At 33.4% G+C, this 72,089-nt stretch overlaps 3 protein-coding genes, 1 long non-coding RNA gene and 2 pseudogenes across 5 annotated transcripts in view; 1 reads left to right on the top strand and 5 right to left on the bottom strand.

Moving 5' to 3' along the window:
• The first annotated feature begins 20,812 nt into the window (after positions 1-20,812).
• Positions 20,813-26,472, top strand: LOC112940475 (uncharacterized). 2 transcript variants are annotated; one of them, XR_003244709.2, is made up of 3 exons: positions 20,857-21,459; positions 23,703-23,756; positions 23,844-26,472. It is a non-coding gene; the product is annotated as an uncharacterized lncRNA (long non-coding RNA). The 2 variants fall into 2 exon arrangements; XR_003244710.2 differs by lacking the exons at positions 23,703-23,756; positions 23,844-26,472 and adding an exon at positions 22,265-22,843 and having other exon boundaries at positions 20,813-21,459.
• A 6,574-nt stretch (positions 26,473-33,046) lies between these two features.
• Positions 33,047-36,251, bottom strand: LOC138340396 (delta(12)-fatty-acid desaturase FAD2-like; annotated as a pseudogene).
• Positions 36,252-49,799: 13,548 nt separating this feature from the next.
• Positions 49,800-50,537, bottom strand: LOC109119099 (uncharacterized). The gene is made up of 2 exons (XM_019211419.2): positions 50,077-50,537; positions 49,800-50,007 (listed from the first exon to the last, which is right to left on the bottom strand). The coding sequence occupies exons 1-2, from the start codon at positions 50,535-50,537 to the stop codon at positions 49,800-49,802; spliced, it is 669 nt and encodes a 222-aa protein (XP_019066964.2).
• Positions 50,538-56,589: 6,052 nt separating this feature from the next.
• LOC109119048 (uncharacterized) lies at positions 56,590-57,586 on the bottom strand (annotated as a pseudogene).
• A 2,540-nt stretch (positions 57,587-60,126) lies between these two features.
• Positions 60,127-60,453, bottom strand: LOC138340395 (secreted RxLR effector protein 161-like). Its single transcript, XM_069292119.1, has one exon. It carries the CDS (start codon positions 60,451-60,453, stop codon positions 60,127-60,129), a length of 327 nt encoding a protein of 108 aa, XP_069148220.1.
• A 10,362-nt stretch (positions 60,454-70,815) lies between these two features.
• Positions 70,816-72,089, bottom strand: part of LOC101258236 (uncharacterized) — a 4,171-nt gene continuing 2,897 nt past the window's right edge. The window contains exons 5-6 of the mRNA XM_004252188.5: positions 71,668-71,888; positions 70,816-71,176 (exon numbers count right to left, since the gene is read on the bottom strand). Of these exons, the coding sequence (XP_004252236.2) occupies positions 70,928-71,176; positions 71,668-71,888 (470 nt within the window). The 3' untranslated portion in view covers positions 70,816-70,927. The remainder of the gene's footprint in view (positions 71,177-71,667; positions 71,889-72,089) is intronic.

The following is a 72,089-nucleotide window of genomic DNA, read 5'->3' as shown; positions in this document are numbered from 1 at the left end:
GTTGCTAGCAACTGGGGCACTTACTCACAAAGTCTGCTATATCCCTCTTCATGTCATTCCACCAATAGACTTCCCGCAGATCGTGATACATCTTAGTGGCACCTGGATGAATAGAATACCTAGAGTTATGGACTTCTGCAAGAATATACTGCCTCAACTCGCCCACATCAGGAAAACACGATCTACCGTGGTAGTAAAGTACACCATCTCCCCCTTGGAAGATAACCTCCACTCTCTGATTATGGGCTGCACTCTTAAGTTCAAGCAAAATTGGATCACTGTCTTGCTTTTCCTTAACTTCCACTACCAAAGAAGACTCTGACCCATTCTGAACTGTTACACCATTGTCTAATATGTTCATAAGGCGAACTCCTAAGCGATCAAGCCTTTGAACATCCTTCACTAGCTCCTTCTTTTCTTCCTTAACATGTGCTACACTACCCATACATAATCTACTGAGGGCATCTGCTACTACATTCTCCTTACCGGAATGATAATGCACACTCATGTCATAATCCTTAAGGAATTCAAGTCATCTCCTTGGGCAAAGATTCAACTCTTTCTTGGTGAACACAAACTGAAGGCTCTTATGGTCAGTGAACACATCTACGTGAACACCATACAAGTAGTGTCTCCATATCTTGAGTGCAAACACCACTGCTACAAGCTCGAGGTCATGAGTTGGATAGTTCTTCTCATGCATCTTAAGTTGTCTAGAAGCATAAGCTATCACCTTACCTCGATGCATCAATACACAACCAAGGACAACTCTGGAAGCATCGCAATAGATCACCTAACCATTGAACCCTCTAATAGAGTCAAGAGAGGAGTTGTAGTCAATCTATTTATCAATTCTACAAAACTTTTCTCACAATCATCTGAGTATTGAAACTTGACCATCTTCTGAATCAACCTACTCAATGGTGAGGCTATGGATGAAAATCGTTCCACAAACCTTCTGTAATGACCTGCTAGACCTAAGAAACTTTTGATATCTGTAGCAGAAGAAGGTCTGGGCTACTGTTTCACTGCTTCTATTTTCTACGAATTCATTCGGATCCCCTCGCTAGATACAATATGACCAAGAAAAGCAACAGATTAAAACCAGAACTCACATTTACTAAACTTAGCAAATAACTGGTGATCATTGAGGGTCTGCAGAACAGATCTCAAATGACTTGCATGTTCTTCCTCACTCCTAGAGTAAATGAGGACATCATCAATAAAGACGATAACGAACAAGTCCAAGTACTGTTTGAAAACTTTGTTCACCAAATCCATGAAAGTTATAAGAGCATTAGTTAATCCAAACGACATAACTACAAATTCATAATGACCATACCGAGTTCTGAAGGCTGTTTTAGGATTGTCACTATCTCTAACTCTGAGCTGATGATAACTCGATCTGAGGTCTATCTTTGAGAAATGGCTAGCACCCTGAAGTTGGTCAAACAAGTCATCAATCTTGGGGATGGGATACTTATTCTTGATTGTGACCTTGTTCAACTGTCTATAGTAAATTAATATTCTGAGAGAACCATCTTTCTTCCATACAAATTACATTAGTGCACCCCATGATGAAAATACTAGGTCTGATGAAGCCCTTATTTAGAAGGTCTTTCAACTGCTCTTTCGATTCCTTAATCTCTGCTGGAGCCATTCTGTAAGGAGGAATAGAAATAGGCTGGGTATCTGGAAGGAGATCAATCCCAAAGTCGATTTTCCTTTCGGGGTGGACTCCGAGAAGATCTTTTGGAAATACTTCTGAAAAGTCATAGACTATTGGAACTGACTTAAGAGTTGGGTTTTCAAGGCTAGAATCCTTAACCCAAACTAGATGATAGAGATAACCCTTATATATTATCTTTCTGGCCTTAAGGTAAGAGATAAATTGACCTATGGGCGCTAAGCTACTACCCTTCCATTCTAAAATTGGTTCATCTGGAAATTGAAAAGAAACAATCCTATTTCTACAATCAACTAAGGCATAACATGAATGTAACCAATCCAAGCCTAGAATGGCATCAAAGTCTACCATTTATAACTCTACTAGATTTGCTGAGGTAACTTTCTGAGAGACTGTGACAGAACAATTTCTGTATACCCGTCTAGCTATAATTGGGTCACCAACTGGAGTAGAGACTGAGAAAGGTTCTGAGAGAGTTTCTGGACTGGCATTACATTGGACTGTTATGTAAGGAGTTACAAAAGAAAGAGTAGCCCTTGGATCTAACAATGCATAAACATCAAGGTCAAAGTCATGTAACGTACCAGTGACGACATTAGGAGAACCTTCCTAATCCTGGCAAGCCTGAAGAGCATACAACCTGTTCTGGCGCTGACCGCCGCCTATACCAAATCATTTACCCTACTGAGTCGGGCGACTTGCTGGTGCTGATGAAGTTGTAGACTGAGCTCTACCATTTCCACCTCCTTGACATCGTCTAAGAGGACAATCCCTTAACCTGTGACCAAACTGACCGCACCCAAAACATCCATATTTTCCTGCAAAACACTCGTCCGGATGGTTTTTACCACAGTTAGGGCAAATAGGGTAGGTCTTGGTGCATGAAACACTTCCCTGAGATTTAGAGCCTAGTGCTCTACCCTTCTGGTCATACCTGTTCTTGGAGTATGAAACACCGGATGATGAAAGGGGATGGAGCCAAAAACTTATGTTGACCCTGCGAGCGATTTCCACCACCTAATTTCTGCTGAGAATAGTCATAGTTCCCAGTCCTAGCCTTCTTATTTTCCTTAACATGTTCCCTAAGCTTATCACCCTCAACCTGCTGAGCATGAGTCATAAGTCTAGAGATGTTCATATCTACAAGTAACATCGCATTTCTACACTAAGTTTTCACCAAATCTGACACTATATACAAAAACTTATTCATCTGAGCCCTGGAGTCAGCAATTATGTGAGGAGCATACCTGGAGAGTTGGTTAAACTTGAGTTCATACTCTAGGACTGTCATGTTTCCCTGCCTTAAGTTCATGAATTCTTGGGCTTTTGCTTCTCTCAACTCTATTAGGAAAACCTGTCGAGAAAAGTCTAACTAAAGTAGTTCCAAGTCATAGGAGCCGCATTTACACCCCTATTCTCCTTCCATTGAGTGTAAAAGATATGAGAAACATCCTTCAACTGGTATGATTCTAACTCAATCCAATCATTCCTAATGACTTGCATTACCTCAAATATCTTCTTGATCTCATCCAAGAAATTATAAGGATCCTCATTAGTTTGTAATCCTAAGAACTCGGGTTGATTCATCCTAACAAAGTCAAGGACCTTTGTTGTTACTGATCCATTTGAATTCACATGAGCATGAACCCTATTTTTCTGGTTAGTCATACTCTGAGCCAACATCTGTATGACATTTCTGAATTCAGCATTTGAGACTTCTTGATCTGGGACTGGAGGAGTTGCATTTGCATTCCTGTCGTTCGCATTCCTAGTATTAGCTCTACGAGGAGGCATGATCTGAAACATAGAATGTCAAGTTAGAATGGAATAAGATTATACCTCCCGCACGATAAGAATACCAAGAAAGTGAAGTTTTTTTTCTAAAACACTTCATAGCCTCCCTCTCATTAGATATGGTGCACTTCACACCAACGAATAGGACTCTCCTTAGTGTCGCTTTTCATACATCCTAATATTAACTCAATACTAAGTTGAATCTAACTATGCCTGAAATAAGCCTCTAGAGTGGACTAGAAATACTGCGACAAGCCCCAGCTAAATCTAGCAAAAACTGAAACTAAATGACTAAAAGAAACTGAAATGAACTCATGACTATTGTCCTCAGAGAATGAGGACTCACCACTGAATCTGCTTAACTGGATATCGAAAAATTGATCTATGCGTGATTTGGATGCTGAGAACCTGAACCTACATCACGAGAAGATGTAGCGCATGTATGCATTAGTACTTGAAAGGTACTAATCATGTAGGATAGAGTAAAGATGAAATAAAAAATAACTGAAAAAGCATAAAAGCAAATGTAATAATCTGACATGATAAACTGAATTCTGAGCTAACTAATACAATGATCAATTTATAATATGCTAAAACTGAATACTGATAATATTGATATATGGTCAATGCAGAGAGTCTGACTGATCTGTGGGAGCTATTAATAACAGATAATAAAACCACATGAGCTAAATATGGAGTTCGATGTATACGCCCCATCGAGAGGACCCAATATACCCTGCCAAAGATATAAAGGCATGCTCGCGTGATCACTAAACTGATTGCCTACAAAAGGGACTTACAACCTACTTGGCTAGTAGTTCTGGACTATTGGGTACGCTAAACCCTAGTCCAACTCGGTATTATGCTTCTTCCATGAATTGATATAGTTAACTGATTATGTTTGAGTTTCTATAAATACTGGATAGCTCGAAACTAAACATGCAAACTGAGAATACAACAATTAATCTGGTAATTATGCATTTATAATTGAGGCTTATATATCTAAAGTATCTGAAATATCTGACCTAGCATGTGTAATTCAAGAACTAAAGAAATACAAAGCTAGGGTTCTGATATTCATGCGATAATCTGAGTAATAACATGATAATCTGATTTGGAACATATATTTAATAAATTCGTGAAGTTTTGTTAACGTTCTAGAAACCCTACGTCTAATTATGATATAGGAATCAAGAATCTGATTGAGAACTAGGGACCCAATGAGAAGGAATTCACTAGTAAAATCTCGCATACCTGATTATGAAATTCACAGAGAAATACTTAGATTTCAGAGCTGAAACTGCTGAAAACTTGCCTTGTTATTGAACTAGGATTTTTGAGCTTTTTCTCCTCTTTTGCTTCTAATTTTCTAAGTTTTGATTTAATGATTTGACTTAGATATGATTTTAATTATGTTTGTAGGCTTAAACTTACTAAAATCTCATTATTTAGGGTCAAAACGACGTAACTTAAGGTTTAAATGAATTAGGAAAATACCAAAAGACCCTTGAATAAGTTGCTGTCGAACCAAACGACGGTCAGGACTGACGGTCCGTCGTCTGACCGACGCCCCGTTGTTGGGTCCGTTGATTGGGTCTATTTGACAGGACTTTACTAAAATTGGCATAACTTTTTACTCGGAGGTTTGATTTTATCAAGGTCGGTGGCTATGGAAAGCTAATTTAATTATTTATCTGTGGATAGGTCATGGGACACCTAACTCATTTTATGCTAAGAGTTATGACCATTTGAAGTTGACCAAACTGCATTTCACCTATGGACCGTGATGGTCATCCGTAGCTCTTGTCATAGAGTGGATGAATGGGGGTCTCAATCAACGGTCACGGACTATGGACCTTCGTCTGACCTACGGACCATAAGTCCGTCCATCGTCCAAGACTTAACCAATTTTTCTAGGCTAAAATTTTTTAGAGTTTATGATCCTATCGACGGTGGTGCAGGATGGACCGTCATCTATCCTACAGACTGTCGATGCCACCGTTGGTTACACCTTCATATTTTTGAGAAAAACTAATTTTTGGTCTATTTTAACTATGGGGTATTACATTATATATATGTGATTTTCCTTTGGGAAAGGATATTCTAGCTACCATATACGAGAATAATATTGAAGGGTGGATGCAATCAAAGATTGGACAAAACATATTCCACCAAAAGTCTTTTTCACACATGATCTTCAACAAAATGGTTAAGTAGACGTTCAAAAGACTCGTTCAAGTGATAATCTTGTAAGCTTATTCACTGTGAATTGTCAACATCAATATTTAAGAAGTTGTGATATAAGATTGAAATATATCGTCTCTGAGATATCAAGAAAAGTTTTTATCAGGGGAAAAAAATATGCGTTATACTCTTTTCCTTAATCATGATTTTATCCCAATTGAGTTTTCCTTGTAAGGTTTTTAAAGAGGCAACATTCAAAACATATTAAAAGATTTATGTACTCCTTTTCCTTTAACTATGATTTTTTCCTAGAGGATTTTTTCCTAATAAGGTTTTAATGTGGCACATTATATATGGACATTCAAGTGGGGGTGTTATAAAAAATTATAGTATGGATGTTCACTACACCAAGAAGTAACACCCTTTATCTCCGTTACGTACTTCCATTATGAAGATAATCATAACCTCCAAGTTTATTTAATCATTATTCTCATAATTTTTCACTTTCGTAATTACCTCCTCCATAATATTCATGTTAATGCCATGTTTATGACTAACATTTTGTATGTCTATATGTTACACTATAAATAGATGCATAAGAGTTCAGTTTGTTCACACTAAAAAGATTTGGTGAATACTTTGAAGAGTAGGAATAATAAGAAAAGCTCTCATCTTTTGTCTCCTTATTTCTATTTTTTTTCATCTTTTATATCTCTTGTCTTATTTTGCTTTAGTTTTAAAACAGAGAATTATTATTTAAAAAACAATTAGAATAAAATACACTAATATAAATAACAAAAACACTCGATATAATAACAGTAAAAGTTGGTGAAAACCCTTTTTAAATTTTAAGAAAACTCATTTAAAACAACTTAAAAGTAATTGAATAGGACAAACATGACAAACAACAATGACTTAACTAAAACAAATAGGGAGCCAAAATCATTAATAATATGAAGAACCTAAATAACACTTATGTATGACCCAAACAACACTAATCTTAATAAAGGAGTGCATCACAAAATTATATTCACAGAACATCTAAATAAAGAAAAATCAATTTAAAAGAAAAAGTCACAAACAATAATAATATCATGACCAAAATAATAAAATAACAGTAACAGTAAACCACAATAACAATGAATAAATTCACCAAAGAAAAAAAAATCTAACTAAATTTACACTCAAATCAACTCATATTTTGAACAAGGAATAGAGTAACAAAATAAATAAATTAGGTGTTGTTTGGTTACTGGATAGAGTTATGGAGGTATTAGCTATGCAGGGCTTAGCTATGCAGGATTTAATTATGCATGGTTTAGTTATGCATGTATGCAGAGTTTAGCTATGCAGGGTTTAGTTATGTAAGTATTAGTTACGTAGGATATAGTTATGCAAGTTTAGTTATGTTGAGTTTAGTTATGCAGGTATTAGCTATGTAGATATTAGTTGTGTAGACATTATTTAGTTGCGTAGAAATTAAAATACATGAGTTATTAACTATCGAATACTAAACTTGTTGTAAATTATCAATATATAATAATAATGCATGCTAATAAAATGTGAAATATATTGCCTAATATATAATGCTAATATTTGATTATCATATGTACCGTCAAAAAATATACAATCAATTTCTAATATTAAAAAATATTTATATTTACATTAATTAATCAAAACGGTAAGTATAAAAGAAAATGAAAATAATATATATATATATATATGTATATATATATATATATACATATATATATATATATATATATATATATATAGTAAGTAAGAAATAAAAGCAACACATGTTGATAGAAAACAATATAGTTTTCAATTAAAAAATTAAATAAATTAAAAGAAATAAAAATGATCTAAATATTTTTTTTTTAAAAAAAACCTATACATAGAAAATCAATAAAATAAATTAACAACGTAAATATATATTTTATCACTTTAATACATGTATAACTAATACTCACATAACTTATTCTACCTTCTATTTTATACATATATTTTCTCATAAGTTATGTGATATTAATTATGTAAGATTACAAAATTGCAACTAAACATTGTACAAGTCATGTTGACTTTTCAACCTAATGAAACATTTTTGTTGAACATAGTAAAACTAATGTAATGTTTTATACATGAATAAAATGCCCTTTTATGTCTTAATCAAACCCCCCTTATATTAAGAGATTTAAGGTTACCGGAGTGATGGTTTTCTGGCCAAATCTTGTTGTAATTAGTAGTGACAATGAAACCAACGGGATGTAGTAGTTGTTTGTCGGCTTGAAAGGGGTTTTATTCGCTGGAGGAGATTCAAGCTCGTTGATTGCTTATTGTTTTGGGTCTATGCTTGACTCCAACGTTTGTGGTTGTTGGCGGCGTGGTCTCCTCGCTGGAGTTGTTGTTCGTTGTCCGAGCTGTTGATTTCAGGCAAGAAAATGGGTGATGAAATGAAGCTCCGAGCTCATTAGAATGACAACAAGTTACCTGCCAAATAAGAGAAAAACTCGTAAAGAGGAAATGGGATAGGGACTGATTCGCTTTTGGTTTGATGTTGCTATTTGTAGTTGTTGTTTCAGTGTCGTTTCCGATAGTCTTTTCACCGAAAAGGAAGAAAAACGAAGGGGTTTTTAGATTTCGTTCGCTGGTCCGCTGGAAAGAGAGAATTGTTGGGATTTTGGGTCAAATTTGTGGCGATTTGGTGATGGTTGTTGGCTGAATAGGGGGCTGGTTTAAGGTGGCGTTTAAGCTGAAAATGGTTGATGGAAAAGAAGATTTAATGGGCGATTTGGGGGTTGTTTGCTGATGTTTCAGCGGTGAATATCTTATGGTTTTGATGGAGGAAGATTGGAGAGGGTGGTTTGCTGGCCGAATTTCGCCGCTGGTCGAGATTTGGGTGGTTAGGAAAAAAAATGGATAAAGGTTGTTTTGAAGGACACGAGAGAACAATGAGGTTTTTGGGTGGTGGACTCCCGCATTCCGGCAGAAGCTTGTAGAAAAATTATGAACACTAAAAGAAATTTTTAAAGACTAAAAATTATGAAAATTATCCCCAAATTTTATCCGCTTCATCCTCTATTTTTTATCTAACAATTATTTAAATAAAGAATCGTTAAATAATTGGTTCAAATGTGGGCTTGCGATCATGGCCCAAAATTATCGGTTAATGTGTGTATGTAAATTTAATTTGTATTTAAATAAATTTGTAGATTGTGTAAAATATTAAAATAAATATTAATAAATGTAATGAATAAAAATGAATGCTAAAAAATTGTAATAAACTTAATTAATAACATGTAAAATGCATTTAACAAAACAATGATTTAATCAGAATGAATAAATATTCAACCGGTTGAGACAACAAATAATATAATTAAAATTAGCTGATAAAAAATCTTAAATTTTTACAAATAAGTATAGTTATCGATAAATTTATTTAAATTGTAAGAAATGTATTTTGAAATATTAAATAAATAAAATTTAAAGTTACGAATTTTGAAATTGTTAGCTTAATATTAGGTATCAACCGTTTCGGTGGATATGATTGATGAAAGAATCATAGACAATAAAAATATTGAGAAATTCAATTTTGACCGAACACATGATTCGTGTTACTACTCCAAGAACATAAGCAACTCAAATTAAACGATACTTTACAAATAAGGTAAGCAATAGCTGCAGCAATAGTACTTGGTATCATTGGCGTTTGAGGATTGGCAAAAGGCGGTCTGTTCCTGATTGAAGAGTCTTTTTTGCAATCTCATCTTCACTTTTCCGAATTACACTTTCTTTCACTCATTTTACTCTATGTGGTCGAAGTAGGCAACCGTGTCATGGTCTTCTTGTTATGATGCAAATGCACCATTGAAGTGCCTCTTGTATTTTTGGACTGGTTAACTTTGTCAATATTATATATAATATGTACTGCGCAGCAGGGACCCAACAAATATAGTTTTTTGGACTGGTTAACTTTGTCAATATTTTAAACTGGCATGCTAAACTAATCTAGTGTAATTAGAGGTGTTAATTGTTTGATGCAATTCATGTTATTTGTAAATTTAAATTATAATTTCAAGGCTTAATTTCAATAAATAGATGGTTATATCTAATTGATGTTGATTAGCTAATTACCAAACTTAATTTCATTGAGTCCACTGAAGCTTCATATTGATCAGTGCTTCTAGATTGTTATTTGACTCAAACTTGTTCACCATTTTAATATTTTTACCAGTTTAGTCTAATTAGATTTGATTAAATTTTATAGGTCTATTTATAAATTTCAAATATAATCTAAATACATAGGTGACTATATTAAATCAAAATTGACCAACAAATAAACTTTATTGAAGCTCATCTTGTTCAAGTGCTTCTAAAATTGTTATTTGACGTAAATTTGTTTCATTAGAATAATATCTTCATCGACATGGTATAATTGAATCTGTTAATTATCCGATCCAATTTTACAAATCTATTTGTAAAATTCAACTACGATTTCAATAAATAGGTGAGTGGAATTAAAACTTTTTCTTGATCAAGTGCTTTCAAAATTGTCATTTCACCCAAACATATATCATCATAATAACATGTTTATATATCTTTATATATATTTAATCTAAGTGGAGGTGTTAATCGTTCCAGATAGCTAGAAATTTCAATAAATTATACGAAAGAACCCTTTTTTTCGAATTCCTATGACCCAACCTTAGACACTCTAAGATCCTTTTTCAAACATGCTCCCATTCATGTTTCAAGCTAAATAATTTGGGATGAGACATAAGTACCTCCTAGATTATGATCAGAAGAAATCTCATAGACATGCCTTAACTAAATAAATGTCCTATTAGCCCCTGAGCTTATTTGTTTTTCTGTAATTTTGTACATCTTTTATCTTACGTGGCACACTCGTGACTCCATACAATTGAGGTGCGTGTGAGATATGTAAATGCACGTATAGACACATAATTTTTTATCGAATCTATAGTTTTAAACCATTTTTAGAGTTTAAATATTTTAAAAATATTTTAAATATTTTAACTTTTATCTTATTTTATTTTTAAAGATATCAAAACTACAAAAAATAATATTAGTAAATAATAGAATCACACTTTAAGGAATATTTTATTTTTAATTTACTCAAAATTTTAATAATAAATTGGTGATTTTAATTTTTACATTTTTTATCTGCCTATTTAATTTTTCTTAGTTGATATTATTATTATTATTATTGTTATTATTATTATTATAATATTTAACAATAAAAATTAAAAATAATAATAATAAAATAGCATTACCTACACTACTACCCCATCTCCCTCCCCATTTCCTAAAAAACATACTGCAACACCCCTACTTATATATACTACACGATGGATTTAGGAATTTAAGGTTGTTGGTGCTCTAAAGTGAAAATATAAAAAATATGTGTTAACCTGAGATTCGAACCTTGATACAACAACACTAAAAAAGTCTTAAGTATCCATTGAGGAGCCATTGGGCCAATTAAATCATTTATTCATTGGGTGATCTATGTTCATTTTATACAAATACCTCAATTTCTACACACAAACACACACGCACGCGCACACACACGCACGCACGCACGTGCGCGTGCGCACACACACATTATGTAACGAAGTTAATGGGTGCTCGAGCACCCGGCGGACACCATGTGGGTCCGCCTCCGATACTACAACCACACGGCAATAAAAAGAAAAGAAAAGAAAAAGAGAGGAAAAAACTATATTCCAAAACAATACACACGAAGACACTGCAGATGCGAAAAAGAAAAAAAAACATAAAATACGCACCGCTTGAGAAAAAAAGGGTGGAGTTTAGGGTTTATTTTCGCCCTTTTAAGTTTGTGGTTTTTAAATCTTTTCTTCTCGTGAAATAATTTTTACAAGAGGTAATTCTTATTTTTATTTTATTTTGTATTAGTTTATGTCTTGATTGTGAAAGAATTAATTCAATATAATAAAATTCTTCAGATTTCGGATGTGTTTACTTTGCTAATATTATTAATGTTGTGCCCTGAAATATATCCAAACATGCTACATAACATGTGAGTACTTCTTATATGCTTAAGAGTCCATTCTTCACTCTTTTTCCTTAACTAATTATTTAAACTTTTATATTCGTGTCTTACTAATTTGAATGAATTATTTGTTTGATTGTATTTAGAAAAATATTAAATCATATTTTATGCTATATTATGTGTGTTGTCTTGAATTTTTTTAGATGCTATTAAAAATAATAATAATAATAATAACAAACTTGTTAAAATAAGGAGAAAAAATAAATCAAAAAGAAGAAGATAAAAACAATAATAACAATCAAAATGGAATAAGAAAAAAAGGTAAAATATATGAATAACCGAAGAAGAAAAGAAACAATGGAGAAGGAACATTTGAATTAGAAAAAAAATAATAAAAAATATTAAAGAAAAATAAAAAGAATAGAAAAAATGTACAGTGAAAAAATAAAAAAGAAAGATAATAATAAAAGATTTAAAAAATGAAAAGAAACAAAAAGTACAATGTTAAAAAAATATAATGAAATATATTATTTTCTTTTTAAAAGAGAACAGGATTATTTTACGAGAAAGGTAAGAAAAAAAAGAAGAAGAAAAGAACTTAACGGTAAAAAATAAAATAAATAAAAGCAAGAAAAAAAAACAAAATATTGAAAGCATTAAAAAACAATAAACAGGTATGAAAAGCCATACACTAATAAAATTAAATAGTTTTAAATATAAATTAAATAAATCAAAGAACGCTTGTAAATAACATTTTTATTAAGCTAAATAATATAATATTAAAAAATTAATTTTAAGTCATATTTAGTCAATAAAGCGACAAAATTAGAATTACATGATTCGAGGGATGCCTAATATTTTCTCTTCGGTCAATAAAATTTCTTACCCGATCTCTATTTTCGTAGATCATACAACATAAAGAGTCAAATTTCCTTTTGTTAGGAATTTAATAAGGTGACTTGGAACATCAAATTCAATTCCAAGTGACAACTCTAAATAAAAGGTGCATAAAATTTTAAAAAGTGGGTTCAGGGGGTAATAGGACCTTAACTTTAGTTAAGTTGTTTCTGTGGGATATCGGTCATACTTTAGGAAGATACTTGTACATTTTTCCTTTAAGTTTTACATAAATACTCAACTTTCAAAATTATTATGTTACTCTCATGAGTGTTTTATTAATGTATTATGGAGTTCAAAATGAGCATTTTTTATCTTTTTTTTATGTGTAATTGAAAATTAATTAAAATACCACTTTCATCTTATATCCAATTATTTCGTGTACTAATTTACTTCCCCTATTCCATTTTGATCTATTGCATTAAATATTATCATGCTCTTTAAGAAATGTAGTTTAATAATCTATTACTATAACATAAAATTAGATTACTTGAATTATGATGTAAATTTTGTGCACACTTCATAATGAAAATAATTACAATCCAAATTACATATCTAAATGACAAAAATTAATTAAAAAGTTAAATTAGAAAAATTGTTAATTTGGGATGGAAGTAGTATACTTATCAATAACATGTGTTATGATGTTATATTACTTAAAAAATAATTACAAATATTAGAGACTTAATTAATAATCTTATATAATATAAATAATATAAAAATAAATTTAAATTACATATTTAAAGTGACCACTTCTTTTAAAAAATAAAATAAAAAAATTATTAATTTGGGCAGAAATAGTAACTTGTTGATAATATATTTTAAAAGTTATATTATATTAGAAAATAATTACAAATGGTAATAACTCAATTAGTAATATAATAGAAATAATATTATAATAATCAAAAAGTAAAAATCGAGAGGCTCTCTATGATTGAAGAATAAAGAGTGAAATAGAGGGTGTGTTTGGTATGAAGGAAAATGTTTTTCAAGAAAACAAGTAGATATTTGAATTATTTTCTCATGTTTGGTTGGTGAGTAGAAAATATTTTTCATTGGAAAAATATTTTAGTGTGTTGGTTTTTGAATGAAAAACATTTTTTGAGACATATCTTTTAGTTTTTACTAGAGTATGAAACAATTTTTGAAGTTGAATTTTTTTTCTCAAAACAAACTTACAAAAAATTTTATGGGGGGGAGGAGGGGGGATTGTGGCTAGGGGTGAAAAAATTAAAAATTTCTAGTTGATATTTAAAAAAAAAAAATCAATATTTCTTTTTTTTTTTTTTGGGGGGGGGGGGGCTGATAGGGGGCTAGAGGGGTGGGGGAGGGGTCGAGGGTAGGTGTCACACCCGAGCCTACACCTTGGACGTGGCCGGCACTCGGCGACCATTGCTGGCCTCGAGCGAACCCTTGAACTGACTTACTTAACTCAGCGGAAGACAACAATCACACTTATAAGGATAAAATAACTTAACTTAACTGATTAGTAATGCTATCTGAAATGTTTTAAAAGTTTAAACATTGAACTTGGCCAAAATGGCAACACAAGTCTTTAACATAAGAATGAAAATGTAAAGAATACTGAACAACTAACTGTCTACGAAGCCTCTAAACTGACTGAGATAAATGTTGATACAAACCCACAACATTCTATTGATCTTACTAGAAAGCAATAAAAGATGTCCTCCGGAATGCAGGAGGCTCACGAACTTACACTGGGATGCTCAACTAGATCAACGATGCTCTGGATATTGATCCTCGTTACCTGTGTTTGCATTAAGACTGGGCAACGGAACGGGACGTACCGGTACCGTTCCGGTTCGTTCCGGTTCGTCCCGTTTCGGTTGCCTACGGGACGGGCCGGGATATTCTAAACCGGTACACGGAACGGGACGGAACCGTAGTTTCGTACCGGTGTACCGGTACCGGTTCATCCCGGTTCATTCCGGTTCCGGGTCCGGTCCGTTCCGGTTCCGGTCCGGTTTATTTAATATATATTAATTTTTTTATATTTTATATTTTATATAATTTATATTTATATTTTTTATAAATTATATTTTAAAATTTAAATTTTTTTCAAAAATCCCGCCCCTGCCCGCCCCTGCAGACTGCAGTCTGCATAAAGCACTGCAGCTGCAGTGCAGCCCCCCCCCCCCCCGCCCCCTACCCTTTTCCAAACGGAAAAATTAAAACGGCTAGTTTTTTTGTTGTATAAATTAGAGTTGTGTGTAAAAAAATTTTATTTACAAGTTTACAACTTACAAATATAATCTGAGTATTTGACAGAATATATATTTCCAAATTACATTCATATTTATAAGTATAACTTATATCATTTGGTCATTTGGTGTATTTCGGAGGAGGAATCTTCTTCAAATTTCAAGTTTCGACATTAATATTTTAATTTTCATTATAATCGTTTGTTCTTATACAAACGTTTGGTAACTTCGTTCCACTCTCTAATCTTATATTTATTTTTTGTATTTATTATTTAACTTGTAAGTTGTTCTTGTTAAGTTTCGTATTTTAATTTATAATTTTATATCATGGAGTCTTCTAAAAAAAGTGGAAGTAAAAAAGGTCTAGTAGAATCAGTAAAAAAATTAGTTAAAAAAACTAACAAAGGTGCTAGTTCGTCTAAATCTAAAATTCCTCTTGTTAGAATAAATACAGATAAATTTACGCATGTGAATGAAACTAGTTTTTCCCGTCCCGGTCCTATAAATATTAATTCAGATAGTCCGACTCCCCATGAACTCTATGAAAGATATTATGGTATTAATCAAGAAAATGAAGAAGTGGAAACGGATGAACAATTAAATTTAGATGAAGAAGTAGATTTAGATGATACACCGACTAGCCCCGCCGCCGACCTCAATACAGTCAATAGTATAGGTATTGAAGCCTCCACCTCCGGTTGGAACTACTCGTCCCCTTATTATTCCAACTAGAGGTAAGACCAAGGTACAACGTTCTTTAAAATCACATGTGTGGAAATTTTGTTATTTGAATGAAGAAAAAACTTTTAGTATATGTAATCTTTGTAAACAACATTTTAAATATACATCTGGTGGGACGGGAGGTTCAACGGGGGGATTAAAAAAACATTTGATTAACAAGCATAGTAAAGAGTGGTTTGCATATATGTCTTCTCTTGAAGTTGGTGGAAATTGTAATGTTGAAGAATCGGTTAGAGGATCAAATATGGTTCAAAGTGAGTTAAATACTTCGAACCCAAGTGGTCCTCTTACACATCGAACCTATAACAAGGATCGTGATCGTGAAAACTTTGCTAAAATGGTTGTTGTTTGTGGTTTACCTTTTAGTTTTGGAGAACATCCGGGTTTTATTGCTTATATTCGTGAAACATATAATCCTAGTTTTCAAGGTTTATCAAGAAGCATGGTAAAAAGAGATATTTTCGAATTTCAAGAAAAACATTGTCAATATTTACGTGCCTATTTTGAACTAATGGATTGTAGAGTTGCTATTACTACTGATATGGGTCGTAGTCCTAATGGTTTTGATTATTTAACTGTTACTGCGCATTGGATCGATTATAATTGGAATTTACAAAAAAGAATTATTGGTTATAAAATTTGTCAAAAGAAAAAAACCGGAATTTATATTGCTACTACTGTGTTGGAAATTTTAGATTTTTTTGGTCTCTGTGATAAAGTCGTTAGTATTACTTTAGATAATGCCTCTGCTAATTTAAATGCTATTAATTTGCTAGAACCTAGACTTTGTCCTATTAGTAAATATGCTTTTCATGTTAGATGTGCCGCGCATATATTAAATTTGGTTGTTAGTGACGGTGTGAAATTATTTGAAAATAGTTGTGATAAAATTGATAATGCTTGTTTTTATATTTTTCATATGAATAGTAGTAGTAGAATTAATCAATTTAAAGAACTTTGTAATGCATTTAAACTTCCGTTTAGAAAAGTTCCGAAGCATGTAAAAACTAGATGGAATTCCTTTTATGATATGCTTGAAGTTGCTTATGCATATAGACAACCTATTACTACGCTATTTAATAATCATAATGCTTATCCTGAATTTAAAATTAATGATAGTGATTGGGATGAAGTAAATGAACTTAGAATATTTTTGAAATCATTTTATGATGCTACTAAAATTTTTTCTGGAATATATTATCCTACTATTTCTGAAATTTTAATACACATATGTGAGATTTCATCTATTTTTTCTGAATATAAAACAAATACTTTATTCACCTCTGCTATTGAAATTATGATTACAAAATTTAAAAAATATTTTTTTCCTATTCCTCAAATTTATTTAACTGCACTTCTTTTCAACCCCGAATATAAAGAATATGGTACAAAAGCTTTAGTTGAATGCATTTATCAGAATTTAGATATTCAACCTGAAGAAGAACCTGATTTGGTAATATGTCAAAATAGTATAAAATACTTTGCAAAAGAAATGTATGATAAATATTCATTCTTAGATAATGTTGAAAATCCGCAAACGTCTACAAATCAAGTAGGTGCTCATGGACGAGTGAAACATAAACTTGGTCTTGACTCTTCTAATAAATGTGAATTTGTTAAATATCTTGAACAGGGTACAGATGATATTACAAACGATAATGGTATACCGGAACTATTGAACTGGTGGAGAAATCGTGGAGCTCAATATCCAAAACTTAGTAGGATGGTGAAGGATGTGCTTGCAATTCAAGGATCATCAGTAGCTTCGGAGGCAGCTTTCAGCGCGGCAAGATTTCAAATTGGAGACCACAGATATTCGTTAGCAGAAGACAGCCTGGAGATATCAGTGTTATTTAGAGACTGGATAAATGCTGAGCGTAGAAATCAAGGACTTCCAAAGTTAGATAGTCAATTTGAACTTTTCATAGATTCAACTATTGGATGTGGTAGTGATGATGGCATCGAAATTCAAGATCGTCAACGAGCTTTACCAAGACCAGAAGTTGATCACAATCAATCCCTAGCTGAGTTAGAAAGAGGATTTACGGGACTATACAACTATTAGTATTACATTCGAGACATAGTTGAAACAGAACCCTTCCTAGAAGGTGGCTGCGTAAGCTATGTACTCTACTAATAGTTGTAAATTGAAATTGTAATTTGTTACAAATTTAAATAAATTAAATTGATATTTTTTAATTTTTGTAATTTAATTTACTTTTTTAAAATTACAAATTTTATTTATTTAATATTTACAAGATACAAGTTATAAATATAACTTATAAAATAAATATTAATAAATATAAGTAATAACTTATAAAGTATAAACTTCAAAAGATTTAAATTTTGAAAACTTTATTAGATTACTTGCAAACTTAACAATAATAAAAAAAAAAATAATAAAATATCTTTAAAATAAACTTAAGTTAAAAATTATAGTATAAATTTAAAAACTATTAATTTATACTTAAAAAATAAAAAAAAATTATATTTTCGTAATTTAAAAAATATCGTCCCGTTAATCCCGTCCCGTTCCATCCCGGTCCGTTCCGGTTCATTCCGGTCCGTCCCGGTATATAGTGGAACGGGACGGAACCGATGAACCATCCCGGTAATTCCGGTCCGGTTCATCCCGGTACCGGTCAAAATTCCGGTCAACGGATTCCGGTCCGGTCCGGTACCGGTTCATTCCGGTCCGGTGACCCGGTTCCGGTCCGTTGACCAGTCTTAGTTTGCATCATAATATAATGCAGGTCAACTGGCATCAGTACATTGATTTTACGAGTATGCAATTTGAAATACTAAGTGACACTTAAGCTTGAAAAGGAGTAATAAAAAAACACTTACCTTGTCTTTGTTCAACTCATGATTTACTAAATCTTGTTCAGTATAAACAGTTCAAAAGTAAATGCACTATAAAGAAAAAAACTGACTGAACATGTTGTAAACTCTGAATTATACAATTATACAAATAATATGTGATATGTATGTAAAAATACAAATAACTATTGTATATAAAATACAATTATTTTGTGGGTGCTTCTCTAACCGAAAACCATCACTTTAGAGCTATAGTGATGATACAACGTTACTTGGTCCACGCTGCCCGACCATCCTAATCTTGCCAAAGAATAGGACCTAAATTGCCCAATGGATCCACTAGTATACTATGAAATAGGTTCATCTAAAAAGTATGGCCCTCTTCTACCCATGATGACTACATGGTTTACATGGAGACTTGAGTAATATGAACTCGCATCCCCACATGGTGCTTAATACTACTCCAAAAAATATATACTAACTCTTATTCTTTTAAAACATACTGATTCTGTGGTTTGAGATTAAGCTTCAAACTTAGCTCTAATCGCTCTGTTGGAAATCATAGTTTCCCTGCTTGTTTTATTTCATAAAGCTATTACTTCTATTTGAAAACTAGTCTGAATGCTCTTTACTTGTTTAAATGTGAAAACATTTGTAATTCTTAGGAATTACTTAGTCTCCTTATAACTCTTGAGAATGAACACAACTTTTTACTCTTGCTTAACTTGTGACTTGATCTTAACTTTCTTTGAATTGAAGCATAGATTCAAGGATCATGATCTCATGTTTATGGATGATCTCACGATGTTTACATGTACTTTAGAGTGTTGGAATCAACCAAGAAATGCGGGTAAATCACTTAGAAACTAGTACGAAAAGATTGGTGAAAAATGGGAACTTCTGAGAGGAAGGGGTGCCAGATCCTAACACACATACATTGTCCTCAAGCGCTCTGGCTGGCGCGGCGCGCCAGAGCTTGACAAACAGAGTCTATCCTGATGGGCTCTGGTAGGTGTGGTGCCCAGGGCTTGTCAGATGGGTTTTTCGACTTTTCTTCTCCGATTTCACTTCTAAACCTCCCAAACTTCCATGGATCTCCCCCCAAACACTCAATATCACTAATATCCTCAATACCGAATAGTTTATATTTGTAAAACAACCCTGAAACACGAATTAAAACCACTAGGGATGCACCACAATTCTACGAACAAGATTTCAACAATTGTTCATAAAGAACTTCAAGATTCACCATTCAATCAATACAAAACTTGTTGAATTAAACATATTGGTGTGTGGGTGAATGGGCCCAACAAAGAATTATCTCACATTCCTCGATAGGGATCACCCCTGACGAATTCCACTAGCGAAACCTTAGCGTTCTTGAAGAATTCCTGATCTTCCTCTTCTCTTTTCTCTTCTCCCCAAGCCCTAAGCGTTCTTAACTTTTGAAAAACTGAATTGGGACTTGATTTTACCCCTAAGAAACCCTTAAAACGAATTAGGAAATATTAGGGTGAAAAGACAGCTTTACCCTTATAAAAATTCGGATTGAAATTTTCTCAGTCCAACAACCCAACTTTCAAAAGACATATTTCCGTCATTCGACATCAAAAATGACGAAAAACTCACTTTCACACATGGAAATTTTCTAGATTTTCTTATTTACTTCCAAAAATGATTATTCTTGCTTTTTTAGCTTATTCTTAGTTATTTCAAGTTACAAGATGTTACAGTTCCGTCATACGACATCAAAAATGACGGAAAACTCACTTTCACACTTTGGGAATTTTCTAGATTTTCTTATTTACTTCCAAAAATGATTATTCTTGCTTTTTTAGCTTATTCTTAGTTATTTCAAGTTACAAGATGTTACAGTAGGGGAGCATAAAATGAAATTTGATGTTTAAAGTATTTTTAAAAAACAAACTTAATTTTTTTTTGGGAGGGGGGGGGGGGGGCTGGTAAGGATGAAAACATAAATTTTTGAAGTTGAAAATATTTTTCAAAAAATAAACTTAATTTTTTTTAGGGTTAGGGGCTGGGTTAGGGGGTGGGTTGGGGGCTGGTAGAGTGGAGTGGGTATGGGGAGGTCGGAAGAGAGCTTTGGAAAATGTTTTCCTTAAATTTTGAAGGAAAGTCATTTTCCTTAAATTTGAGAGAATGAGCTGATTTGAAAAAAACATTTGACCCAATCAAATTTAAGAAAATTGAAAAACATTTTCTAAAAAATGTGTTTATTCATACCAAACACACCCAGAGAGTGGTTGGAGAATCTATTTTCTATTTTTACTCTCTAAATATATAGAATGAACAGTAAAAATAGTAAAAATAGAGATGAAATAGAGATGGTCTAAAAGAGGAAATTGATAAAATAAGAACTAATATTATTGTACAATCTTAAGAGGGCAAATTAGTACAGATATTATTTTTTTCATAGTAATAAAATTATCGAAGAATAAAATAGTTGTTACCAAAAATAAATAAATAAAAAATACATTAAATATCACGGTAGTCTAGACAAATAAAAATTTTAAATGCTTGGAAATGATTTCCCATCAAATTGAGTCACTTTTCCAATGTTCGAAAACTATCATTCATCTTCTCCAACTTCATATCATTATTGTTCATCAAAACAACCCTTTTTCATGAAGAAGATCGTCTCTTCCATTCATATCATTCTCTTCTTCAATTTCTCTCCAATCCACCCTTACCATCTTCCATAATTATCCCATTAGTCCATCAATCTTCGCATGTAACTCGATAATGAGAGCATATTCCATGGAAGTAGAGTCTTTGAAGCTCTTTGAACAGTTTCAAGAAATTGGATTAAAACCAGATAAACTCTCTTTCCCTATTGTGCTAAAGGTTTGTGGGCATTGTTTGATGATTGGAGCGGGTGGGTCATTGCATTTGATGTCTGTGAGGTCGGGTTTCAGTTAAGATTTATATGTAAAACGATACCATTTTAAGAATGTATGCAGGATTTGGATTGATCATGTTTGCAGGACAACTGTTTGATGAAATGCTTGAGAGGGGTATAGTTTCTTGGAGTTCTTGATGGCAGCTTATATTCATTGGTATGTATATTTGTTTGGCCCAATTGTAAAATACACGTCTGAATTATCAATATTATGCCAATTTCACATCCCAACTATCAATTGTTCTATGTATTAAAACACATATCAAAGTTTATTTCACCAAGTATTAGTTGTTCCTTTTTCTAGGAAAGGTCCCGAATCCCGATCACACTCTTTAAAATGGGAAATTAACAAAGAAGGTAAACATTCATGGGTGAGATGCATGGGAAGTCACGAAAAAGTTAAAATTAAAGTGTGAAATTTTAAAATCTTGGTTGAGTATATGTAAATGGTGATATTTCACGTAGAAAAAGGGAATAACTAATAGTTAGAGTGTGAAACTCACAAAAAAGTTATAGTATTACGTGAGAGTTGCTTAAGATGATTATTATAATGGGAGTCAATAGAAGTACCAAACTTTATGTAGATTTTCGAGCACAACAAGTTTACTACTTTTTGGAAAGTAGTTTACGTATCATTCTGTTAGGAACTTCCAAGGGTTAAGCTTCTTTTGATAGTTCTGACACATAGTAGGTCACAATTTTTATGAACACCGCAAGCTTGTAACCTTCAGAAATTTGGTGCATGGTATTTATGGTTCTCTTGAACAGATATATATATGTATATGTTATCTAGTACTTCTGCTGAAATTTTTAAAATTTATCCCAGATGTCGATTATGCATACTTATTTTGTACTATAAGAAGAAACCAGTAATACTATTACTTAGATGAATTAGCTTGAATGAGGAGTTCAAAACTTGTTCACTAGTCTAACTTTTCTGTTTTTACTTCTTGCTGCGATAGATTGTTAAAATGGGCCTGGGGTTCATATCTGAAAGGATCAGTACGGTGTTGAGCCTTTAAAATCGTGAAAGGTGCATACACTCCTAAAAGACCAAGGATTAACAACGACTATCTTTTGTGGTTGACATTTTTTTCTTTTTAACTGGAGAAGAGCATGTACTCCTGAAAAATAAGGGAGTAAAAATGAAGAAAAATTTTATGGTTGAGATTTCAGTGTTTACCTAGGAAAGGTCCCAATCACACTCCTTAAAATTGGGAAGTAACAAAGAAGGTAAACTTTTATGGCTGAGATGCTTTCAACACTACCAGTCTCTTGATTTGGATATGTTGGTCTCACTGCTGTATTTGTTAACTTTTGTTACAACAGAGCATGTTATTTTTTTTGTTCTGTATTCACTATTTGGATTCATGTCCAATAAAAACACAGCGGTGGAAGCCCAATTTCTGCAAACCAATCTTTGGAATTTTTACCTACAAAACTTTTGGAATGGGAAAGCTAACACGTGGTGTTGCAAAATGAATTTGCAACCCAGAGAAAATAAATAGAACAGTAACTAAGAGCTAAGAAAAAGAAAGAAATGTAAGAACTGAATAAAATGGAAACTAGGTTAACTAAGGACTCGTTTGGTAGGCCGTATTAGATTGAATAATCCATGGATTAAAATTTAATCCACTTAATACATTGTTTAGTTACTTCATTTAAATTAATTCATGGATTGCTTATCAATCATATATTATCTTATCTTATCCCTAGAAAATGGAGGGATAACTATTTCAACGTTTGTTAAGCCTTAGATTAGACCCCTAAATGACTAAACTAACCCCTTATTCCTTTTTCTAAATTTCATTTGTATTTAATTTCCTTTTTATTATATTTGAATGGCTATAAAAAAAATTTAATTTCCAAATTCGTTTAGTGTAATTTAATGATTTCACTAATAATTTTTCTCTATTTTTTAGGGAAAAAGATCAAAAATACCCTTATACTATTGAAAATAGCTTAAATATACCCTTAAACTTTATTTTGGATCAAAACTATCCTTCCTGTCATACTATTGGGTCAAAAGTACCCTTCTTATTAACGGAAATTGTTAAATGCCACGTTGATGCCATATGGATGCCACATTGCATGCTAATAGGATTCCACTGCCACGTAGACTAAATAGAAAGGGTCAAAATTACCCTTAAACTATCCAAAATAACTCATATTTACCCTTAAAATATATTCCGACTCCAAACTACCCTTCTCGTCAAACTATTTGATCAAAAGTACACTTCTTATCAATAGAAGTTTTTAAATGCCATGTGGATGCCACATTGCATGCCAATAAGGTTCCAATGCCACATAGACTAAATCCCTAAATCCTAATTACTTCCCCCCTCATTTCATTATTTCAGAAATGATATATTCACCCGTTCTCCCTCATTTTTTGGCTAGGGTTTCATACTTTTCCTTGTGACTGAGTTTCAAAGTGGATATTCATGTTTGTAGGTTAGTAAATATTTTTTCTTATTTTATTATGTTTACGGTTTCAAAGCATGATAGTTAGCATTTCACAATTTTCCCCTAATTTCGCAGCTAAAGCTTCATAACTTTCTTGGGGGCTGAGTTTCGAAGTGGATATTCATAATTTGGTTAGTAAATATTTTTTCTTATTTTATTACGTTTACGATTTCAAAGTATTATAGTTAGAATTTCACAACTTTCTCGTCATTTCGCGGCCAAGGTTTTATAACTTTCTTCGGAGCTAAGTTTCTTAGTGGATTTTCGTGGCATAAACACAATAAAATAAGAAAAAAGTTTACTAACCTATAACCACGAATATCCACTTTAAAACCCAGCGACGAGGAAAACTGTGAAACCTTAGCCGCGAAATGAAGGAGAAAGGGTGAAATCGTTTCTCGAAAATAATAAAATGAGGGAAAAATGAGTAATTAATATTTAGGGATTTAGTCAATGTGACACGTGTGGAATTTAACAACTTTCACTAATAAGAATGTCACTTTTGACGCAATAGTTTGACGGGAAGGGTAGTTTTAAGCTGAAATATAATTTAAGGGTATATATGAGCTATTTCGGATAGTTTAAGGATACTTTTGACCATTTTTCTTTTAGTCTATGTAGCAGTGGAAATCTATTGGGATGCCATGTGGCATCCACATGGCATTTAACAATTTCCGTTAATTAGAAGGGACTTTTGACCCAATAGTTTGACGGGAAGGGTAGTTTTGAGCCAAAATATAGTTTAAGGGTATATATGAGCTATTTCAGATAGTTTAAGGGTATTTTTGACCCTTTTCCGTTTTTTTATTCAAGTTAGTTTGTCATTACCCACTAGAACTATAATTTTTTTTATAATAAAATATGCTTTAGGTATTGAACAATTTAAGTAGTCTTAAATCAATGTTAAGTTTAAAAAATTAGAAATATATTGTACCGTCAATGATTTCTTAGTGGTACATCACACCTTAAAATTAATTAATAACAATTTTATTTATATAGTATTTCATTTAACTAATTATATGGAATAGAAAATTCTTTTAAAAAAATTATCTTCTCGGGTGGTTATCCATCTTGACTCAATTACATGAAATAAATAATAATAATAACACAAAGCTATAATAGGAAAGATTTTTTTTATAGAGTTTTAAATCAAACACAAAATTAAGTGAAAAGTAGTAAGCCAAACACTTGACATACTAATTCCTGAATAATCAATATTTGTACCAAACAACACTGTGTGTATTTCAATTCACAATTCTCATAAAGCAGTGATAGGTACAAATATATGCCTTGGTCAAGCTTCTCCCCGAGGAATCTAGCTGACACAATCGTACTATAGTAACTGCTACAAAATAAGAACTAAAATGCAATAAATAAACTACAATTGGACTAAACAATAAAATGTTCTTTCCCTAACTAACTTCTTCATCAGTTGTTCAGTATCACTTCATGAATTTAGTGAACAACGACATCACTATCAACAATGTCAAAATTGCAACATTTCTCCTCTTTAAAAGCCATTCTTGTCCTCAAAAAAGAAAAGTTGGGAACTTGAGCTTTATTTTAGCAAAGTCTTCCCATGTAGCTTGTGAATGTCCTTCCATTGCACTAAGATTTCATCTACAACCATATTGCGCCTTTTGATCATCTTTCTGTCTAACACCTGATCTGGCTCATCACAACAGGGACTTGCAATGTATAGTAAAGAAAGGTGGTTAAGTACTTCAGGAAATGCATAGCAGGATTAACCTATTTATGAAAAAAGAAGCAGTATAATCTTGTATCAACTTTTTTATATGTTGAGCTTCCCAAGTCGCCTAGCACGAAAAGAGGGAAAAAAGTTAACACTTGAAAAATAGAGTTTGAACATATTTACATGAACATGTCACATACAATAAAAAAGATCAAGTAGGACATGAAGTCATACTCTTAGGTCATCTATATTTTTATTTCAAAATAGTTCAATTTGATTCACTAACATCAAGAGCTCAACTCAAGTATGGATTCCCACCAACCTACTAATGTATCCCAAACACGAGGATGTATGATTGTTTTTTTTTATGATAGAACTATTTATTAACAACAAAAACATTACAATTCTACCTTAATAATAACACTTCAAGCACTTCAATAAACATATTTGGGAAATATATTTTCAACTAGATATTCTAATAACACTTCAAGCACTTCAATAAACATCTTTTAAGAGAGATGCATACAAGAATGCAAGCAAATTATGGAAAACATAAAGAATAAATTAAACTAAATATATAAGAATTCTAATTTTGAGACACTTCAACTAAATGGAAACAAAAAAGATTTGTTAGTAAGGTTCTAAAAAATTCACGTTGAGTAATGGAGCGGCGACGACCCACTGTGCAAGATGATGATGGTTGCGGCACCGGTGTGATGGAGGCGGCGCGACCTCCAATGCGGAGGTGCGACCTGCAGATGGTGTGGGGTAGCGCCTGTCGGGGCAAGGTGGGATGGGCGGCGGCAGCCGGAGCAGGCTGGATGGGCGGCAAGCGGTGGTTCAATGAGGGAGGAGTGAGAGAGAGAGATATTTGACTTAGGATTTTGATATTATCCTTTTTTTCTTTTAAAGAGAAGTGTTTAATCAGTATTTTTTAGAATAATTAATTTACAGACCACGAAATATCGGTATTTTTGAAATAATTATCTATATTTAACAATATTTAATAAATATCAACATCGTGAAGTCGATATTATTTAAATAAAATAATAATTTAAATATACCAAACTCTTTGGGGTTTTGATATTATCCTTCTTTTTTTAAAAAAAAGAGAAGTGTTTAATCAATATTTTTTAGAATAATTAATTTACCAACAACGAAATATCGGTATTTTTTGAAATAATTATCTAAATTTAACAATATTTAATAAATATCAACATCATGAAGTCTATATTATTTAAATAAAATAATAATTTAACTATACCAACTTCTTTGGGGTTTTGATATTATCCTTCTTTCTTTTTAAAGAGAAGTGTTTAATCAGCATTTTTTAGAATAATTAATTTACCGACCACGAAATATGAGTATTTTTAAAAATAATTATATATATTTAACAATATTTAATAAATATCAACATCGTGAAGTCAATATTATTTAAATATACCAACCTCTTTGGGTCTGTAATTCTATATATATATATATATATATATATATATATATATTTATTTATTTATTTATTTATTTATAAACAGAAAAAACAAAAAAAGTTTCATTATATAAATTTAATTTATTGATCAAGTTAATTTATAAATTTAAATTATACACCTCTTAATTATATAAATTTAATTTTATCGATCAATGAAAGTTTATCAATATTTAAATTGATCATCGATATTTATTTAATTGATTATGTATTTCATATATAATTAATTAACGTATTTCATACTCAGATGAAATATTCTTTACATGTCATCATAATTAAGAAGTGATCAGTACACTTCACATACATTCAAGATCGAAAGTATATAATAATACTATCTCATATTTCATAATGAAATAGATTATATGTTAGCTTTTCACCTCTACATCATAACATGAGATATTAAGTTCATGATTAGACGATGGGCTTATAGTTTTGTACATTACTCTATAGAAGTATAATTATATCCTAATTCATATCAACATAGTTTCATACTCTAAATATGGATTACATATATATGTTTTATTTTTTCCACGAAGCCTAACTTTTTATTTGATAAAACAATACAAGATTATTACATTTTTTGAACTATTAATTGTAAGTGTCAAATGAAATTTTAGTATTATGCTAAATAATAGAAATTATGATTATTAGAAATATTTTAAACAAAAGAATCTCCTCTGGATGTTTCTTTTATTAAAATGAATTAAATATAATATAAATACCGATCTCATGAGGTCGGTATCATATTAAATTTTAATAATTAAAAGGAATCATATTAAATAAATAATATTGACATCGAGAAGTTGGTATTTTATATTAGTTTATTTTTTAACTTATATAAACCGTCATACAGAGTACGATTTATATTTAAAGTTAATTGAAAATATTATGTTTTTGAAAGCCATAAATATTTAAATTAAAACTAATTAAATTGCATGATATTTAATTTTACCGATATTCGGAAGTCGGTATCATAATATTTTTTATTTTTTGATTTACGCAAAACCGACCTCATGATGTCGGTATTTAACTGAAATAACATCACCGACCTCATGGGGTTGATATGTGGATGAAGAAAAGATACCGCCTCACTTGGATGAAATAAAAATATCAACTTCATGATGTCAGTATTTGGACGAAAGTAATATACCGACCTCATGATGTCGCTATTTGAATATGTATGAAAGACAAATACCGATCTCATGTGTCAATATTTTATATTAATTTATTTTTTAATTTATATAAAACCGTCATCCGGAAGACATTGTATTTAAAGTTTATTAAAAATATTAATTCACTAATTTTATGGAAGTCATTATACAAATATTTTAATAAAAATTAATATAATTATATACTATTTAATTTTATCGACGTCTGGATGTCGGTATTATAATATTTTTTGTTTTTTATTTTACATAAAATTGTCCTCCGAAAGTCGATTAAATAATATTAAATCAAAATATTTCTCAATTTTGTTTTTTATATTTATTTTGGAAAAAATAAAATATGGTTATTAGTTTATTTTTATTTATTACCGACATCAAGAGGTCAGTCTTTATTGTAATTCTTTTTCTCCGTGAAAAATACTGATCTCTGAAGTCGAAATTTTTTTCCCTCTTTATTTTGCATAAAAACGACTACTTTTATTCTTATATATATACTAGATAGGCACGGCCCGTACTAGCATGGGCCCAAACATTGGATACTTCATGTAGTGAATGCCTTGCATAGTCATGTTTTTACAAACAATATGATAGCCACCAAAGTAATTAAAATAGAGGGAAACAATAGCACATGAAAAATCATACAGTTGAACTTGCATAAGCTTATATGATTGGTATAGTGGAAGTCATATATCACGATTCTGCAAGTTTAGAAAGAAAGCAAATGTTAGGAAAAGACAAATACAAATCTTTTAAAAAAAAATTATGCACAGGTGGTACAAGCCAAATAGTAGTGTCTTCTTGTTCTTCCCAACAACTTTTCCTACATAGTTCTTCCAAATTCCTCGAGCTTGTTAGCTAGATCAACTCCGACTTCTTTCTCTAGAAAGCTGGTACATCAGTCTTACCTATACAATTTAACGACACTGTATAAAAACCATACAACATAACATAGCAAACCAACTTTCACCGTCGATTTCTTATCCCTTCACTCATTTAATTCTGCGCATGACTTCAGTAAATGTTGATTTGGTGCTTGCAAGAGAACATGTTTTATGTTCTGAATTATACATACCATCAATCATTTACTTGATAAGAATCCAGTTGAGTAAATAGAAGTAATGATTTTATGTCAATCGAAAAATCCAAATCATATCAAATGAGTTAAGTCCAGCCTTGTCGTAATCATTTCTCTTGATACTTCTACGTCTTCTACCTCTCTCCATTGTTTACTTGAAAGAGGAAATGACGGAGTCAGAAACTCATACCTGAAAATTCAAAATTAAGAGTGAATTCGCCCTCTTTAACTGAACCTTATACAATATTTTTGAATATTAGCAATCATTTTACAAAAAATAATTGAGATGAATGCAGAAATTTCAGCAAAAGGAGAAGTAACACAAAAATATTAGCTAATACAAACAATAAAACAGTAGTGACATTGAATTTCAAAAAAAAGTTGAACTTATAAAGCAACACATATTTGACAAGTAACTAAAGAAGCCACTATGAAGGCAAAAAATTTACACAGATGTAAGAATGTTAATGAACACTAACTTGCACATATGGAAGTAATCAGTTCCTTCATTTCTTATTTTAAATAGAGTTTTTTTAAATCTATCCAGCAATTTTTTTTGAAGGTAGAGTTCCATTCTTGTTATGTATTCTCCTGAAAAATGACAAATAAGACAATGCATTCTCTAACTGAATATCTTCCTTTGTAAAAAATGTGTCATATTTTCTTTCTAATAGGTGCATTGAGTAAATAAGAGCTTAATATCCTTCAAAACAAAGAAACATTCGATTAGATCCTATGTTTCTCAAAGAACATTGAGATTTTTTTTTGAAAAATCACATGGCATTATAGATTGGTAAAAGGAACTACGTCAAATTATTTGTTTGGATAATCAAATGCTAAGTTCTTCACACCCTCATTATGGTCATGGACATACATTTTCAAAAAGAAGAGCAGGATCAACATTTCAAGTACATCTTCTCACTAATCAAATAGACCAGAACATACTTATCTAGATTTCTCAAAATGATAAAAAGAGAAGATACCTCCACATGTCGTGACCCATAATTTATTTTGATGGTAGCATACATGTAAAATCAATTGGACTTTTAACTGGAATACTGAAATGGGTTGTCTAAAAGTCCAGCTTCTGAAACAACACTATCAGAGGGACCAGGTCCCTTGACACAGCAAAAACAGGCGAAAGAGTAAACAACACAAAGAACACAACACAGATAGTTTACGTGGAAAGCTCATTGCTCAAGGGAGTAAAACCACGACCTGTTGCACAAGATTTACAATCGTTTTTTGCTAATCTTATTAAGCAGAAGTGAAACCCAATTACAACCAATGTGAGAAAAAGTTACTAATCTCACTATCAAGTAATCTATCTATTACTTGAAGAGACTAAGTGGATACAACACCGCTCACTAAACCACCACACTCCGGATGATTTAGAATTTTCTTAGCGGATACCACACTGCCCACCAAACCACCTAACTCTAGATGACTTAAAATTTGACTAAGCAACAAATCAATGTTTCCCACTAAATCAGTTAACCTTAACTGATTTAGATTTTTACAAACCTAAAACAAATATCTGAATCCTTTATAGATTTGGAACAGATTTACAATGTAAGCACGAAAGATATAATCCTAAGACAACTATATATCTTGTAGCTCTATTAGGTACTTGTTGGTGTTTGGATGACACTTCTTGAAGATGACCTTTGCTTTTTGAGCTTTTGGATTTTCTGAAATCCAAAACTTTGTTTGCCAAAACTTGTGTTTGTGCTATTGGAGAAGAGACTATATTCAAATGAACACAAACCCTTGGGACGAGGCTATTGGATGAGAGCTTGCTGTCAAGAAAAGTTGTGCACCAACCCCTTAGAGTTGACAACTTTTGACAGTTGTCTTTTCGTCCTTTTCTCGTGCGGAGACTTCCCGAACCAGGTCCTTTAATGCGTTCTTTGATGCTTGAGTTCTTGAAAAGGACTTGTTTCTCTCTCTCTCTCTCTTATTGAATGAATGAACTTAATATGTTGCTTATCATGTTGAAAGTATCAACCATAAAGAGTTATTAACTGTTGGACAAACAACCTTTTTTTATTTTGATTGGATTAGTACGCTGGCGCCTCACCTACCACTGACAGGACAACTTTATAGCTGTACACCATTATGTATCAGATGGAGAGAACTTTGCTAGGGACCAGGTCCCTGCATTTGTGAGATATTGAAACATACAATCTCGTTCACTCTTCTTATTGGTGTAGGACGCTACACTTTTCACCTACCACCTAACATGATAACTTTTACGGCTGTACCCCATTTGTATCTGGATGAGAACACTTTGACAGGGACCAGGTCTCCGCATTTGTGAAGATCATCAAAACACCTTGAATATAACATTTCCCCCCTTTTTGATGATAACACACAAATATACCTCACACCGAGTTTATCATTCATCTCACTGTCAGCAAATCCAATAACAAGGATCAGGTTCCTTGTTAGATCGATAAGTTTGTTAAATTATCAAAACTTCATATCAAAACTTCACCTGTTCCCCCTATCAACAAGAATTCTTGGGGTAACTGGAGTTAAATCATCCCTGAAGTTTGTCAAATCATCAAAACATCAATATAACTTTTTCCCTCTTGTTGATGTTGCCAAACATATTCACCAGTTTCCCTTATCAACAAGATTTATTAGGGTAAATGGAGTTTAATCATCCTCTAAGTTTATCAAATCATCAACATAGCTAGGGGGTTTTGAACTTGGTAACCTTTTGAGAGGATTTTTCTTTTGTTCTGTTTTAGTTGTTGGAGCAGACATATTACCACTGTAGGCTCCCATTTTTGTCTTCAATCCCGAGCCTGCAACAATTAAATTTGCTATGTGAAGAATGAGAGTAAAGTCAAATGGAAATACCTCAAAAGTTAAAGACACCTTTTACCATTACCTGAAAGTTACAGAATTCTCATCTATATAGAACAAGAGATCTGATCAACTCTTTTTTTAATTTACCATTTGGTATTCGAAACTTGGTTTTGACTAGTCTAGATTCCCTTGGCATAAGGAATATAACTTAGAAGTGTTTCTTATCAAACTCGAGATCTCTGATTAAGTATGGAAAAATTCCTCTTGCATCCTTTGGAGGTTGACTAGATCTGAAAATAAATTTGTAGATAATAGTAATAAACTAAAGAGGCCATATGTATTCTTGATGGCTCCATGTGGTTTAGATTCCAGTATTTTTCATTATGAAAACATTTATAGTACAATAATTCTATTTACTCATGATCCTCTGAATATACTTCATGTTGACTTTTCAAACGTTCACTCAACTAATGTTAATTGTCGTATCAACTATAATGTCAGTCAACCAATTCAATTGATATTTTTGATGAATTTTGCAGACGTGAATTTCTTAGCAGGTCGCGCCAATAAAAGTGACTTTCTAAGTACATTAGTTGAATGAACGTATGAAAAATCAACTCTAAAAATCCGTCAACATGGCTACATTTCAACTGAACAAAACATCTAAGTGGAATGACTCAAAGGTGAAGTGCTGAAGTAAGTATTTTATTGTGTATGAACTGTTGAAAAATATACAAAAGAGAAAAAACCACACCAATATCTAGAATAACTAGCCAAAAAACATGGTCCTATTATGTACCTGCTCACGCCAAGGAATAGCTAGTACTTGAAATCATTGCCTCGTCTGCAGATACAATGGAAGTTCCTCAACACGTAGGCCTCATAACGAGACTGCTCAGGATATTGGCAAAAATTGTGCACTCTGCACCTTTGTTTAACTATATGATTCAAGGACAATAATAATATAGTCTATCAAAATATTGCATTTCAACCACATAATGTAATACAAATACAACACGGTATGAAAACGACAATCCTAACAAATTATAAAGAGACCTTAGTTCAAAATACTTTTTGTGACTCAATTTATCCAAATCAATTTTTAATTCATCTCGTTTTTATACCAAAAAATACCACTCTCCTTAGAACTTTCATCCTTTTCCACATAGATGCACTCCTTATAATCCCTGCAAAATGCCTTATAAAAAGGAGTACTATTAAATTGGTAGTATTCTCCTAGTAATGTCTTGATTGCTATGTTTGCCTCGGGTGAGTGGTAATGTGGAATCTTTAAGAATAGATGATGCAAGACGTGAGCATCCGGAATGTGGTGGAAGACCTTATTTAGTACACAAAAGTCTCTGTCTATCGTAGCTAGAGCTCCTCTTAGCCAATCCCTTTCTGATGAATCATAATGTGGCAATGAAGAGTAAGTATTTTTTAGGAGAGTAATTAATACTATAAAGATGTTCATGATTTGGAGGGGTACTCCATAGATACATACAAGCCAAGTTAGCCCTTGTGCCAAAGCAATGTGATACAACACATAAGTAGTTGCAATTACACCTCCGTTTGATATATAGATTTGTAGCCTATCGCGATCATAATAACTCGGTCCATGTGGATGATAGTGACTTGCAAAGCAAGGATAAGGTCTGCCAGAGGCATTGAAGTTCAAGTACAAAGGCCACCCAAGATTGAGGGTGGTGGCAAGTCCGGATACTCGTCCTAATGGATTCTTGTTCAAATACTTGGTGAGCCAGGTTACTTGGGATTTTATCCTTGGCACATACACTTCATCATACTCAAGGGAGCTAGTGTTGGAGTGGTGACGATGATAAGTATGGTGTTAAAAGTACAGAGTGGACGATGAGAACAATAGTATCATTTATCCACGGGTAATCACTGAAGCCTGGTGGCCTAATTCATGGACAATCATCTATATTCCAGTAGAAACACAACCTTGAGCAATCGAGTAAATAGGCCATGCTAGGTAACAACACGGAGACGTAAGGAGATGGAAGTAAATGGTGGCAATATAATAAAAGATGGAAACAGGGATGAGATCTTGAACAAGATATGAGAAGGAACGAACAAGAGATCGTTGAAAACAGTGAGGAGGGATGAATTTCTTGATATCGCCAATTGTAAAAGGAAACTTTGAAAATGACACACGATTTTTGTTTTGTTCTGTTTTATCGGATGATATATCGTTGTCCTGCTTTTTCAATCGGAAAAAAACAACTTGATATTAAATAGATTTTTTTTTGAGGAAAATACATTTTTACAAAATTTTCAAGTCTAGCGTTTATTGAAGAAAGTAGGTAGAGATTCCATATTTGTTACATATTTGTTATGAAATAATTACTAAATCATCTTTTCCGATCCTGTCTATATCCTGAATAAATTTTGCATTATTATTACTTTGTCTAGTTGTTTCATTTGTAGAGTCTCCATACTGTTGTTTGTAAAAAAAACATAACATATGATTCACAATATTGCATTCTTGTGAAAATTTTATATTTTGTTGGAACTTGAAATTTTGTTATACAATATCTAAGAACAAGGGGAAGATATACAAGAGGATGCTTGTTGTGTTTAGCAAAGTGTGAATAGGAAAAGAAAAGAGAGAATATGGAAAAGTGAGGAAACCAATTTAGAGGAAAAATGAAAAGTCATTTGCAAAATGCAAATGAAAAGTCATTTCTTCCAAATCGGCAAAAGAAAGGGAAATTGATGTCCTTATATAAGGAAACACTTTCTTTACTTCTTAAAGAGCTAAGAAGAAGGTGCCGCCTCGTGCCATCATCGTCGCTTGACCTCCACTTCGTATTTGGATTTTGATTTTGATTTGGCAAATAATTGATTGATAAATTTATTGGATAAAATTTGTTTAATAAATTTTTGTTAAGTCGTTACTTTCCGAAAAGCCGTTATTTTTCCAACAGACACACTTTCTGAAAGGTTATTATTTTCCCCAAAAGACGCAACTTTCTGGATAAAATGGGTCTGAACAAATTTCTGTGAACAGACACATTTCTTGCTAAAAATGGCTCTAAAAGGAAGTCATATTTTATTTTTCAGACATTGAAATTTTTTTTCCTTCTCTGCATATATTTTCTCTTAAAATCAAAGTGTCTATTGACTGAGTCTGTGTGACTTGTTGCAGTTCTTAAGTTCGCTAAAGTTAAAGAAGTTTGAGATATCGCTATTTTTTAAGAGGACTAATCCGTTTTATCTTGGGAGAAATTAATCCATAACCTCAGGTACACTGAGGTGATTAAATTTCTTAAGGAGACACAGTAGATTCTGTGGACTCAGATTATTTTATTTTCTGTCTACTTGATCTTATTTCTGTTTCTGTTTTGACTAACCTTATGAGTACAGGTTAATAACAATCTTATGAAATTTAATAAGTTTCTATATGAGGTTGTTGGAGATTAAAACCTTTATGGTTTTCTACTCTACTTGAATTTTAAAATTCATTCAATTAGCGATTAAAAGAAAATAAAACTTTATCGTTAAATCAGAAACAATTTTTGTAAAGATTTGTTCTTTACTGTTAGTATTTCAAATACAAAAATTAATTTCCATTTGTGACAGAAAAAATGACTAATTCAAGTCAAGCGAATAATGTAACAGTGAGTGCTGCAACAGTAAGTGCTGCAATAACATCGGTTGCACACAATCATTCAATTGCTGCCTTAGCACCGATTGAGAAACTTGCAAAGTTTTCTTGAGTCGACTTCAAGAGATGTCAACAGAAGATGTTCTACTATCTCACTACGTTAAGTCTGCAAAGGTTCCTTAATATGAATATTCCTGTTATGTCGGATGATACTCCGCCTGAAGAACGATTCTTGGTAACAGAAGCATCGACACACACAATTTTTTTGTATAAAAATTATATTCTGAGTGGCCTGCAAGATGATCTATACAATGCGTACAATAATGTCAAAACCTCAAAAGAACTCTGGGATGCTTTAGAAAAAAAGTACAAAATAGAGGATGCCGGAATGAAGAAGTTCATTATTTCTGGACTTTAAGATGATATACAGTAAGACCGTCGTCACCCAAGTTCAAGAACTGCAGGTCATAATCCATGATTTCCTTGCTAAAGGTATAAATCTATTTAATGCCTATGTTAGAAATATTAAGTTTTTCTTTAATACTCACATAATCTTTAATATAGGATTGATTGTGAATAATGCCTTTCAAGTGACTGCTATTATTGAGAAGTTACCTCCATTGTGGAAGGACTTCAAAAACTACTTGAAACATAAATCCAAGAAGATGAGTGTTGAAGATCTCATAGTAAGGTTGAGAATGGAAGAGGATAATAAGGCTGGAGAAAAGAGGTCACGTGGTAACTCAGCAATATCTGGAGTAAATATTGTTGAAAAAGATCCCACAAAATTAAAGAAAAGAAAAAAAAACATCTGGTTAAAAAAACAATCCTTCTAAGAAGAAATTCAATGGAAGTTGCTTCAATTGTGGTAAATGTGGCCATAGGGATACTGAATGCCGGGGTCCTAAGAAGGACAAGAAAAAGAAGGATCAAGCAAACTCGACTGAATCCAAAGGAGAAATGGACGATCTCTGTGCAATGCTTTCAGAATGTAACTTGGTTGGAAGTCCAAGAGAATGGTGGATAGATTCTAGTGCCTCATGCCATGTTTGTGCCAATAAATAATAATTTTCATCATATACTCCAACACCTACTGTTGAAAACTTGTTTATGGCAAACTCCGTTGTTGCAAAGGTGGAAGGAACAGAATAGGTCCTATTAAAGATGACATCAGGTAAGGTGGTGACTTTGAACAAGGTCCCGTATGTTCCAGAATTGAGAAAAAAATTAGTTTCAATTCCAGTTTTGACTAAGAATGAATTCAAATGTGTATTTGTTTCTGATAAAGTAGTAGTAAGTAAGAATGATATATATGTAGACTCAGTGATGACCGTTTCAAACTCAATGTAATTGCAATTGATATGAATAAAGATTATGCTTCTTCTTACTTGCTTGATTCCAAAAGTTTATGGCATGAAAATTTGGGACAAGTTAATAACAAAACCTTGTGAAAACTGATTAACTTAAATATTTTACCAAAATTTGAGTGCAATAAATCAAAATGTCAAATTTGCATTGAATCTAAGTATGCTAAGCATCCTTATAAATATGTTCAAAGGAACTCAAATCCTTTAGAACTGATTCACATTGATATTTGTGACATGAAGTCAACACCATCACGTGGTGGGAAAAAGTATTTCATAACTTTTATTGACAAATGCACTAGATATTGTTATGTCTATTTGCTAAATGGTAAGGATGAAGCAATAGGTGCATTTAGGCAATATAAAACTGAAGTTGAAAATCAGTTGGATAAAAAGATCAAAATGATCAGAAGTGATAAAGGCAGAGAATATGAATCTCCATTTCCAGAAAGGAAAAACCGAATTTCAAAAGAAATGATGAATGCATTACTTATTAGTTAAGATTTACAACATAACTTGTGGGGGGAAAGCTATCCTTACTACAAATTGAATATGAAAAATGGAAAGGTAGAAAACCCAACTTGAAATATTTCAAAGTGTGGGGGTGTCTAGCCAAAGTCCAAGTTCCTATACCTAAGAGGGTAAAAATAGGGCCTAAGACAGTGTATTGTGTATTCATTGGATATGCCACAAACAGTAAGGCATGTTGATTTTTGGTTCATAAGTCCAAACATCCAGATATTCATGACAATGCGGTAATGGAATCAGATAGTGCTAAATTTTTTTTGAACATATCTATTCGTATAAAACTAGGCTTGATTCATCTAGTGGGGGGTCTAAACAACTCCGAGAAGAACCAAAAGAGAATGAAACCAATTAATAGAGTCCATGGTGCATTAAACGTCACAGGACATCCACTTCATTTGTATCTGATTTTGTAACATTCCTTCTTGAAAGTGAGACTCAAACATTCAAGGAAGCAATGTTATCTAGGACTCGACTTATTGGAACGAGGCTGTCAATAGTGAAATTGAATCAATCCGAAGCAATCATACTTAAGAGTTGGTTGATATTCCTCCAGGAAACAAACCCTTGGGTTCAAAATGGATTTTTAAAAGGAAGATGAAAGATGATGAAACTACTGACAAATATAAAGCAAGACTTGTTGTCAAAGGCTTTAGACAAAAAGAAGGTTTTGATTATTTTGATACATACTCGCCAGTGACTAGGATTACATCAATTAGGATGTTAATTACCCTAGCTGCAGTTTACGGTCTTGAAATCCATCAAATGGATATGAAAATCGCCTTCTTAAATGGAGAGCTGAAAGAAGAAATATACATGAAACAACCTGAGGGCTTTGTAGGTCCTAGTAAAGAAAAGAAAGTGTGCAAACTTATTAAGTCACTTTATGAACTAAAAAAAGCACCGAAGCAATGACATGTAAAGTTTGATTAAACCATGTTGTCAAATGGATTTAAGATCAATGAATGCGACAAATGTGTTTACATTAAAGATACTCCAAATTAGGAAGTTATTGTATGCTTATATGTGGATGACATGCTGATAATGAGCAAGGACATTGTCAATATAAAAGCTACTAAGTGTATGCTCGCTAGTAAGTTTAATATGAAAGACCTAGGAGTTGCTGATGTGATATTGGGAATTAAAATTCTCAAAATTCCTAACAGTCTAGCATTGTCTCAAACTCATTATACTCAAAAAGGTACTTGAAAAATTCAAATATTTGAATTCAAAAAGGGCAAGGACTCCAATTGATGTGAACCTTCATCTTGCAAAAAATAAAGGTGAAAGTCAATCTCAATTGGACTATGCCAGAGTGTTGGGAAGTTTTATGTATGTCATGAATTGCACACGACCGAACATACTTGTGATATTAGTAAACTGAGTCGATACACAAGTAATCCTAATCAAAATCATTGGTTGACAATGAAGAAGTTTTGGGATACTTAGATGACACTCAAAACAATGCTTTGCATTACAACAAATATCCAGCAGTTCTTGAAGGATATAGTGATGCACATTGGATTACTGGGTCAACTGAAACAAAATCCACAAGTGGATACGTTTTTACTATTGTGGAGGAGTAATATCTTGGAAATCATCCAAACAAACATGTATAGATCGCTCTACAATGGAGTTTGAATTCATCGCCTTAGATAAGACAGGTGAAGAAGCTGAATGGCTCCGGAAGTTCTTAGAAGATATTCCATTTTGGCTCAAACAAATGGCCCCTATATGCATACACTGTGATAGTCAAGATGCAATAGGAAGGGCTGGAAGCGTTATGTATAACGACAAGTCTCGTCACATAAGACAAAGACATAACTCTGTGAGAAAACTACTCTCTAGTGAAATCATCATAATTGACTGTGTGAAGTCAAAGGATAATGTGTCGGATCCACTTACAAAAGGCCTTACTAAGAGGGAGTTGAGAAATCATCGACGTGAATGGGACTATGACTGAGAATAAGTCATCATGGCGGTAACTCTACCTAGAAGAATGGAGATCCCAAGATCTAGGTTCAAGGAGATAAAACAAAGTCATTGATGATGGTTCAACATTGTCAAAAATTATTTTTAGGTCCATTCTCATAATGAGACAATGTTCAATAACAAGAATAAAGACATAAGAACTTTTTAATGGTTTCTAAGTTTGATACAAGGTATATCAAATAGTGTATCTACAAGATAACACATCTATAAATCACCTATGTGTGTGTGAAGTGTAAGCCGCTTCAAGGAGAATCCGGTAAGACCAGTTCTCTAAGCAATTACTATCTGAGATGTGTTCATGGATGAAACGAACAAAACAATGAGAACTAAGAATATTTTAAGGGTTGATTGTTGACTTATGTTGTCTAGGTATACACCAAAGCTCGACTATTCAAAGATATCAAATCTACCGATTGATCGAGTATATCCGATATATGTTCACTACGAAAACTTTAGAGGGAAACCTACTTATCCAGATGCAATTAACCCTTACTTACAAGACACACAAATTTTTCATGCATATGTTTTAACAATAGTCATTCCCATTCATGTGGGGTATTGTTGGGTTTAGAAAAGTGTGAATGGGAAAAGAAAAGAGAGAATATGGAAAAGTGAGGGAACCAATTTGGAGGGAAAATAAAAAGTCATTTGCAGAGCGCAAATGAAAAATCATTTTTCCCATATCGGAAAAAGAAAGTAAAATTGTTGTCCTTATATAAGGAAACACTTCCTTTACTTCTTAAAGAGTTAAGAAGAAGGTGCCCCGTCGCGCCGTCGTTGTTGCTCGCTCGACCTTGACTTCAGGTTCAGATCTGGATTTGAATTTGGCAAATGATTTGATTGATAAGTTTTTTTTACAAAATTTATTTAATTAATTTTTGTTAATCAAATAAATCTTGTTAATCTTATCTCTTATAAATTAATTCAGGACGTTAGTTAATTAGTTAACGTTCCAAAAAGTTGTTACTCTTTTCGAAAAGTCGTTACTTTTCCAACAGACACAATTTCTAAAAAGTTAATATATTCCCCAAAAGATGCAACTTTCAAGATAAAACGGGTCTGAACAGACACCTTTCTTGTTGAAAATGCCTATAAAAGGAAGTCATTTTTTTGCTTTTCAGACACTGAATTTTTTTTCCTTCTCTGCACATATTTTCTCTCAAAATCAAAATGTCGATCAACTGAGTTTTTGTGACTTTTTGTTGTTCTTAAGTTTACTAAATTTAAAGAAGTTTGAGGTTCCGCTATTTCTTTACAAGATTAATCCGTTTTATCTTGGGAGAAATTAATCCATACCCTCGGATACAGTGAGGGGATTGAATTTCTTAAGGAGACACAATAGTTTCTGTGTACTTGGATTTTTAATTTTTTGTCTACTTCATCTTATTTCTGTTTCTGTTTTGACTAACCTTATGAGTACATGTTAATAACAACAGCAAGTTAGAAGTGGAAGCCGTTGCTATTAGAGAACCCTAGTCACACTGTTATACAAAAGAAGTAACTCAAGTGTACATGTCTCAGAAATCGATTCATTAGTGTTTGAGATTCTTAACAACAGTAGATGTAGGTTTGAAGGATTCTTACCAAAGAAGGAGCAGGAGTCATGGAGAACTTGTCCAGCCACAGATGTCACACCATCTACGTTTGAGCTTCCCAACTGAAGACAACAATACATTAGAGGGATATTTCAGAAGATTCAAGCATTAATGTTTGAGATGCTTAACAACACTAGGTGTATTGATTAGATTTTGGTGATTGGCCACTGCTGGGCCAGCCATACACTGTTGAAATGTTTTCTTTCTATGCATAATTAATAAAATCGTCCCTATGGGTCATATTAGACCACACACTTGATCAAGACATGAAACTAGAGTATAGATAAGATAGCATAGGGGTTTTAACATTACGAAATATTGTAACAAGAATCAGTGGGTCTGGCTCTGATAATAGTCTAGGTCGAATGTTAACACCTACACGGATGTCACAAAACTAGTTATTGGGCCAAGAGAAATCGACTATTAATACTTGATTGTGATGTGACCGACTAAGAATTAAAAACTCGTCATCTCACTGAACAGACTCAAAGGTGAAGTACTGAAGTAAGCTTTTATTGTGTATGCCTTGTATGAACTGTTGAACAACTAAAATTGCACTCTGCACCTTTTGACTAACTAAAAGATCAATTCAATTTAAAGGGGAATTCAAGGACGATAAATAAATAATATGATATATCAAAACTCTGTATGTCAACCACATTATGTCGTACAAATATAATACGTTATGAAATGATAGGAAACAACACCTAAATTCAAAATACTTATTGTGACTCATGCTTAATATTTAACCAAATCGATTTTAAGTTCATCTTGTTTTTTTTTTATAAAAAATACCTCTATCTTTACATCTTTCATTCTTTTCAACATAAATGCATTTCTTATAATCCCTCCATAAACAGGGTACTATCAAATTGGTAGTATTTTCCTGGTACTGGCTTGATAGCTTTGGTTCCCTCAAGCAGGCGGCTCAAACTCGTTGGTAGTCTAAGGCCAAAATCAAGTTAGAAGCCTTAAAAAAATTATAAATGATTTATTCTTAATCTATTTTTTTAACTTTTGAGATGCAAAGTTGTTAATAATTTTTGTGTAGTCAATCTCTTCTAATAATTCTTTTTCAATCAATAATATAGCCAAACCACTTAATATTTCTTGAGACATTGTCGATATTAAATAAGATTTTATTATTTTTAATTTTGAAAAACTTCTTTCTGCTGAGGCAATTGTTACGGGAAATGTTATCATTACTCTATAAGCAATGTAAGCATTTGAAAAATAATTAAGTCTTTTTATTTAATTGTGTATCTCAATTAGAGTATTATCTTCTACTTTTATGACTTTCCTTAACACTTTAAAATCAGAAAATAAGTCTAAACCGTCAATATCGGAGTGAGTATTATGTTTAAGGAACATTCAAAATTAAGACAATATTTTTTTAAATTCTCATCATCTAATGATCTCAATTTTTTCCTACTAAATAGAAAACCAAAAATATTTTCATATACTTCAAATTGTGCAAATCTATTTTGAAGTGAAAAGATGGCTTGGTCTACTATGAATAAAAAGTAATCAGCTCTCTAGATGCATCTTCAAGGGATCTTGTGATTTCTTTATCTACATTCTCATCAAATTGTTTGTTCCTTATAAATTACATGTTTCTTACGAAATACGGGTTCTATATTCATCTCTAATGCAATTTCCTTAGCCGAAATCATAGCATTTGTAAATCCTTTTTCTCTATATTTTATTAAAAAAAAACTAAACCTCTTAATTGATCGATAGCGACATCAATATGCATATTTTTTGATTATAAACTTTTGCTAATTGAATTTACGACAAATAATACATCATACCAAATAGTAATACCCCATAAAAATTCAAAATTTTCAAGCTCAAAAATTGCTAAACAGTTAGCTTCATTTTTAATTTTTGGATCATCACTAACTTCTTCTAATTTAAATAAATCATCTCTTATTTGTGGAGTTTGAAACCTTTTTGATTTAACACTATCAATACGACTTTTTCACAGTGTTTGTGACAATGATTTAAGAGTTAAACTAGATATACTATCTTTTAAAAAAATTCACTGTTTAGTAGACGAAGAAACGGTGAACATATACGTTGTACCACTCCAAAACATGATATAGCTTTCGTACAAGACTTAGCCATATCACAAAGTACCAAATTTAGATGATGACAACCACATGGTGTATAAAATGCTCTAGGATTTATATCAAGAAGTCTTCTTGTACTCCTTGATTTTTTCCCTTCATATTAGATCCGTTATCATATCCTTGTCCTCTTAAATTATCAATATCAAGTCAGATACATTTTATTTCATCTAAAATAAGTTCAAAAAGGCCTTTCCACTTGTATCATCCACTTTTAAGAATTCTAAGAAGTATTTAGTTACGTTTATTGGAGTTGTCGAAATATCTACACTCCGTATTATAAAAGACATTTGGTCTTGATGACTTGTATCTGGCGTTCAATCAAGTATGTTTGAGAAACACTTTGTTTTTATAACTTTTTCAATAATCTTGTTCTTAATTTCACTTGCCAATAAATTTATTAATTCATTTTGTATATTATGTCGAAGATAATGATTATGAATTCAATCATATACATTAGCCTCACACCATGATTGTCACCACATTCTTCATTATTAGCACCTTTATTTTTCATAGTTACTCACCTCTTATTACGTGAATGTTTATTTCTTTATTTCATTACGTATATCTTAGGTTCACTTATTTTTGAACGTATGTTAAACTTATGTGTCTATATATACAAGCCATGGGTCTTCATTTATAGTTCGTTAAGTGATTCTTACTTTCCTAAGATTATATATTACAAGACTTATGTATTTTGTATATATTCCAAGATCTTGATTTTTGATTTAAGTAGATGGCATTATTCTTGAATATTTTACTCACGTATGACTTATGTATCAATACGGAGGTTTGGGCACGGGAACCCAAATCTTGAATCATTTGGATATCATTTATATTTTTCATTGATTTTATTTCTAATATTCATAACATTAGAACTCTAAATTGAATATAAATATTTTCATGACATAATTAATTTTCTATTTTAATTAGAATTCTAAATTAAATCTCAATCATTTACATGAAAGAATAATTTTCTATTTTAATTAGAATTCTAATTTAAATCTCAATTACATGAAAGAAGTAATTTTCTACTTTAATAAGACTTCTAATCTAAATCTCAATATTTACATGAAAGAATTTAATTATATTTCTAATTTAAATCCCTTTTTTTAATTTTTGAATTAAATTCGCTTGAATAGGTAGGTTGTGGGTTTGAACCCCCACAACCCCCCTTATTTTTCAGTCAATTTCGCTGAGGAGGAGGCTATGAGGTGGTGGGTTCAAACCCCCACAACCCCTCTTTCTTTAATTTATTTAAATGGGGCGTCTGCAGTGAGGTTGTGGGATCGAATCCCCACAGCCTCATTTTTTTTTTAAATTTTGCCTACTCTTCTACCTTGAGGTCGTAGGATCGATTCCCACTCGCGTTTCCTTTTTTTTAATCAATAACTGGGGGTCGTGGGTTTGATTCCTTCCCCCAGCCCCGCTTTTTCTTTCCTTTTTTGCGAACTTGGGGTCGTGGGTTCGATCCCCGCCCCCAGCCCCCCTTTTATTTTATTTTCTTGCGTAACAGGGCCAAGGGTTCGATTCCCCCCAGCTCCGCTTCCTTTCATTTTTTTTAATTTCGCTGGCCTCCAACCCCTGTTCGAATCTCCCTTAATGCATTTTTTTTCCAGCCATCTTAACCTGTGAGGTCTTGGGTTCGATTCCCATTGACCTCACTTATTTAATATTCTTTTTAAACCCAAATTTCAACCTCTTCATAGAGTACTCAAATCTGGAAATTTCTTGTCATTATTCAACTCCTTTTTAGTCATATTGTTCATAATTTTAATTGGCTAAAAGGTGGTTATTTAATTCACTATACTTCATCATAATGAACATCACATTGTACATCCATTACACACATAAAATACACAACTTATACACCCCCAAAACAATGACTAAAACACTGCCCTATACACGCATATACATTAACTTTTCCGATCATATTTTGATGATCATTATTGTTATTTCCCGCACATAAACAAATTCGTATTTAATTTAAACACATCATTCATGTAAAAATCTAGAAGCACAACATACCCATCCTAGAAATTCGTTAGGGATCTAATGACAAGGACATACGAAGGGGAACAACCTTAGTTTCAAGAGTTTAAGAAACGTTCGAAAGAAGGTACTCTTGGAGAAAGAATTCAATAAGATAAAACCATACCTTTATTTATGTTCAAACGAAGAATTTTCTGCCCAAAACCTTCTCCAAAAATCAATCCAAGTTACCTCAACGTCCACACCACTCAACGAACAACTTCTCTTCACCTTAATGTTTTCGATTATTTATTTTTTAAAAAATTTCATGTGAGTTCTTCAAGTGTGATGAACTGTTGATGTATTCTCTGGTTTTTGTTGTGCTTGGCAAAATAACCTGAGAAAGATGGAGAACGTGAGAGAGAGAGAGTTAAGAAGCGTGAGAGAGAGAGTACTACTAGGATTAGGAGACTAAATTCAAGACTTAGTCAAATAGAATTTAAATTAAATTAATACAAATCTGGTATATTTTAATTAATACAGGAAAGGACCATTATGACCTTAAAATTTTAGATTTTTAATTAATAATTAAATCACCTTAAATACCTATTTATTTGATTTTTTTGGATCGTTAAATTATCTCTTCCTTAGCAACATTTGTCCTCGAATGACACTACCATTGCACATGTTAATGCCGATTCGAATCATAATTTAATCGCTATGTACAATCAGCCAATAGCAACAAATACGAAGAGATAAGGGACAATAGCCTTACGAGTAGGAAGTCTAACCTTAAGAGCTGAAAAGATGGGGATAGCGGGATCTCATGTCGGCCTCAGCCTCCCACGTAGCCCCCTCCACAAGATTATTTCTCCATAATACCTTCACTGTGGCAATCTCCTTGTTCCTCAGCCGCTTGACCTGTCTGTCTTAGATCTCAATAGGTACCTTCTCATAGGACAAGTCTTCACCAACCCCCAAACCTTCAACAGGTAGGATTGATGCTGGATCACCTAGGCACTTCTTCAACATAGAGACATGGAAGACTGGACGAACAGAAGCTAGCTCTGTAGGCAATGCTAACTCATAGGCCACCTCACCCACACGTTTTAGGATCTCATATGGCCCCACATACCTCGAAATCATTTTTCCTTTCCTACCAAATCTCATCACCCCTTTCATAGGCGATATCTTCAAGTAAACCTGCTCACCAACATTAAATTCTAAAGTCCGCTTTTTGTTGTCTGCATATGATTTTTGTCGGCTGTAAGCAGTGGACAACCTGTCCCTAATCATTCTAACTTTATCCAAGGCCTCATGAATGAACTCTTGACCCAAAATGGATGACTCTCCAACCTCGAACCACCCAACTGGAGATCTACACCTCCTACCATATAATGAATCAAACGGTGTCATCCCAATGCTGGAGTGATAGTTATTATTACACGAGAACTCTATCAAAGGTAGATGGTCATCCCAGTTACCTCTGAAGTCAATCACACACGCTCTCAACATGTCCTCCAATGTCTGAATGGTGTGCTCTGCCTGCCCATCTGTCTGAGGATGAAAGGCAGTGCTAAGTTTCACCTACGTGCCCAAGCTTTTCTGGAAAGATCTCTAGAAATACGAAGTAAAGTGAGATCCTCTATCTGAAATAATAGACAAAGAAATCCCATGCAATCTCACAATCACATAAATGTTCGCGTAATCCTCGGCCTTGTAAGTAGACCTCACATGGATAAAGTGGGCAGACTTAGTCAATCTGTCCACAATAACCCATATGGAATCATGCTGCCTCCTAGTCCTCGGATGACCAACCACGAAGTCCATATTAATAGCCTCCCATTTCCAAGTCGGAACCTCAATAATCTGAGTTAGACCACCAGGCTTAAGATGCTCTGCCTTAACCTTCTGACAATAAGGATATTTAGCCACATAGTCTGCAATATCCTTCTTCATGCCATCCTACCAATAAATCTGCTTAAGATCATGATACATTTTGGTGGAACCTGGATGTATGGAATATCTGGAACCATGGGCCTCTGCCACAATCTTGGCCCATAAATCATCTACATCTGGTACACACAACCGGTTCTGGTATCTAATTATGCCATCATCTCCCAAAGCGAATGACTCGTTCGTTTTTAACAACACTGAGTTCTTCAGCTCCATCAAAATAGGATCAAGATGCTGACCCTTTTTGACTTAAACTATCAGGGATGATTCAGAACTAGGGTGAACCGAAACATCTCCACTAGTAGAGTCAACCAACCGCACACCCAGTCTGGCCAGTCTATGTACCTTTTTCACTAGCTCCTTCTTCTCATCCTCAACGTGGGTTGTACTCTCCATGCTCATCCTGCTGAAAGCATCAGCCACAACATTAGACTTACCTGGATGGTAGTGCACATTCATATCATAATCCTTCAACAGCTCCAACCATCTGCATTGACGTAGATTCAACTCCCTTTATGTGAACACGTACTGGAGACTCTTATTATTCGTGAACACATCTACATGCACTCCATACAGATATTGCCTCCACAGCTTCAATGCAAACACCGCAGCTGCCAACTCTAAGTCATGCGTGGGATAATTCTTTTCATGAACCTTGAGTTGTCTGGAAGCATAGGCTATCACCTTACCAGCCTGCATAAAACACATCCCAAAAACAACCCTAGATGCATCACAATAGACAGTGTAATTCTCGCCACTCTTAGGCAGAGTAAGCACCGGGGCTAAAGTGAGTCTGTCCTTGAGCTCCTGGAAACTCTTCTCACAAGTCTCCGTCCATTCAAACTTGGATTTCTTCTTTGTCAAGGCTGTAAGTGGGGCAGCAATGGAAGAAAATCCCTCCACAAACCTGCGGTAGTAACCAGCCAATCCCTGAAAGCTACGGATGTCGGTGGGAGTAAGAGTCTTTGGCCAGTTCTTAACAGCTTCGGTCTTTCTGTGGTCCACTTCTACACCTTGTTCGGACACAACATGGCTCAGGAAGGTCACTGATCTCAACCAGAATTTACACTTGTTGAATTTGGCATACAACTGATGTTGTCTAAGTATCTGCAAGGTTAGTCTCAAATGTTGTTCATGCTCTTCCTTGGTCTTAGAGTAGATGGGAATGTCATCAATGAATACTATGATGAAAGAGTCAAGGTATTCACGGAAGACTCTGTTATGAGATCCATAAATGCAGTAGGTGCATTCGTGAGACCAAATGACATAACCAAGAACTCATAATGACCATAATGGGTACGAAAAGCTGTTTTTGGTACATCCTCATCGCTAACCCTAAGCTGATGATACCCTGAACGAAGATCAATCTTAGAGAATAAACTAGACCCTTAAAGTTGATCGAACAAATCATCAATTCTGGGAAGTGGATACTTATTCTTTATAGCGACTTTGTTGAGATGCCGATAATAGATACACATTCTAAGGGTCCCATCTTTCTTCTTTAAAAATAACACTGGAGCGCCCCAAGGGGATATGCTCGGCTGAATGAAACCCTAACAGTGAGATCTTTTAATTGCAGCTTCAACTCTTTGAGTTCTGCTGGAGCCATTCTATAAGGAGAAATTAAGATTGGTTTCGTATTAGGTTCTAAGTTGATACCAAAGTCAATATCTCGAGGGGGATGGACTCCAGGAAAATCTTCAGGAAACACATCTAGGAATTCATTTACTACAGGCACCGAGTCTATGGAAGGAACGTCATGATCTAAATCATTAACACTCACAAGATGACATAGTAACCCCTTGGCCATCATTTTATTGCCTTAAGATTTGAAATCAAGGGGTTAGGACGATTTGGATTGTACCCTTCCCAGACTAACTCTTCTTCATTAGGGAAGCGAAACCTCACCACTCTACTACGACAGTCCAAGCAATCATTATAACTGTGAATCCAGTCCATGCCAAGAATAATATCAAAATCATGCATGGGTAGCTCAATCAAGTTTGCACACATAGTCTTGCAACTCAAAACTATTGGGCAATTCTTGGATACCTTATCTGTTCTTGCATTTTATTCTAAAGGCGTACTAACCACTATATAATTATGCAGATTTTTAGGTAGTATTTCAAAAGTAAGGTCAAGCAGAGGAGTCACAAAGGAAAGTGTAGACCCTAGATCAAGTAAAGCATAAACAGAAGTTGAGAATACTTGCAGCATACCTGTGACCACATCACTGGACTTCTCCTGCTCCTCCCTGCCTTTTAGGGCATAAAATATGTTCCTCATGGGAGGCTCGATTGTTGCTGCACTCTGTGGGGTAGGCCTAGGCTGAGCATTACCTCCATCCTGACCTCTATTCTGGGGACAGTCTCTCACCATGTGTTTACTCTTACCACAACCGAAGCAGGCATTGGTGCCTCGTCTGCATTCTCTACTGTGAGCTCGTCCACACTTATCACAAGTCTTCTTAGGACGCTGCATCTCACCTCCATTGCCCCTCTTGGGTTCGGGTCTGCCTCCACTAGGTGTTGTATTTTTTTGAGGGTTAGAATTCCAAGAACTCTGTTGCCCCATCTTGAATTTGGGTTGCTCACGGACGCCAAAATTGTTTCTATGGCCTCCATGTCTGGGATATGCCTAATCTTGAGGCCTAGGCCTCCTAATATCATGAACACCTCTCCTCTTGTGGTTTTCCTTTACCTGTTGGACATGCACCATTAACCTAGAAAGGTCCATATTATCATGGAGTATCACAAACCGACACTCCTCCTCCAGGTCTCCATTGATTTCTGTAAGGAACCTGCTCATCTCATCCCAGCTGTTCGAAACTAGGGAAGTAGCATACCTGGATAATTTCAACAAAGCTAAGTACTCTCCTCATTCTTGCTATTAAATATCAAGGGAAGTAACATACCTGTATAGCTTCACAAACTTCAGGGAATACTCCTTAACCGTCATAGATCCTTGTTTAAGGTTGATGAACTCCTCAACCTCGGCCTCTTTCATCTCTCTAGGGAAGAATCTTTCTAAAAATGTTATCTTGAACAACTCCCATGTGACTGGCGCTTTACCTAGGACACTACTATCTTGCCACATCTTGCACCAAGTTTGTGCAACATCCTTGAGCTGGTAGGAAGCCAGCTCATCCTTCTTAATATTAGTTGCCCTCATGGACACCAGGATCTTATGCACCTCATCTATAAACTCCTGAGTATCCTCTGAAGTCTTAGCCCCTGTGAATATAGGAGGATTAATCCTCGTGAAATCTCGCAGTTTGTCAGCCATGCTGCGAACTGGTGGGTTCTCCCTCTGAACATCCTGCCAGTTGACTTGGGCAGTCATATCCTGGGCCTGCATCATGATAGCCTGTGCCATCTAGGCTAGACATTCCCTCATCTCCGCATTAGTAAACCCAACTGGGTTAACCGACATGGACACTCCTTCACTTAGAGCCAGGGGTGGATTCTAAATACCCCTAGCTGTTGCTGCTCCCGTCCTCAGACCCTTAGTCCTTCAAGTGTTCATTCTCTAAAAACAACAAGGATTGATGTTAGACATGTTCATAACACCAAGAATTCAAACATTAGCTTAAGCACGATAAGATTAGAAGAAGGAAAATTTTTTTCTACGCATCATGCAGTCTCTAATCCAGGATATTGGTGCACTTCACTACCATGACTTAGAAACTACTCAATGTGGTTGATGTGAACTCATTATTCTCGAAATTTAACCTAGCGCTCTGATACCAATGTTGTCACGACTGGAATCTAGACCCCAGACGAGACCGGCATCATTGACCTCTCAGAGGTCGCAAACAAGCCTACTTACGTCATTCTTACTTTACATAGGTTAATTTTTAGCCGAAAATTTGAATTTTTTTTCTATTCTTTAATTATACTTGCTAAACATTCTTTATATTTCGTAATCGTTCATCATCAACCATCTAACATTTAAGAGATAAGCAACTGAAAGAAATAATTCATTAAGTATTAATTATATATCGGCTAAAATAGCACCAACACAAAGTCTGAACCAAAATAGGAAAGAAACGCTAGTGGAACACACCCTACTAGCTCAACTCTAAAACTACGCTAGAGTGTAAATCAGTAGCATCCTCGAAAGCATGAGAACCTACCAAACTACGGATGAATGCTGACGTCCGGATAGCTGCAACAACGAACCTGTAGCTCTACCGTCCACCTGTGCCTGCACCTAAAAGTAGATGTTTGTATGGAATTAGTACACACTTGTACTAAGTATGGGTATATGCAAGCACACATCAGGGACATGCATGGGAAAGAATATCTCTTTCCTAACAACATGATTTTTGGAAGTCAAGTCCGTGGACTTGCCAAATTGAGATTGGGAAAGTTATGCCATGAGAGTGACATGCATCCTTATAGTTATTAAATGCACACAACACATAACGTCTGCATATAGCACATAACATATGACACATAGCTTATTCCATATTATTCATTCATATGCCATGAGACCTTGTTATCATGGACATGACCTTAAGACTTTCCAAAATGAGGGCTCAACATATGGGACCTCAACTAGGGAGCCTTCTTTAGCAAACACAGAGTCTGCTTCACTCATTCATACGTACCTCATTTTAGTTCATTCATAGGCCAGTGTGAACACCAACTATACCTAGGAATAACCTAATGTCATTACCTGAATCTAGCTCACCTCTTGATTATCCTATCCTAAAACCTTCGGTATCATTCATTTCTTTATATGATTCATTTGAGGCTGACCTTATTCATTCATTGGGAACATTAACTTTAACCGACATAGATCATGTGAGCATCATGAAATCCACTGTCTACCCCACACCGAAAAGAGGTGGAATCCTCGGTCAAAGTGACTCAATAACATGCTAGAGTATATGGGAATTCAACCCCGCCAGATCCCTATAGTGGCAATATAGGTTCAAAGACTAGGAGATGTATGGAGACCCATACCCGGAAAGCCGGACAGTCTCATCTCATTAAAGTTATGTGAACCTCCGCCCTTCCCGAAAGAAGGCATCACCGCTCATAGCTAGCCTATCGATTCTCAGTATAAAGTTCCATAACATTAAACTCATACATCATGGAAGCTGTCTTCTAGTATGAGGACATCACATCTCAATAGATGATTTCTCATCTAATCATTAGTATTGAGTGTTTTAAACTCAATATTTTCATTAGAGTGTTCATAGAGACTGATCTATTCATCATCTTACACTCTCCTTGGTGAGTACGTATTAATAAAATTTACTTAGGCTCATTTGGGATTGCTGTCATCATATACATTAGCCTCACATCATGATTGTCACCACATTCTTCATTATTAGCACCTTTATTTTTCTTAGTTACTCACCTTTTATTATGTGAATGTTCATTTCTTTATTTTATAACGTATATCTTAGGTTCACTTATTTTTGAATGTATGTTAAACTTATGTGTCTATACATACAAGCCATAGGGCTTCATTTATAGTTCGTTAAGTGATTCTTACTTTCCTAAGATTATGCATTACAAGACTTATGTATTTTGTATATATGCCAAGATCTTGATTTATTATCTAAGTAGATGGTATTATTCTTAAATATTTTACTCACGTATGACTTATGTATCAATACGGAGATTTGGGCACGGGAACCCAAATCTTGAATCATTTGGATATTATTTATATTTTTCATTGATTTTATTTCTAATATTCATAACATTCGAAATCTAAATTGAATCTCAACACTTTCATGACAAAATTAAATTTCTATTTTTAATTAGAATTCTAAATTAAATCTCAATCATTTACATGAAAGAGTAATTTTCTATTTTAATTAAAATTCTTATTTAAATCTCAATATTTACATGAAAGAATTAATTTTCTACTTTAATTAGAATTCTAATTTAAATCTCAATATTTACATGAAAGAATTAATTTTCTATTTTAATTAGAATTCTAATTTAAATCTTTTTTTTATTTTTGAATTAAATTCGCTTGAATAGGGAGTTTGTGGGTTCGAACCTCCACAGCCCCCCTTATTTTTCAGTTAATTTTGCTGAGGAGGAGGCTGTGAGGTGGTGGGTTCGAACCCCCATAGCCCCTCTTTCTTTAATTTATTTAAATGGGGTGACTGCAATGATGTTGTGGGATCGAATTCCCCACAGCCTCATTTTTTTTAAGTTTTGCCTACTCTTTTGCCTTGAGGTCGTGGAATCGATTCTCACGCCTCGCGTTTCTTTTTTTTTTTATTTCGCAAACTAGGGGTCGTGGGTTCGATTCTCGCCCCCAGCCCCCCTTTTCCTTTCCTTTTTCGCGAATTGGGAATCGTGGATTCGATCCCCTCTCCCAACCCCCATTTTCTTTTATTTACTTATGTAACAGGGACAAGGTTTCGATTCCCCCTAGCCTCGCTTCCTTTTTTTTTTTTATAATTTCACTGGCCTCCAACCCCAGTTCGAATCCCCTTAACGCGTTCTTTTTGTTTTTCTAGTCATCTTAACCTGTGAGGTCTTGGGTTCAATTCCCATTGACCTCACTGATTTAATATTCTTTTTAAAAACCCATATTTCAACCTTTTCATTGATTACTCAAATCTGGAAATTTCTTGTCATTATTCAACTCACTTTTAGTCAAATTGTTCATAAGTTTAATTGGCTAAAAGATGGTTATTCAATTTACTATTCTTCATCATAATGAACATCACATTGTACACCCATTACACACATAAAATACACAATAAATACACAACTTATAAACCCCCAAAACAGTGAATAAAACACTGCCCTATACATGCATATACATTAACTTTTTCGATCATATTTTGATGATCATTATCGTTATTTCCCCCGCATAAACACATTCGTATTTAATTTAAACACATCATTCATGCAGAAATCTAGCAGCACAACATACCCATCCTACAAATTCGTTAGGGAGATAAGGACAATGACATACAAAAGGGAACAACCTTAGTTTCAAGAGTTTAAGAAACATTATAAAGAAATTACTCTTGGAGAAAGAATTCCATGAGAGAAACCCATACATTTATTGATGTTCAAACGAACAATTTTCTGCCCAAAACTCTCTCCAAAAATCAGTCCAAGTTACCTCAACGTCCACACAACTCAACGAACAACTTCTCTTCGCCTTAATGTTTTTGGTTGTTTTTTTTAAAAAATAAAATTTTATGTGAGTTCTTCAAGTGTGTTGATGTATTCTTTGGTTTTTGTTGTCCTTGGTAGAATAACGTGAGAAAGATGGAGAACGTGGGAGAAAGAGTTAAGAAGCGTGAGAGAGAGAACTATTAGGATTAGGAGACTAAATTCAAGACTTATTCAAATAGAATTTAAATTAAATTAATAGAAATCGGGTTTATTTTAATTATTACGTGAAAGGACCATTATGCCCTTAAAATTTTAGAATTTTAATTAATAATTAAATCACCTTAAGTACCTATTTATTTGATTTATTTTTCTTTTTTTTTGGATCGTTACACTAAAAGTATTCTTCAAAAATTTAAAATGATGGATTGCAGGTCTGTGGACATACCATTAGCAGCAAATGAGAAGTTTAGAAAATATGATGGAGAAAAGAAAGTTAATAGCTCACTTTATAGGAGTTTGATTGGGTGTTTGCTATATCTTACTTCAACAAGGCCAGATATATATGTTTGCTGCTAGTTTATTATCCAGATTCATGCAAGAACCAAGTCCAGTGCATTTTGGAGCTTCAAAGCGTGTATACGTTACTTGCAAGGAACAATGGATTATGGCATAATGTACATATTTGGTGGGGATTTGAACTTAATTAGTTATTTTGATAGTGATTGGGCTGGAAGTATAGATGACATGAAGAGTACTTCTGGTTATGCTTTCTTATTTGGATCAAGTATTTGTTCTTGGTTATCAAAAAAGCAAAGTGTTGTTGCTCAATCCACTGCCGAAGCAGAATATATTTCAACATCCAAGGCTACTTCTCAAGTTATTGCCGAAGAAGAATATGTTTCAACATCCCAGGCTACTTCTCAAGCTATTTTGCTTAGGAAAATATTTGAAGACATTAGTGAAAAAAAAAAAAGGACTGTTCTGTATTGTAATAACAAATCAACAATTGCAATTTCCAATAATCCAGTCAGCCATGAAAGATCAAAGCATATTTCCATCAACTACCATTTTATCAGAGACACACAAGAGAAAGGCAAAATTCAGTTGCATTATTGTCAGACACGAGAACAACTTGCTGACATCTTCACCAAAACATTTCCTAGAGAAAAATTTTGCCATCTTCGAGAACACATTGGAGTTATCAAGCAAATGAACTAAGGGGGAGTGTTGCACTTAATGAATCAATAATTAGTATTCCAAAATTGTCTCTTAGTTTTTCAAGATGTCTCTTTAGAATTTCATAATATATGTATCTAGTAAATTGTGATACATGTATTTAGTTATTTGTGAAAGAATTTTTGTTTTCTATTTTGAGTAGTATAAATAGTGATGTAGTTGATGATTGTAATCATCTCAAGTGTCCTTAAGTATGCTATAATAAACTTGAGCATTTTCTAAAGATATTATTTTTCCTTCCATATTTCCTACAAAGTAGTGATGGTGACAGGGGCGTCATCGGCTAGAGTTCTGTCTTAACTTGGTGAAAGTCGGATGTAGGATCATTGCTGCAGCCTGTCGTGTTGACAGGCTGACATCTTTATGCCACGAGATTAATAATTTGGACGGTCTGGCCTAGTGTGCACTCGCCGACAAGCTCAACATCACTGCTGATGGTGCTACTATTGCAGCTGCTGTAAAGTTAGCTTAGAACGCGTTCGGACACATTGATGCCTTGGTTAACAATGCAGGCATTAATGGTAATCTGAATATTGATTAGCCTTGGCATATACACTTCATCGTGCTCAAGGGAACTACTGTTGGAGTGGTGACGATGATGAGTATATTTCCATGAGAAGTATGGTGTTAACTAAGAAGGGTGGAAGATAAGAATAGTCATTTTTTGTCCTACGTGGAATCCTAGATGTCATTTTTTGTTCTATATGGTGTCCTGTGTGTATTGTGTCATATAGGATTCATGTATTTACTTGTTCAACTTTATACAATAGTTTGAGTGTCTACTTGTGCATATCCAAAGTTAAAGGACATAAACATAATGAAGCCAAATTAAATGGCACATTTATGTATTATGCCTAATTGGAATATATCTATGAGTATCTACTGAGAATTTTTTCATTACCTCATGTGTGAAGAGAACATTGGATCTAAGTCAACTCCAAAAGATAACTCATAAATGAAAGAATTGTCTGAAATCATGTAAAGAGACACTATGACCCATATTTCCCTCAACCAATATGGAACTTATGTTAACAGTCTTAAGATACATTTGCTTTGAGAATTATAAAAAAGAAATACATGTCGACAAATTCAATGTTTTCATATCTTACGAGCTAATTTAGAGTGATGAGAAAATTGGAACACCTGCTAAGGTTGTTCCAACATCAACAATGAATACATGCCCGATATATATTCTGAAGAATCATGGATTAAGTACCCAACGGTTAATGTTAAAGTCGGATATGTCGTTCCAAGAGTTCTTAGAGGAATGGTACTTACAGTAACATTATTGAACCATTCTTTTTCCATAAGAGTCTTTGTTATCTCGAATTTGAAAATTCGTGGTGATATCGAGTTCACTCTGAAATTGTCTACTTCCAACTCAAGGGCCATCATTTGCCATTGAATTACTTGAATTATTAACTTAACATAACATCGAAGAAAACAATGGAACATCTCTAGCTAGAGCTACCTTAGTGACCATGTCAAGTGCCATCTTCGAAGAAGCATAAGCAAGACCCCCGGATATTAGTACTCTATTTAAACCAGCAATTGAAGGGATATTAATAATAGAGCTTCCACCCTGTTTAGAATCGCGCATATGTCTACACACATATTTTGACACCAACCATGCCCCTCTTAGATTCGTCTTATAGGTATGTTCCCATTCCTCTTCTGGCAAATCCAGTGAATTGTACACATTACCTACGTAAATATATTAAATACAACCAAAAAATAAGTTAGAATGAAATTTGTAATAAATTAGTAAATTTTTAGATTACCTCTTACGCATGGGTTGTTAATCAAGACATTGATACGTCCGAAAGCATCCAAGCTCTTTGTACAACAACCTCAATAGTAGCACTATCAGCAGTGATGTCAAGCTGGACAGCGATTGCACGCCGAGCCAGGCCCTCTGAATTTTTAGTCTTGGTGCAGGAGAGTTTTCAGACTGTCAACACGATGAGCGGAAGCAATGATCCTGCAAACGGTTTTTGCCGAGTCGAGACAAAACTCTATTCCAATTCCGTAGGAGGACTCGGTCACCATCACTACTTTTCCTATTAGGTCTTTCCATGGTTCCATAGAAAAACACTTGTGGTATTATGCAATAGCTAATATAAGTAGTCTATCTCTCTCTTCTCTTCTCTCTAAGTCTTGTGAGATTTATGAAGAGCCTACTTATATGCCTTTATATTTTCAACAAAAGTAACCAAAAGTCTTGGGTTCGAACCTTGAAAATAAAAATTCCTAGTGGCGTGGAGGAGCACTACCTTCTTCTATGTGACACGAATCTGAATTAGTTTGAAATAAGTACTAAGCCTTAATTTTAATGATGAAAAAATGGAATCTAAAGCTAGCACATGAGAGACTAATAGTCTGACAGCCATAAATATTGCCGCTAAAAGAATAAATATTGCCACTAAATGTCTCTTTTGTTGTGGTAGTATGCATTGGATTCCAGTTTTTTCATTATTAAAACTGTCATCTTGTTTGATTATTGATAATCACATGAAGTACTGATCATGACTCATGAAATAATTTAATCCTATTTTTGTTATTATAACTTGACTTCTTGAATTTTCAATTCACTTTTGCATAGTTTATTGCCTGCCTTCCAATAATGATGCTTATTATAAAGCTAAGAGATTATAAAATACTTCTATAGGTATTACTCCCTTAGTCCCTCACTTTTATGTATTGCAACCTTTTCCTTCCATAAATTCAAGTGAAGCATCAACTCTGATCTTGAATTTCCCAATGATTAATTTCTCAAATGGTCACTCAGCTAACAGTTTTTATCTCAAAAAGTCGCTCAACCATTTTCATTTCACTTAAATATTGTTATTTCACCTAAATAGTATCTTTGCCTTCCATTTTATCTTCTATGTTATGGCAACATAACTAATACTTCAAATAATTGAATAGCAGATTATGTCACTTGAATGGGGAGTAGATAATATCACAGTGAACTCAATGCCACCAGGAATTTTCAACTCAATCTGCGATGACAAAGAGTTATGGAAAATGAATGGTTACTTTAATAACCACTCCTCTAAGAACTCTTACTTGGGAATGTTTACATTGTTAACGCTGGAGCTACCTTAGAAACTATTCCGCAATTTTCTCATCAATCTAAAATTAGCTCATAACGATGTAAAATCAAGAAATATACAATATGATTAAGAAATCGATATGCATGTTGGAGGAAAAATGTTTGTAGGGAAATGAGAATAGTAGAGGTGACTTTTCTATTGTAAAACAAAGAAAAGTGACTTTCTAAGTACATCAGTTGAATGACTATAAAAAATTAACTCTAAAAATCCGTCAACATGGCTACATTTCAACTGAACAGAACATCTTTGTGAACTAACTCAAAGGTGAAGTACTGAAGTAAGTATTTTTGTTGTGTATGAACAGTTGAAAAATATCCAGAAGAGAAAAAACCACACCAATATCAAGAATAACTAGCCAAAAAAATGGTCACGCCAAGGACTAGCTAGTACTTGAAATCGTTGCCTTTTCTACAGATACAATGGAGAAGTTCCTCAACACGTAAGCCTCATAACGAGATTGCTCAGGATATTCGTGAAAATTGTGCACTCTGCACCTTTGACTAACTATATGATTCAAGGACAATAATAATACATTCTATCAAAATATTGTATTTTGTTAGGGGAAACGTGAAATTAAAGAACAAGGAAGAACAACAATATTTAACGTGGTTCGAATCAAAATGATCCTCCGTCCACCAAAGAACAACTGCACCAATATTTATTTCACTCTATAAAGAAAACAAGTGAATACTACAAGAAAGAGAAAAACAAATGCCTTATAAGGTGAGAAGGCAAGTGACAGGATGACTTGAAAATGAAGTAAGAGCCACCTATCTATAGGAATAAATTCATCCTATTGATGTCATTCATGACATCACTATGTGTCAAAAATGTCAAGGTTAAGAATATGAAACCATTTTATGTTTTGCCTCAATTTCACCTACCAAGATACTATATTTGACTTTTATTTTGTACTAATTATCGTCCTACCAAATATTCATGTTAATTCATCTTCCATTAGTTTGATTCCATAAGAACCAAACCAACTCTTTCAATCTCCACCTTGGTTTGTGTTCTGAGCATGCGTATAAACAACTCCGGCCAAAACTTATAGGCTTAAAGAGCAATCCCGTTGTAAGAAACAAGAAGAATCAAACCTTTGTTGAACATACTAGCTCCACTTAGCAATTGTTCCACTAGAGTTGTATCACTTGAAGCATACTCCCGTCAAGTCCTTGCAGTGTGCAAACTTGGTAAGCGAGACTATTTTGGTCAACATGTCTGCAATGTTATCCTCTGTGATAACCTTCTCAACATTCATAGATCCCTCTTCTACGATATCTCGAATAAAATGAAATCTGACATCAATGTGTTTGGTGCGCTCATGAAATCTTTTATTTTTAATCAAATGATAGCACTTTGAGTATCACGTCTTAGAATTGGTTCAGACTAAACCGAACTCAATTCTGCCACCAAACCTTTCAACCAAATAGCTTTCACTGCCTCCGTTGCTGCCATATATTCTGCCTCAGTTGTAGACAAAGCAACAATAAATTGTAAAATCGATTTCTAACTAACGGCACTGCCAACGAGAGTAAAGATGTATCTAGTTGTGGACCTCTTTCGATCAAGATCCCCTGCATAGTCAGAATCTACATAACCGAGAATTGAAATACCTTCACTTTTACGGAAGGTTAGGCCAACATCAAGAGCTCCTTTGAGATATCTCAATATCCACTTGAGAGCTTCCCAGTGCCTTTTTCCTGGATTTTCCATGTACCTGCTTACCACAATTGCATATTGAGAAATATCTGGACGTGTGCACACCATAGCATACACTATTCTACCGACTGCGCTCGCATAAGGAACCTTGGACATATTCTCCACCTCATCCATAGACTAAGGCTTTTGTAACTCTGGAAGCTTGAAATGAGAAGCTAACAGTGTACTTACAGGCTTGCTCATATGCATATTGAATATTTCAACAACTTTTTTGATGTATCTCTTCTGAGAAAGATGTACAACACCATTTTCTCTTGAAATCTCCATTCCAAGGATTTTCTTTGCAACTCCCAAATCCTTCATATCAAATTCCTTGCTCAACAGTTTCTTTAAAATATTTATATCTATGATGTTGTTAGCAGCAATAAGCATATCATCAACATACAACAATAGATAAATCATAGAATTACCAGACATCTTCTTGTGATACGCACAACTATCAAATGCACTCCTCAAAAATCCATGTGTAGTCATAAATGCATCAAATCTTTTGCACCACTCTCTAGAGGATTGCTTCAAACCATACAAAGACTTCTTCAGTTGGCAAACATGGTCTTCTTTTCCTTCAGCTATGAAACCTCAGGCTGATATATATAGATTGTCTCTTCTAGATCACCATGTAAGAAAGCAATTTTGACATCAAGTTGTTGAAGATCTAAATCAAATTGTGCAACCAATGCTAATAGAACGCAAATGGAGTGATGTTTCACTACTGGAGAGAAGATATCATTGTAGTCAATTCCCTCCTTCTGACTGAAACCCTTTGCAACCGATCTCGCCTTGAATCTAGCATCTTTCACTTTTGGAATACCTTCTTTATTTATGTAGACCAATTTGCATCCATCTGTCCTCATCCCCTTAGCCTTTTAACTAAGATCCATGTCTCATTTTTTTGAAGAGACTCCATCTCTTCCATCATGACTAACTGCCATTGTGCAGCATCTTTGCAAAAAGTTGCTTCAACATATGAAGAGGGATTGAGATCCTTAATCTCTTCTTCTACAGCTATGAACACAAGTGCAATAAGATTTTCTTGCTCTATAAGACATTCCGATTTCTGTATCTGTCTTTTGTCCCTTCCCTTCGCAATTGTGTATAGCTCATTAAAAGCAAGTTCTTCAAGATCTGCATCATTTGACTAATCAATTTCAGTCTCTTGATCCCGTTCCTTAGTAAGCTCCACCGGTAGCTCCACCTGATTGTTCTTATTTCTTGATAACTCCAAAAAAATTTAAGAGGATCAACAATATAGGATTCATCAAAGGTAACATCTCTACTAACTAAAAATTTGAGTAAAGAAAAACACCATAGTTTGTACCCTTTTACTCCATCTACATACCCTACAAATATGGCCTTTTTAGCCTTTGGTTCAAGTTTTCCTTCATTAACATGATAATAATCTGGACACCCAAATATTCGTAAGGATGAATACTTAGAGGGTTCACCTGACCAGACCTCATTCGGAGTCTTAAAGTCAATCGCTGATGCTGGAGATCGATTGACAATATGAGAAGCAATATGAACTGCTTCAGACCAAAATACTCTGGACATCTTGGCTTTTAAGAGCATACAACGAGCCTTCTCAGGAAGAGTTCTGTTCATTGTTTCAGCAACTCCATTCTGCTATGATGTGTGCCTGGCCATCTTATGTCTTGCGATCCCATGAACCTTGCAGAAATCATTAAATTCTTCATTGCAAAACTCCAAGCCATTGTCTGTGTGAAGATACTTTATTTTTCTCTCAATTAAATTGTCAACCAAAATCTTCCACTCTTTAAATGATTCAAAAGCATTACTTTTTGCCTTCAGGAGATGCACCCAAAACTTTCATGAAAAATCATCAATGAATGTGAGAAGATACCTCTTTCCTCCCTTAGATGGAAGCTTAGAGGGACCCCATAAATCTGAATAGATCTAGTCTAGCACCCCTCCATTCTTGTGCTTGCCAGTGCTAAAGCTGACCTTTTTCTGCTTCCCTGAGACGCAGTTTTCACAAAATTCAAGTGTTCTGATCTTCTCACCATTCAAAAGGTTGCGGTTGCTTAAAATCTCCAATATTCGTGCGCTCATATGGCCTAGTATCATGTGCCATAATATTTCCTTGTCATCATTAAATAACTGCATTATAGATGCATTTACTGAGCTAATAATGGTGCTTCCCGCAAGTTTGGAAAGGCCATCCTCCAGCTTGGCCTTCAATATGACTAAAGATCCATTAGTCACTTTCATAAATCCTCCTTCACTCATGTATTTTATAGACTTGTTTATCCAAAGTACCCAGGGAGATCAGATTCTTCTTTAGACCAAAAACATGACAGACTTATGTAATAGTCCTCACGATTCCATCATCACAACGAACACGAATTGAACCAATGCTAACTATTTTACAAGTTGCATTATTGCCCATTAATATAGTTCCTCTGCTTGTTTCATAGCTGCTGAACCAATCTTTTCGGAATGTCATATGCAGAGTATAGCTAGAGTCGAAGACCCATTTGTTTTCATAGACTCCACTATTGCATGATTTTGTTAGTACATAATCATCATCATTATCATGTACTTGCTCAACAATGGATGCACGCACCATTTCTATGGACCTCAACATAGGACAATCTCGTTCAAAGTGCCCCTTCTTTTGACAGCCCTAACACTCCGCATCTTTTTTGTTCACATGTGACTATGATCTATAATTCAATTTTCTCCTTCCCTATTGGATAGTATGACCTCTTACAAAGAATCCACTAGCTTCGTCACTTTTGTCTCCTTCAAAAAGCATTCGCATATCATAAGAGTTATGTTCTTGCCGCACTTGCTCGAGTTTGATAGGTTGTTTGCTATACATCATTGAATTATCAATATCACGATATTTTAAAGTCAATGAAAATAGCAAAGAATATGCAAGCGTTTCCTCGTCCTTTTTAATTCTAGTAGTTTGTAAGTCCATCACAAGTTTATTGAACACGTCTAGATGGTCTTGCAACAAAGTAACCAAATCAATCTTAAATGTATGAAAACCCCATTGTAACAACATCCTTGTTGTCAGTGACTAGTCCTGGTAAAGCCCTTCCAGCTTTTCCCATAACTCTTTGGCCGTCTCTTCGGTACTTGTACTGACTTCACAAAGCACGTTAGGTGCAAGGGACAGTTGGATTGCACTCCATGCATCTCCTTCAATCCTTTTCCTTTTCAGAATTTGATATCTTATCGGTATACTTTCCGTCAATAGCATGGATTGAACCTTCCCTCCACAGTGACGCCATCATCTGGATTTTCCACATATTGAAATTGTTGCGCCCACTAAATCTATCAATTTCAAATTTCATGGAACTCATCTTTACTTGTTCTTCCTTTTCTAACTACAATGTATTTGGAACTACAAAAAAACAAAGTAATTCTTGTCTATGTGGAAGTTCAGACTGTGCTGCAATCACAAGCATACATAGGTAGAACCTTGGCTCTGATACCAATTGTTAGCGGAAACATGAAACTAAAGAACAAGGAAGAACAACAATATTTAACGTGGTTTGAATCAAAATGATCCTATGTCCACCAAAGAACAAGTGCACCAATATTTATTTCACTCTACAGAGAATACAAGTGAAATAATACAAGAGAGAACACAACAAATATCTTAGAAGGTGAGAAGGCAAGTGAGAGGTTGATTTGAAAATGAATTAAGAGCCACCTATTTGTAGGAATAAGTTCATCCTATTGATGTCATCTATGACATCACTATGTGTCAAAAATGTCAAGGTTAAGAATATGAAACCATTTTATGATTTGCCTAAATTTCACCTACCAAGATACTATCTTTGACTTTTATTTTGTACTAATTATCTTCCTACCAAATATTCATGTCAATTCATCTTCCATTTAGTTTGATTCCATAAGAACCAAACCAACTCTTTCATATTTCAACCACATAATGTAATACAAATACAATACGATATGAAAATGATACATAAATAGAATGATAGGAAACAACAATCCTAACAAATTATAAAGAGACCTCAGTTTAAAATAATTATTGTGACTCATCTTATCTAAATTGATTTTTAATTTATCTCGTTTTTAAACCAAACAATTACCTCTATCTTAAGATCTTGCATCCTATTCGACATAGGTTGCATTCCTTATATTACCTCCATATTGCCTTATAAAATGGGGGTACTATCAATTAATTGGTTGTATTCTCATAGTAATGACTTGATAGCTCTGGTTGCCTCGAGTGCATGGTAATGAGGAATCGTTGAGAATAGATGATGCAAGACGTGAGTATCCGGAATATGGTGGAAGACCTTATTTAGTACACCAAAGTGTCTGTCTACCGTAGCTAGAGCTCCTCTTAGCTAATCCCACTATGATGCATCATAATGTGGCACGAAAGAGTATGGTTCAAGAGAGTGATTAACACTATGAAGATGTCCATAATTTGGAGGGGCACTCCATAGATACATACAAGTCAAGTTAGCCCTTGTGCCAAAGCAATGCGATACAACACATAAGTAGTTGCAATCACACTTGCATCTGAAATATAGATATGTAGCCCCTCGCGATCATAATTAGTCGGTAAATACGGACAACAGTGAAGATAATGTATTTTTAAATTTAGTTATTTGATAAACTTATTTGTTTGAGCTTGAAATGTCTAAGAAGATAATTCAATGAATTGAAAATAAACTTAAAAAGTCAATGATAAAACATGATTAATTAAATTGAAATAAATTAGATAAATTAAGAAGTAGAAAGCAAGTGCAAATTAAGGTTGAGTTATGCATTGAGGTTGTTGAGGTCATTCATTCATGTCTACTTTTCAACATGAACCCTATGAATCGAGTATTCTTGAGAGGAATAGCATCCTTGAGTTATAAGTTCTTGAATTCTGAGTATTGAGTTTTCTATATTGTTATTTAGATCCTTGAGCTTATTTATTCATGTCTACATTACAGCATGAACCCTATTTCGAGTTATAAATCTTTTAAAGCTAATATTTGTGTGTTAAACTGATTTCTTTTGGAATGTTTAAAGAGACATTGAGTAAAGTTTAAGGGAACTGAGTATTTTCAAATGTTTCATTTTTATATAAATAAAGAGTATTATTTGAGAACAAAGTAACTTTGATTTCTGAAAGAGTTTATGAGTTCATAGATACTTCATAGCATTAAGCTCTTTTAAGAGGATAGTTTGAGAAACTATCTCAAACCATAGAAAGAGCATATTTTATACATTTGACCACTTGCATATTCATTTGGAGTAATATTAGCACAGATATAAAGATGAGTTCAGGCAACTCACATTCCTCATAAACCATGTAATCAACGTGGATAAACGATCATAATTTTTAGATGAATTGTTAATGTCTTCAGGCATAACATAGTGGATCCACTTAGTTGAGGTGGTCTATGCCAACGACAAGATATAGGATAATTCTTGTAGCGTAGGTGAGATGTTATATCATCACATAGTTCATATTGATGGTTGTTGGTTAGAGAATCTCCCAAATTAAGTCAAAGAGTATTTTTATTGTATTTTTATATACATTTTTGAGTTGATATTTGTCATTTTTGAAGAAATCTTTTGCTACTGTTTTTTACTCACTACCACTAGTCAATATTACAAACATTACCACCAATCATCATTACCATAACAATCATTAATAAATATTGACAATCATTACCATATATTATCATTTACCCTCTTCATTTATCACTATCATCAAAGTATCAATAACACTAGTAACTATTATCGTCACTTATATTTTCAATCACAATTACCACTAGCTACTATCTGCAACTATTAATCATGATCATCGTCAATGTACACTCATAACTACCAGTACTAGTCATCACCATTATCAAACACTAATACTTTGTAGATATAATATCAAGTGATTTCTCATTCTATTGTCGATACTGCTACATGTACCTTACGATGGAGGATGTCATTTTTAATCTTACCTAATTTTGTATGATTGTACATCCAACATTTATTTCTCTAAAATATTCATCTCATTAAAATATATTGAGCTATATTGATACTGTTAAGTGAATTTACCTTTTGCTTTGGTCTTTAGTAGATATATTCTTTTAATGACATAACACCTCGATAACTTCTCTATTCTAAGCATTCACTTATAAATTGTACGAGTAACATTTTTATCAATTATTCCATTCTCTTAAAATAATGAACCGAGATCTCAATTGTCTGCATTTTAAGATTGCATTTGATCAATTTCCAACTTAATTTGCTCTTCTCGTGCTAACCAAACTTGCAATGCATATATTCCGTGGTACTTGTAGTTTTCATGATTATATTTTCTTATTCTCTAAAGTGATTCTTATAGTTTAAGTTTTTAATGGACTCCTTAACCGCCACAAATTATAATGACTCGTGGCATTTACAGAACTTCACAATTTGATACTATTTGTGGGGTTATCAAAAACCTCCACTATAAAACTACCACAAATTATAACGAATTGTCTCATTTTCAAAGCTTCACAATTTTTTACGCAATTTATGAAGGCTATCACAAACCTTGACGATAAAATTGTCACAAAATAAATTTTATAACGTGGGCTAAAGTAAATGCGACAAAATGATCTTAAAGTGGATTTTTAACACCCTTTACAAATAAACCTTTGCAATTTAGGCCTCATTTGTTTTCATTAAGATTGAGACGTCTGAATCTGAATACACATCTTGATATTAAGATATGCATTAAGATCTAGATGTGTAAATCTTAATAAACATCTGAATATTTAGATCATGTTGTCTCTGAATCATAAACTAGATTATTGAGACTTTTTGTTTTCAATATCTGAATGTACATATGAAATTAAATTTAATATCAATAAAATATTATAAACCTCATTTTAGTAAAACAGTTTTTTTACATATAGAAAATAATGTTTTGAACATTTTTATCCTAACAAGGTAATATGATTTATCTATTAAGAATTTAACATTATGTTACATCATTAATATGACTATTCTTTGCATTCAAAAACTTTGAGAATCTAATCTAGTGCAATGTAAATTATTTGTATAGAGTAGTAATATAATATTTATGAAAATATTTTATTTCATAATGGACATTTGTTATTGTTATCGATCAAATAATTAATACTTTTTTTATTTTTTAAATCATTCTAAATATTATATAATGTGAGTGCTTATTAATTCAAAGTTCTGTCGTTATAGAAAAGCCAACAGGGGAAAATTTTAGGCCAAATTTTTTTCGTAGTAATTGGAATTTTCCCAATCTAATCCATATTTGGACGAAATTGGAGTCATTAAGGTGTAGCAAAATCTGGTAACAAACGAGTGAATCATTTATTATTTTGATTGCATGTGTAGTTAGATAATTTATTAAAGAATTGTATGACTTTACAGAATTGAATTCGAGCATATAGAACTCCTGGAATCGATCTTAGCATAAACAGTATTTTTTGAACGTATATGTTAGAGGTGTGTTGTGAAATGGGGATTTGGAAATTCTTTATGTTGCTCATTGGTTCGGAAATCCTGTTGTGGCGAGTGTTTCTGCCATTATGGTGAGCGGATGAGTGTTGTTGTGGCGGGCAGGACGCGAATTAAAATCGTTTATAAACCCCTAAACGAGCTCATTATGCACTTTTAGATCTAAGAAACGACCCCATACGATTTCTATTTTTTTTCATCATTCTTGAAGCTAAAGGTAAGCTTTTCACTCTCTGAATCCATTCTTCAACTAGTAGAATGTAATAGAATGGGTTAATATTGATGGGGAAGGGTTTTGAAATAGATTATATGGTATAAACAACCCTATATTAGATACTAGGGATCATGGGTATGATCTAGGGTTTATAGAATTATTATAGCTTCATGTAATGAGTGATTGTTTATTGATTCTTATATTGTATTTATTGTTTATATACCAAGAAAAGCGGAACGAATCCTGAAAGGGAAGGATCAAGTTTCTTAAGGTTTCAAGTTTGTTTCTAGGTTGGTGATGATTGTAATTTCTTGATTGTGTGATATATGCATGCTCTTTGATTCATTGTGATACTTGTATATGTATGAATGTTGCAATATTGATCACACATGTTGTAAACAATATAGAGGAATGATTTTGCCATGAAATCATGATATAAATGTATGATCTTGATGATATACTTGTGATTTTGATTGTGGTGTGTGTTTGGGATCAGTTGTCATGTTCCTGTTTAAATATGAGATCAGTTTCCACATTCCGGAATAACTTTGGATCGGGTTTCCACATGCCGGCATAATATTAGATCGAATTGCCACGTTCCAGCATAACTTTGAGATCAGATTGTCACATTCGGGCAAGCTAATGGTTTGGGTTTGGATTCCGTGAGAGAACCAATAATGTGATAAGCATGTGAAATGTATTGTTGAATTTCATGTTGATAATGTTGTAGACTATGATATGTATTGCATGATCCTACCAGTACACTTTGGTTGTGTAGTGATACTTCACTTGTTCTTATTTTTGTTGAGTATAGGAAATCGTTACGCGACTATTGACAGACCTCGCTTAGAAGATCAGTGATCATAGCTTCAAATCCATGGGTGAGCTAGCATCTTTCGGGCCATGAAATTCTCTTTAGTCTATGTTAACCAATTTGGACTTGGGCAATTGCTTTAGCTAGTTATTTAATTCATTAGACTGGGGTTGCATCCCTTCTTGTTTAAACTTGGTTGAGTTTTAGGTACATTGACTTTCAGATTCTAGGTATTTAAATTCCGCATTTATTTAGTTATTTAACTTGGTTTTGTAACTTAATTGTCTTAGTTTTGATTTAGTTTCTTATTTGGGTTGTAGTAGTGGTTCTCCCCTCGAAGGATTAGTATGTGTATCAATCACGACGGTCTGGAACGTGACAATTTATAAAAGTAAAAGATGTATATTAAGTTAGTAAGAATAAAAGAAATCAGTAAGCATGTAACTAACATTAATTATATAGGAAAAAAACTTTTATGAGTTGTTGTAAGGTAGTTGAATTAGAATAGGAGTCTTATTTTTTAGTGTGAATGGTTAAGAGTGTTACAAATTTGATTCATTCAGACCTATTTAAAGCCTTATAAGGAAATAAAACAAACAATATTAATGAATTGAATCTGAATAATTAAGATTCAGTCCTCAAAAAAAGACACACTAAATGAGGTGAAATTGATTGATCAAGATTCAAATCCCTTTTAAGTGCAAACAAATGAATCCTTAACCCTTTTTTTCTTGGTAGTGAAGTGATTTTTTTTCTTATTATTTTTTTATTGTGCATATATTTGAAGGCGATGACAATTGGATCTGGTTTGTTGGAAGAAACAATCGTTCATCTAACCTCTTCATTTAACTAAATATATTTTTAACTTGTCCAAATTTTGACATTCTCCATAATCAACCCGTTATATATGTACCATTTATGCATGGTTAAAATAATTTTATACGTATATATAGATGTTAAATCCCCTTTCACTTCGTGTGTTCACTTTTCAGATTTTGATCTTCCTTATTAAAAATTTTGATTTCGTCACTGTATATATGATTATATACAACAAATTTGAAGAAAAGAATTAAGTAACACGTTGCACGACAAATGATAAAGAGTAATATAATATATAACATGTAGTTGTTTTCTAGTTAATTACTCCAATATTTGCTACGTTATATTTCCTTCGTTTAAAAAAGGATGACCTTATTTGATTTGGAACAGAGTTTAAGGAAAAAAAAAATTTTTAATCTTATGGTTTTACATTAAAGTTATGTCAAATGTACAAAATGTTCTTTAATCTTGTGGTCTTAAACATATCACGTGGAAAGTTAAAGTTAAAATGTTGCTAAAAAGGGAAAGGAATTATTCTTTTTGAAATGGACTAAAAAGGAAATAAGGTCATTCTTTTTTAAACGGATGAAGTATTATTATTATTATTATTATAAGTATATGAAAATATACATTTATGCTGATCTCATGGTTTAAACTAGAGAATACGAAGAGATAAAAACACATATTAGCTCTCTCTATTGTTGTTCATTTTCATGTTTGGTCCATAAAAGCAAGAGTGTGACAAAATAAATCACAAGATATAGCTTTTACTTTTGGATATAACCCTCCCTAATAAAAAAAAGCTCTAAAAAAAAAAGTAAAGTAAAGCTACTTATCCACATGCACATCCCCTTTATCTTCTTCTCTTTTTGCTTAATTATTCCCATTAACTCACCTTTGTCATTGTTTTCCTCCCCAAGTAACTTTTATTTCTGGGCCATCCTTGTCCTTTTCTGGCAGTATGCTGAGGATATTCATCTCTACCAACATGGGATGGGTGTTGTGGTAGGACTGCTCTACCATTAATTAAAGATTCGGGTTCGAGTCTAAATATAGAGAAAATCATATTAAGAGTGTCACGTCTTTAAATGGATTATGCGGTGCGTGATTCAAATCTAAACTCTAATGTGGGCTTCAAACACCAGAAAAATCAAAAGAAAAAAAGAGGATATTCATCTACATGACACATGATTCATGATCTAGTCATTAAAGTAAAATGAAACACTTTACTTAATGCTAAATGGGGTCCTCATAGAGTACTACTATTGTGCTGGAAAGAAAAGTGGTGAAGAATCTCTTTGTAATTTGCCATCACTTATTTTTACTTTGCTCATCTTGTCTTCACACCAATGCAATTGTTCTTCATTTACTTGCCTCATTCTCAATACCCTTGACACTAATTTCAAGTCTATTAATGACATCAACATCTCCATCTCTTCTTCTTCTTTTAACCTTCTTTTATTCCTCAAGCACTTTCCTGATCTTTGTAAATCTTTCACCTTTGATTTTTTCTGCACAAAATTAAAAAAAGATTTACGTTATGTGCACTGTCAATATAAATCGTTATTACTATGTTATAAGGTGTAATTCTTTACATTATTAGTTCGTATAAGTATAGTTAAACGTTATAAACAAGTAATATTGTGATTTAACTTGTATGTACAAGTAGTATTGCACATAAAACTCACTCTATCAAGTCATTTAAGCTCAACTAATTGAGTACTCTATCAAGTGTATATTATAATAATGACATAACAATATTACCAATATGGCCAATGAAATCCCACAAGTCTCTGACAAGGATAAAATGTACGCAAATCTTATCACTACCTAGTGAAGATAGAAAGGTTGTTTTTTAAAAACAATCGGCTCAGATGTAACAAATAATAATAATGTCACATTTTATGATATTAAATCCCAATATTTTAAAAAATAGGAGTATTCGTGAATTTCAATACATAATTTTTGTAAATAAGAAGAAGAGATGTTATAAGATTCTTGCCTTTTTGTTTTGTTTGTTTAGCAAGAAGATGGTAGCATGAGGTGAACCTCTTCTTTTTCTTCTAAAGAAAGCTGCCACTAATATTTGGTAACGATTCTCCTTGTCTGCCTTTAGGAAATTCATAAACGTTCTGATTGCTTCTTTCATTATTTCATGAAATGATTCTGAAGATATTCTTGAGCAATAATCTTGATCCGCCCCTTTATCCTCCTCCACTGAATCTAATATAAAAAAAAGTATACGATAAGAAATTATACAATACATCGCGATTCTTCAAGAATATCGAAAAATAAGCAATTGATTTATTTTTTTCTCTAAAAGAAATTTTTTTTTTTAGCATTATTAGTTCACATTTCTGAATTTTAATTTTTTTAATAATGTGTCTATATTGAATAAAAGGCAAATTTGGTCCACTCTAGTGT

Source organism: Solanum lycopersicum, chromosome 12 (genome assembly GCF_036512215.1).
Source record: "Solanum lycopersicum chromosome 12, SLM_r2.1".
In the NCBI taxonomy this organism is placed as follows: Eukaryota; Viridiplantae; Streptophyta; class Magnoliopsida; order Solanales; family Solanaceae; genus Solanum; species Solanum lycopersicum.
Note: the sequence above shows the minus strand (reverse complement) of the source record. Positions and strands in the feature narration are given on the sequence as shown.

Excerpts from the sequence above, each read along its gene's own strand:
- LOC109119099 (XM_019211419.2), bottom strand. The coding sequence starts at position 50,537 with ATGGCACAGGCTATCATGATGCAGGCCCAGGATATGACTGCCCAAGTC. Across the intron at positions 50,008-50,076 it reads AAGTTTGTGAAGCTATACAG|GTATGCTACTTCCCTAGTTT; the intron begins GTATGTTACTTC and ends GAAATTATCCAG.
- LOC138340395 (XM_069292119.1), bottom strand. The coding sequence starts at position 60,453 with ATGGATGAGGTGGAGAATATGTCCAAGGTTCCTTATGCGAGCGCAGTC.